The sequence below is a fragment of the Lytechinus pictus genome, chromosome 5, assembly GCF_037042905.1.
Source record: "Lytechinus pictus isolate F3 Inbred chromosome 5, Lp3.0, whole genome shotgun sequence".
NCBI classification, from domain to species: Eukaryota; Metazoa; Echinodermata; class Echinoidea; order Temnopleuroida; family Toxopneustidae; genus Lytechinus; species Lytechinus pictus.
Genome location: NC_087249.1, coordinates 40,427,278 through 40,499,366, shown reverse-complemented (window position 1 = coordinate 40,499,366; position 72,089 = coordinate 40,427,278). Strand labels below are relative to the sequence as shown.

Below are 72,089 nucleotides of genomic sequence, written 5' to 3'. Positions count from 1 at the left end.
TAGGCCCCCCTACTTTTGGCTCAGCACCCCCACTTTGAAAACCGTTCTGCGGCCCCTGTATTGTGACGTATCATCATAAGGGTTTATGGTAGTATTCTCTACAACTTGTTAGATCATGCTAAAATTTGAAAATGTTGGTGGCTCCCCCGATTATAGGCCCCTCCCCCATTTCAAAATTCTGGATCCACCACTGATTTGTCCATAAATTAAACTGATCCTGAGAAATAGTTAGAAATACATTTATGCAGTATAAAGAGTATTCATTCCTAAGTTTTCGAATGTGCTCACTCAACCATGAAAATGGTAAGAATTCGGAAAGTGTGTGGTGATAGAAATGATGGATGATAAAAACAACAGCAATTAAAGTCACATTTGAAACCGAATTTTCCCCCAATATTCACTTCATTATACCCTTTAAAGTGAGTCTGTGGCATTGAAAATACCCCTTTTCCCACTTTGGTGCATGCTCACTCATCCATAAATAAACAAATCGATTTCATTTTTGCACAGAATTCTGCCCATAGGTTGATAAACATTACTGCCAAATGACATTGCTTAAGACAGCCATATTGAATAAGGGGCTACTTATTCTTAAACATATGCACCCATAATGTTCACATTGTCTATGAGAGAGGAAGTCAAAATTTTAACAAATGTGAAATGAGGGTTTGTTTCATGGACGGTTTTTGTTACTTCTGCCAACAGTTATTTCATGAAACTTCGCACATGGCTTCAGAGTAACACTATCCAAAAGGCGCGCACACCGAAATAACCATTCGATACGGCACAGACAGGGGCCGCGGAACGGTTTTCAAAGTGGGGGGGGGCTGACCATGCTAAAAATCACAATCATATGGTCATTCTTACGTTTTTGTACACGGTTTTGGAAAAAAGTGGGGGGGCTGAAGCCCCCCCAGCCCCCCCCCCCCGGTTCCGCGGCCCCTGACAGAGTGGGGCCAAGGCCTTGAACTTTCTTCTCATTTGCATAATTTTCTAATATTGTGTGCTCACTGACGTATGAATCATCATAATTTTCATAAAAAATCAAATCAAATGAACTATGCAAGGAGGTTTGTGGCAGATATCCATAGTTACAAATTGCATTTTTTCCAATAACGTAAAAAAGAGCTAATCATGTTCATTCAAGCGTGAATTTTTAATTAAACACCTTTGAATCATTGAAACATGTTAATTGGTCATGAACATTACGAAAAAGTTGAGAAAAGATCATTTTCAGTTATCAAAATGAAATAATACTTGCCTATGATATTTGTAAATCGTATTTTTTGTTTTCAATAAATGTTCATTGAACCGTGAAACGATGAATATTGTTGAAGATACTCTTCCCAAAAATAACTGTCATCATATTCGATCATTTTAATTGATAGAAATGTGTAAAAAATCCAATTATAGCAAATTTGGACTTGTGGTTATTCAACCGTGAAATTTAGCCAAAAAGGTTGTATCGTCTTTTAGAAAGTACCTTTTACAAGCCTTCTGACTATTTTTCATGATGAGAATGTGGAATTAGTCCCAATAAAATGGAATCAAAGTCATGATATTTGGCTTGTGACTTTTGAAAAGTGAAATTTTGCCTTCTGACGGTGCTCACTGAAGCATGACGTAAGATATGTCCATAACAGGGTAGCCTATAAAATTACCTACACGCTCATGTAAAAATATATTAAAAACTCGCATTGGTTCGGAAATTATTGATGTTTGTTTAAGGGGGGACTTACTTTTTTTGTTGTGTGTATATATATATATATAAAGATATATCAGAAATGCGTAACAAATGATATTCACGAGTAATGCAAGTTTGCAATGCCAACAAGTTCTTTATTCACTTTCCAAATTTTCGGTAGTCATCTACCTTCTTCGGGGAAGATTCGTGAATTGTGACAAGTTTAAACGTGGAAAACCAAGATGCTCGTATATAAATATACATATATTTATAGTGACCAATATTTTGAGTTGAAAAGAGAATGCATCATCATTATATAAATCATTTATACCTCGGTCACATTTGCTCTACGGCAGCCGTACGGCGAGTCGAAAACAGCCGTTTTATTCATTCACCTATAATATGTAGCTGGTACAAAAATGTTAAAGAATTGTCTGTTTTCGACTCGCCGTACGGCCGCCGTAGAGCATTGTGACCGAGGTATTACTCATTATCATGATTTTTCCTTTTTTATGTTATGTATTTACTTCATTAATCATGTTTTTTCATAAGTATGGCTAATCATACTGCAAAAACGCCGGTGTTAATTTAACACCAGCCCGGTATCTATATCGGTCCACATCACATAAGCCGCGGAAGCGGGGGAGGCTGAAGCCGCCCCCCCCCCCACCTTTTTTCCAAAACCGTGTACAAAAACGTAAAAATGAGCATATGATTGTGATTTTTTGTATGGTCAGCCCCCCCCCCCCCTTCCCACTTTGAAAACCATTCCGCAGCCCCTGAGAGAGGTGTTGAAACAACACCGCTTTTGGCGTAAGGCTAACACCAATTTGGCATTTAAGCAACACCAACTAGTGTTAAACCAATATCGGTTTGATTCTTAACCGGTGTTCAGTGTTTCAACGCCTCCACTATGGTGTGGACCGATATAGATACCAGGCTGGTGTTTAATTAACACCGGCGTTTTGCAGTGCCCCTTTTCATAAAAACATACCATTGTTTGTGTTCGTCCGGGAATTAACATGGTTTTATGATCTTGCGCAGATATTTTTTTCTCCCAGGAGAGGACAAAAAAATATTATAAAACAAATAATTATTGCGGGGAGCAAAGCGAGTAAGCTGATCGGAAGGATAATGAGTAACTTTAGGGGATTTTTGTGAAAATGTTTGAATTCGAGGAAGACTCTACACATCTCCCGCAACGTACAGCCATATAAATACGACATCCATTGAATACATTATATGATTTTCCTCATTTTTTTCTACAAAATAATATTTTGTTTGACAAATGGACCGGGACATGACATTTGAATTTCACGTTCATTGCTATTCTGATCTTGACGAGTATTGGCATATAGAGGCGTTTTTTAAACTCGTCAAATGCATTTTGTATAATTGTGTCTCGGAAGATTCAGTCACTCCCGCTCAGGTCTTCGTCACACGATCAAACGCTTTGTTAATAAAATGAGAGCGATTATTGCGAGAAGGTGAACTATTGCATTTCTCATTAGAAGCAACCTTCAAATCGCTCGCGATACAAAGAGAAAACGGTCTTCCTTCCCTATATTAATCAAACACGCGACGATCAAGTAAAGGCCTGGTCCCACTGGCCGACGATTACAAAACGTATTCATAAACGATAAGGGACACGACGGACGACCAAAACTTCGGGGGTGGCTCCAAACATTTTCATCCGCTCCAGAAATGGACAAAATTTTCGAAAACATAACGGAAAAGAACGGAGTGGTAGTATGTAGCGCGGATGTTAAACATGTTAAACGGAGGTTCATCGGAAATCTAGAGATGAAAGGGGATGGAAGTGGATGACAGCTCCGTAGGGGTTAGCGAGGGTTTTGAATAATTTAATATACAAGATGCATACGCTTACATCCTTTCTGTTTCCGTGCTACTGACGATGGATAGACGTTCCATGTACCTTATCTTTCCTCCCTCTTTCCATTGTTCAGCTTGAGTGGAAATGGGTTGCGATGATGCCCAGAGGATGCAGAGAGGATACAGCGGACATTTAACTGATGACAACGGACATGGAACATTTGTTGCTCGTATATGTTGCGGATTTTCATCTTACACTGCGAAAAGTCCATGCGTTCTAAAAGTTTTGAGCAGCTCAAAACTTTTTGCGCGGATGAAATCTCGGGGGGGGGCGGATACTCGATGGATGGAGCGTATGTAGCACGTACACAACGGATGTATACCACGGAGTATACAACGGGCGCATAATGTTTTCCAACGAATAGCATGACTTTTTTCCGTTTTACATCCTCTTTGCATCCGTAAGTGCAGTGGGACTGAGCCTTTGTAACCTACACTATGATGTTTTATGACAGATAAAATCCAGACTCTCAGACTTTATTACAGTTGGAGGGCTTCTCATTATTTGTTCTATTTTGTTCATAATATCACGGGATTTAATCGTGATTTGAGATCTCATATTATGATAATAGACTAAATTGCGGTGTACATGTTGGAATGTGTTGCTATCTGGTTTCACATGTTTTACTAATAATGAAAATGGTGATCCCTGTTTCTTTTTATGCAGTGTTGATATTAAGGTTAATCACTATATAGTAATGTCGATGATAGAATAACAATCATAAAGCAAAGAATAAATGAGCAAGGGATAATGTATGGTTCGGGGACCGGACGGTCGGTTGATCGGTTGCAAATCTTGTTGATCTAAATAAAAGTACTTCCTCCAGTTTCCGCCCAATTCGCATCATTTTTGGTTAAAAAAAAACATTGGACTTGGAGTAAAGATGTGGAAGGTACATTTTCCGAATGTGTCTGGTTGCCAAGGTAACGGAATATTACGGTAATAAACCAGTGGAAATCTTTCGGAGCGCATTACTTCCAACGATTGTGTCTAAAGTTCGTGAGGCTTTACATAATTCAAAATTGCTCGTCATTACGTTGTCATAGTAACAGCATATTATGTTTCACATATTTAGTCGTCTGAAAAGGCGAGGTATTTGTCAACTCCGGTAGTACTTTTAGTTATTGTAATTGTTATAATTATTATCATTATTATTATTGTTATGGATACCATTATTTCGTTGTAACTGTTTTTATTTTCATAATTATCATCAGTTATGATGATGAATATAATTACTATTGCTACGCTGATGCTAATAACATAATGATAAAAATGATATATTCAGGAGCCTTGATGTCTTTTTTGTAATTGATTTCGAATCCCCTTCCGATTTTCAACTATTCCGAAAGCATCATTTCCCCAAATCTTACAAATGCAAATACAAAAATTTCAACACTATTTCCGCAATTTATAATAGGAAAGACAAGAACACGATCGGTATCCCAAATAATACACCTCTGGTAATCTACGCCAGAAATTCATGAAATTCGGGTTAAAAAATATCGAAACATAACACTATCTAATTTGTTCAGAAATCGTCAAATAGATTTGACTCTCGGGTAAAATTACGGAAAAACAACGGTGTTACGTGTTCAGGCTTTGGTCTGCAGGACTCAGCTTTTTCGAATTTCTGACGATAAAAAAGCTTGATATTAACCAATAATTTCGAATTCGGTGCCAAATATGGTCTCAAATTGCAATATTCATTTCAAGACAAATCCTGGATCACATTATGACGCCTGAGGTTTTGTGATTATCGCTCGTATCGGATTGAAATCATTTACAGAATATGTAGGTAGAAGGTTTTTTTCGGATATAACACTTTGAGTTGTATCCGTAGTTACGAAGGCATCTTCGATGTCAGCTAGGAGTCCAGCAAACAGGACATTAAATATGATGGCTTTGCTGAAGAGAATATCATCTTTCTAACAAAGGGCTTATGGCTCTAGATATGGTCAATTGGATATCGCATGTAACTGAAGGGGAGATGCTTCAATGGGTAACCTGATTGCAAATTAGGAATAATCTCAAATTCAAAGGGTAAATAATCGAATTTCAAATGGTGTCGGGGGATGTAGGTCGGTCAATAGCCACTCTCGGCAATTATGTGCAATACATTGATTTGATTCAAGAATTGCAGTTAAACATGTCGATATATTTTTTAATGAAAAATAGAAGTAATGAGCATTGAAAGTGGTAACTTTACGCAGGAAAACAGGCAGGCTACATAATAGTCAAAGATGCTGACAAAATTCAAAATTAATGAAAGATATGATTAGCATGGGCCATGGGGCTATTATGCAATATCTCCCAATATCGGGTAATAATGACTCTAAAGATTCCCAAAGCCAGTAAAAAATGAAACAAGGTATTTTTTACGTATTTCTATGGCGGGAATTTACGTGTGACATTTTTATTCTATTTGCAAACGATTTAGCAAACGAGCACTAGGGGTGACGAAATGATAAGTAGGCCTATGTGTGCGGGTTCTGTACTAGCGAAAGGGGATGATGCACTGGAAAATGAGAACGGAAAATGGGTCCATGATAAAAGAGAAAGAAATATAGCTAGAGCATTGCGACAGGCAAAGCATTGTTTTCTTTCACAGTATCGGCCAAAATTGAAGTAATCGACTGTCACAGTTTTATCAATAATAACCACAAAGGTTATACATTACAGAAATATTGAATGTACATATACCTACATGTCAGGGGCCGCGGAACGGTTTTGAAGGGGGGCTCTGGCAAAAGTATGGACTGACCATGCAAAAAATCACAATCAGATGGTCATTTTTACGTTTTTGTACACGGTTTTGGGGGGAAAATGTGGGGGGGGGGCTGAAGCCCACCAAGATTCAGCCTCCAAGTTTTTTTGTGGCCCCAGCATGTATATTGCTTCAGAAGGCTAAGTGGAATAACATCACTACAAGCATGACAAGCATGCTTGCAGGGAAATATTTCCATGTCTAATCGTTAGATAAAACCTTGCGTTCTTGTATACTGTTATTCCAAGAGATAACCGACACACCCAGTTTCAACCAAATGTAATGACGGGTGCGTCGTGGTCTAGTGGTTCTGACTCTCGCCTTTCAAATAGAGGGTCGTGGATTCGAATTCTACCCATGGCGTGTGTTCCTTTAGGAAGAAATTTATCCACACTGCTGCACTCAACCAGGGGCGGAAATCTCTCCCAAAAGGTAGGGGGGACACAGGGGCGGATCCAGCCTTCGCCAATAGGGGGGGGGGCGGAAATTTGTTTTAGCCATATTTTCCCCGATCGGCAGCTCGAAGATGATTTGTTTGTTTCTTTGAAGGGATAGTCCTCATTAGTCACTTCTTAGCTTTATTCTTATAAATTCATATATAATATCATAATCCTTATTTATATGATGCGAGCGCAAGCTAATTTTTTGGAAATTTTATGTATTTTTCCTAAAATTTGAACATTGTGGGCAATGTTTGTTATCCTGAAAAAATTACTACGAATGCAAAGCGCGAGCAGAAATGAACTGATGGAAAAAATACCTGTTAAAGACTGCGTGCAGTTAGCATTTAACAATCAAATAATGCGAGCGCGAAGCGCGAGCTGATTTTTTTTTACATTTTCACCTAAAGAATATAAATTCTAAGCGCCTTTTGTAACTCAAGCAGAATAGGTATATAAGTAGATAATTGATGGAAAATTTCGAGATTTAGTCCTATAATATATACTGAACGAGACACTCTATTCATGTTTTGTAAATCATGAAAAGGATGAGTATTAATAATGCGAGCGCAAAGCGCGAGCAGAAAATTTTTATATACGATTTGAACTGGTACCTGTTGAAAAGGTACCTGTTAAGGACTGTTTGCACTTAGCCATGAAGGCGTTACATATTTCAACAATAAAAAAATGCGAGCGCGAAGCGCGAGCTAAAATTTTTTGAAAATTTCTAAAGAAAGAATGTAAAATTTTAATCAATTTTTGTAATCGTGAACAGGGTAGCTATACAGTGCGTCCCACAAAAAACGAAACCGAGATTTATCAAAGATTTATCATAACTTAATCACAAATACAATAGACAAATGACATACCATTGTAAAGCTTAGAATCTCCTCTTTCATCTGAAATTACTTAGATTATTTTTCATTCACGCATGAGTGAGCAAAAACAATTTGAAGAGGGGATACCAAAAAGTAATTTGGCGGGCTGTATCTGGGTTTCAAAAAGAAAATTACATTTTAAAAAAATTCAATATCTGCTCTATAATTTGATACCTCAATTACAGAAAATGGTCAAGAAATAACAAAGTCCTGGTTATTTGACATAAGGCTTGAATTTCAATAATTTCATATAATGAAGAGGTTTTACAGTCTACCGTTCAAACTGACTCGACACTTTGTTTTGTCGACGATCAGCCATGCATTAAGTCTTTTGTTAACCATGTGATAGCTTCTGTGGGAAACCAGTGAAAACACGTTTATTTAATGAAACTATGGAAATACAAGTATTGTTTCGAGGGAACATAACTTTTTTACTTCTTGACCATTTTTTGTGATTAAGGTATCAAATAAAAGAGCAGATATTGAACTTTTTAGACATGTGATTTTCTTTTTGAAATTCAGATACCCCCCGCCAAATGAGTTTTTGGTATCCTTTCTTCAAATTGTTTTTGCTCACTCATGCGTGAATGAGGAATAATATAAGTAATATCAGATGAAAGAGGAGATTCTAAGCTATACATTGGTAGGTCATTTATCTATTGTATTTGTGATTAAGTTATGATAAATCGTCGTTTAATCTCGGTTTCGTTTTTTCTGGGACGCACTGTATAATTCAACAATTGATGCGAGCGCGAAGCGCGAGCAGAAAAAAAATCGAGATTTAGACCTAAAAATGGGCCACTCTGTTCATGTTTTGTAAACAGCCATAGGCTGATCGAGGGCTTTTTACCGTGTTTAAATAAAATAAATCAATCAAAATCAATGTTTTGTAAATCATTAAAAGGATGAGTTATAGGGGGTCTTCCTACATTAATAATGCGACCACAAAGCGCTAGCAGAAATTGTTTGATATCGTGATCTGAAACTGGAAAATGATTTAAATAGAGAACAAGTTGAGTATTTGAATAAACATGCGCGCGCGTGTTTCATATTTAGACCTAGAATCTAGGCATTCTAAATACATCTTTAATCATGAAAATCATGAAACTTTGATATTCCGATCTGAAAAAAAGAGTCAATTACAGCTTATATTTCAAGCATTTTGTAGGAAAATTGTAAGATGGATATGGATCGCACTTAAAAAAAAGAGCTTAAATTTTCATTATTATTACTTTGAGTTTTGACATAGGACAGGGACATCCTTATGACATGTAATGAAAATGATGACAATCTTCCTATTCCTCTTGCTAAGCGCGAGATGAAACAAAAGGGACGATTTAACTATTGAATTAATATCATATTTATTAATGCCTAATAAGGGCGCGAAATCTGGTGATATTATGGCATAAAAACTGGACATTTCACTTTTGTAATTATGCATCAGTTAATATATTTTTAACCATTAATGCGAGCGCAAATCGCGAGCTAAAATTTTTGATAAACTGTCATGTAAAGGGGATTTTAAGTAGTTTGTTGCATAATCAATATTGAAACATACATAACTCGCCAATCAAAATGCCAGCGTGCAGCGCTAGCTGATACGTCTTGAAAATCAGACCTGAAAATTGATATTTTGAAAACTTTATGGAATACACGAAAATATAATAGGTACCTGATAAATCAAAATTTTACAAAGCACTTTTTAAAAATCAATTTGTAAATCACACAAAATAATGTAAGTTCGATTTCCGAGGTGAAATATGTTTTGTATATTGACTTACAAACTCGATATTTGAGCTCCATATTGAACAAGATATGTAAATCACCTAACAGGCAATGCGAGCGCGAAGCGCGAGCGAAAATTTTATATAGTGGCACGAAAGATTATTTTTATTTTCCAAGTCTTCCCTCATCTTATTTTATGCACTCGTCGTCCTTCTCTTCTTTTTCTCCTCTCTTTTCCCTCCTTTTTCCTTCCTTCTTTCTTTCCCTTTTTTCTTTTTTGCTCCGCCAATAGGGGGGGGGGGGGGATTTGACAAGCAAAAAAAAGGGTATCATCCCAAAAGTACGGTCATCTCGTCCCAACTCGTCCCAAAATACATGTTTTATTTCGATTTAGAATGATGCATTTCTTACCGTCATAAAAGACAAAAAATAGTAGGGGGGACATTTGATATTGTGTCCCCCTACTATTTTGAGAAGGGGGGACACGTCCCCCCTGTCCCCCCTGGGATTTCCGCCCATGCACTCAACCCAGGTGAGGTAAATGGGTACCGACAGGAAGTAATTCCTCAAAAAGCTGTGCGCACCAGAATCGGTAGACTGGCTTAGCCGGGGTAATAATAGGAGCGCCTTGAGCACCTATATTATTATTATTATTATTTATTATTATTATTAACCATTGTTTCTTTTTTTCATCTCATTCTAGGATCCTCTGGGTAGAACTGCGCTCCAGATAGCCATCCAGAATGAGAATATCGAGATCATTGAACTACTTCTCCGATACCATGTACACGTGGGTGACGCTCTCCTTCACGCCATCGACGAGGAGGTCGTGGAGGCCGTCGAACTCCTTCTCAACTATAAACCTCCAAAGAAGGACCTCCATGTAAGAATTTTTTTTCTTGGTAATAATATTGACACGTGCGACCGCTCTATTCCCCCTTGCTATGATATGGCCAAAAATGAAAAAGAAAATTGGCGAACAGGGAAGAAAGAAGTAGTTTGCCTGGTCCATGTAGCTGTGTTATTTTTGTTATTGAAAGGTCACCTCCTTTCCCTTCCCCCCGGTGTCAAAGGAAATTATCATTACCAGTCTGGAATGACAGAACCTCGTATTTTAAACACAAACGACATCGAGATATTTTCTTTGCATACTCATTATTTTACAACTAGGAAATGAATTTATTTTGTAGATAATAAATTCATCTACTTTTATCCCTGTTCATTCGTTGATCTCTCCTCACATTTTCATCCAAACACTTTTAGCCCACACACCATACACATTATGATGAGCAGATTGCTGTGGGCAATGCATCACATATTTCCTCCGATTTTCCTTGTCTATTTCAATTTATCATCTTTTATCATCACGTTTTATAAAAGGAAGCAACAGATTAAATCCTACTTCTTCCGACGATATATCCCTTAGCAATGGAGAGTGTATGTCAACAAAGCGAGTTTTCCATCATTCATGATACTAACCAATAATTCCTCAGATATTGCTGACGTATATACGCCCGCAAATGGAGAGTTTAGACATGGCGATGATTAGTTGGCCACAAATACTCTATATCGTTCATTTGGACTGAAATCGAGCTCGGGAATTAATAGGACCGCGATAATCGTCATCTGTGAGCAGACGACGACGAATTGCTATTAAAAATTAAGGATTCTCGCTTTGGTCTTTGTTGTTATGGCAGCATCGCTTCTTAATATGGAACCGGTGTAATATATTGCAAAGAAATAAATGAAGGATAAGAAACGAAAAGCGTTCCAGACAAGGTTTAAAAAAAAAGGAGTTAGGCTAATTCTGCCACCGAGTCACTTTCTTAAAATCAGTCTTACGGTGCACGTATCATGGGGGTGTAAACACGGTAGATAACAGAATCATGCACCTTGTTGTTATACTTTGTGACAGTAAACGAAATGTCATGTCTATCTTTCTTTTATAAGCGACTATTTCATGGAAAAGAAAGGTCTAAAATAACTCATTTTGCGCAAGTTTATTTTTATCACGTTCTCATTTTACTATTAAACGGATGACAAACTACATGTATGTCATGTTTATTCAAATCATAAGTTATGCGTCTTTTTCCCCCTTTGTTTTTTAATCAGGTCCGGATACTTCAAGAGACACAGGAATCCGACTACGACTCGGATATCTCACCGGTCATCATGGCGGCCCATCGGAACAACTACGAGATTCTCAAGGTGCTTTTAGAACGCGGAGCTTCGATCCCTAAACCTCACGACGTGAAGTGCGGCTGTGACGACTGCAAGGCCAGTATACGTCACGATGGTCTGCGGCATTCGCGGTCGAGGCTCAATATTTACCGCGCCCTGGCGAGCTCTTCGCTGATCGCCCTCTCCAGCGACGATCCAGTACTCACAGCCTTTGAGCTGAGTTGGGAGCTGCGAAAACTCAGTCATAAAGAAAACGAGTTCAAAGGTGTGTAGACATCAAGTATATCTTTCTCTCTTTTGTTAAGCTCTTATGTGTTTAGGGTCGGCTTCTCATTGATATCGGTCGACACAAAAAACAACAACCGAGAAACAGAATATTCAGTATGTAAATGTACAACTGATAGGCGTTCGCTATCTTCCTTTCGATCTTTGAAAGGACTAAAATAATGCGTGCGTGGATATAAATTCATATTATAAAAGGAAAGGATTTGAGTTGCTCGGGGTATGTTCTACCTCTTTACAACTATAACATCAGTCGTCTGTGAACTAAGCGAAACTGGCGAATAAATTTCCTCACCAAATTAAATTATCCTACTGTTGAAAACAAATGCTTGACTCATCCGGGGGAGGGGCACTTCATAAATATTTCATGGATATTTCATTGTTTGTCGGATGTTTTATCAAACAAAGATTGTTTTATCTGAAATTTACCATGAGAATCGTGCTTCTCAGACAATTGAAAAATCAAGGAAAGTTGTCAGATCTGACAACTTGTGTGAAAACAAATGTTGATACAACGCTCCCCCAGACTTCAGTCCATATCATACCTCGGATCAGGCCAACCAAGCCAGCCAAAAGGAAACAGACATTAGCCACGATACCTTGAGGTGGAGGCACCTCACCATAATTGTATTCATAATCAAACTAAACCATATTTGGCCATTGGTTGATATTCCTTTTCACAATTTTTGGTATGCGAATGCAGAAGAGTACGAGAAGTTGGCCGAGAACTGTCGAGAGTTTGCGACCCAGCTGTTAGACCAGACGAGAGGGTCCCACGAACTATCGACGATCCTCAACCGAGACGAAGACGCGCCATCGGGGGAGGAAGCGCTCAGTCGACTAAGACTTGCCATCAAATACAAGCAAAAAGCGGTAAAAAATTCAATCTTCTTTTTTATGGCACACTCTAAAAAACTAAGAGCTACGATGAGCTAATTTAGCTGTTAAAGAGCGTGTATAGTGACTGCACTTCGGAGTGCTAATTTTTCTCGTTCAAATTTTAACGTGCAGTCACTATACATGTACATGCTCTTTAAGAGCTAAATTAGATCTTAGTTTTTTAGAGTGCAGGGTTTTCTTGCTTTTTGTTGTAGTATAGGGCATTGACGGGTATTAAGCTTTCTTTAGAGCATCATTATGAAACATCGCACAATTAAACTTTCACCTTTGCCATGTTCAATTTGCACTTGTTGAGTAATGTATAATAAACATGACAAAATCTTTTTTTTTCCTTTTGGTTTTAGAAACTGACGTTCTTTGTATTTTAAAAACCTTTATGACTCTTGGTTATTATTTGAAATGAAGTCAAAGCAACTTTAAATAACTACTTTGTATGAGGTTGTTAGATATACCTTAACTCATAAAAAACATATCACAACGATCTACTCTTGTCTTAATTATCTACTATCTAGACCTTCAACGATTCCACAGATTTATCCACCGTTGCCATCTTATTTAGTACAACGAAATGGTTTAATTCTTGCGACTTATCTTATTTATTAGACAGTTTCTCAAAGCATTTTAAATAAATCACAGAGCTCATATACATTTTTAGCCAAATTTCCTGTAACAACACTCAAATCGGATGTTACTCTATAACATTCTGGCTAGAATTGCAAATCCCGGTTGAGCCACTCACATTGACGAGTGGATACCATGCGCGACCCCAAAAACACGTAAAAATTAAGTTTTTTTTTTAAGATAGGGCACGTTACGTACGTAACGTAATAAGGGTGTCAAAAACACTAAAATAATGAATAAAATTTTTGATAGGAAAGCTACATGTTTAGGGTCAAATTTGCGAGGGTATAAAAAATTAAAACTAAAATGTTTTATAAAGGATGTACTTTATGCCCCAACAGTCAACACTACGTGTTTAGAGTACGATTTGCGCGACGTGTGCGAGGTGGGGCCGTACTAAACCCAATGATGTAGGTAAACTAAAGGTAAAACCGACGACCAACGTCCGTGACATATCAATTACAATATCGCTGTACTTGTTTAGGGGTTCAATAAATTCAAGGAATACTTGCCAAGAGTATCGTTTTGTTTCCAATACTTGTTAAGAGTAGGGTCTCACACGCCAATACTTGTTAAGGGGTGTATTTTCAGAATATGGAAAATACTTGTTTAGGGTGCTTTTCGAGACCCCATGGTCGCGCATGGTATCCACTCGTCATTGGAAGTGCCCCCCCCCCCTCCCCCCCGGTTGCAAATCTAAAAAAAAATATATGTTTTAATCTTCTGAACTCTCTTCTCTTCCCAGTTCACTGCCCATCCGAACTGTCAGCAGCTCCTCGCCGAGGAATGGTACCAGGGTCTCCCGGGTTGGCGGCGGCAGCATTGGACCCTCAAAGTAGCCATCAGCGTCGTCGTAGGCATGTCCTTTCCACTGCTTTCCTTCTTGTATCTATTAGCGCCCAGGGCTAAGCTTGGCCGTATATTACGTCTTCCATTCATCCAGTTTATTTGTCATAGTGCCTCCTACTTGGTATTCGTCGTCTTACTCCTCATGGCGTCGCTCGAATTCGGTAACAGTACCACTGATCGAGTCAACAGGCGCGGTCCACCGCCGTCGGAAGTCGAGCTACTCATTGTCTGGTGGATTGCAGGTGAGCATGAGGGCATTGTTAGTCTTACAAGGAGTTGACATTAAACTGATCAACCACAACTATGGAAAGCCTGCAACCCTTGGATTCAAAATACATGATGTCTTTTCGAAATGATTTCTCAATGTGATGTATATTCTTGCATGCACCATTGCATGCATGCCTTGATGATTCCAAGTGCCTCTCTTTGTTTAGAGCAATACCTCTGAAAGACCGCTGTATGATCATGAAACTTGCTTGATCTTTCAGAGGTCTTTCAATCAACTTTCAAAGATCTCCAAGGTCTTTCACGATTCCTGATGGATCTTTCAGTGGTCTTCGTGGTCTCCATGATCTTCAAACCTTTTTGAAACGGTTCAAAACAGTCTTTCAGCGGTCTTTCAGGAAAATGGTCTTTTGATGGTCTTTCAGCAGTCTTTCAGTGGTCTCTTGATGAACTTTCAAAATTCTTATTAGTCTTTCCATGATCTTTTTTACAGTCTCTCAAGATTTTTTGCGGAGATCACTGAAAGACTCCTGAAAGACCATTAAAAGATCATTGAAAGACCAGGGAAAGTCCATGGAAAGAATTTTGAAAGATCACTTGTTGCATAAAAGATCTCCGAAAGACCATTAAAGATCTCAATAAGACTATAGTCTAAGCCTAATAAGACAATAGTATCAATCACTACTTTTTCGGAGTTCTTTGAGGGGTCTTTCGGAACCATATTCCACAGAGATGACACATTTTCAGTGATCTTGGAGACTGCTCTAAGACCTTGCCAATATTTGGTCTATGAAAGGTCCTTCAAATGTCTCCCTTCTGTGGAATGAGGGCCTTACAAAGGAACATTGTGCAAGTTTCCTGTAAGAAAAAAAAAATTATAAAATAGCTGTAGCAAATACAATCTAAAGTCAATGCAAACGTATAACTTCGCATCAAACGCGAAGTTTCAATGTTATCTTCTATATTGCTAAAGTTGTAATATTATTGTAAGTCATATGAAGCAGGACCATGGAATGAATACGTTCTTGCACCCACTACCAAATACACGTGGTGATAACGTAAAATGTATTTGGATTATTGACCATCAACCGCTATGACTGGTTGGCCACCGCACACCTGGTCCACGATCTGATTATAGAACAAATCGAATTTTGCTTATTGTATTCTCTAAAATTGGGGAAAAGAAAAGTATCTCTTTATTTGATGTTCAAATTAACTAATACAACAATTTTACAGCAATTTGGGGCATGTTGGATGATTAAAAGCCTTTATTTTGGAGTAAGCAACATTAGTTTCAAATCGTAGCCAATCGTATGATCGTTGTGACGTCATTCCGACTTGATATTTATTTCGCAGTCATTCTAATAAGGATGATGGCATAGTCACCTATTTTGAACATTCGTATTTGTACGATGATCGCAGACCAGTCGTAAGGTGTGCGATGGCCTTAACCCTAAAAGGACTGGGCTATTTGAGACGAATTGAGGACGGGCATGATGCCCCCCTTTCTGATCTTGGCCGCCGTTTGCGCGATCGCGGCGAAATTTGGCACGCACATTCTTTACCGCATAAACTACAAGCCAATATAATAAAAAGATCTGAAAATAATAATTTTTTTTTTTATTTATTATGAATAAAATATGCAAATTTATTTGCATATTTAACACCCGATTTCACTCCAAATTTTCCTTTTTATTTCCAGATGTCATCTATATAAGCTAATGTAAAGGTTTCCACAAAGAAAAATTGCGAAAGTCAATTTTTTTCCTTATGTATTTTTTTGTTTTTTCATCGTTTTTTCAATAGAAATTATTACAGACCATTTAAAAACTAAATGAAACCCTAAATTGATTAGGCATACCAATTAGAACGAAAAATAATCACCATTTTATGAATTTAATCTCCCATAGACTTTGTAAAATGAGCCATTTTCGGCATGTCATTGTCTCGTTAAAAGTCACGGAGCGTCGCGATGCTATACTCGAATGTCGCAAATTTGGTCTCAAAAGTTGTGCGAGACTATAAAAAAAGTCATAAAATTTTGCGGCGCTATTTTTTTTTTGCTTTTTGTAAATATCGCGCGAAGTGTCGAGTGGGGCCATCATGCCCCCCCCCCCGTCCTTTTAGGGTGGGTTTCGGGGGGTTAATTCAACAGAAACCGAAAATATCTAACTCTCTCCCCCCCCCCCCCCACCTTCTTTTGATCAGGATTCGTCTGGGCAGAAATCAAGCAACTCTGGGATGCAGGAATTATCGAGTATTTACACGATTGGTGGAATTTACTCGACTTCATAACTAATTCGCTTTACATAACAGTAATAGGTCTCAGGATAACGGCCTACGTAAATGTAAGTATAAGCATGTTGGTATGCAGTAGATACTTTCATAATGTTTTAGGAACTTTTTTGCATTATATATATTCATATCCGATAGTTCTACGTTCAGACTGACGTACATTCAGGAGACTTTCTTTTAAACAAATGTTTCAAAGGTTTGCGGAAGTCGACAACTTTACATGGAAGGAAAAAAGGTGTAAGATCCGTATAAGAAATCATGGAACGGATAATGATTCAGAATAGCATTGATTTATGGTTTTTATCCAAACTTTTGTTTGTTTGTTTGTTTTGTTTAGATAGGATGTACTTAATGAGTTGTTATATTGGATAGATTATGTTAAAAATCACTCTTTAATAAAGATTTTAGTAAAAATGACTAGTATGCTGTTTATTTTTCACTGAAGTTCAGTAATTAGTTAACTCCATATAGTATCCACCCATATTCAGTAAGATTTTCAAAGTGGGGGGCTGACCATGCCAAAAATCACAATCATATGGTCTTTTTACGTTTTTTTTACACGGTTTTGGAAAAAAGTGGGGGCTTAAAGCCCCCCCCCCCCCCCCGTTTCCGCGGCCCCTGATTATAATTTTTTTGGAAATGAATAAACAAAGTCATCATTTTGGCATTATTGATTTTGTTCATATTACGTCACGATGATTTTCCATATCTGTTATCATAAAAATTGATACTGTTGCTTGTATTTCTCTATAAAGTTGTATGGATTCTTTCCTTTTTAGATACACATTATAAAGAACGAAGAGTATGGTGATCAGGACATGCCTCGAGATGCCTGGGATATGTGGGATCCAACTCTTCTGGCAGAAGCAGCTTTCGCAGTAGCAAATGTATTGAGGTAAAAAAAATAATTCATCAACTTCATTACCAACAACTAAAGGACTATAAAATAAAAGTACAATGGGGTGAATTGACATTGTCGAAAGTAGGCAAATTTTGCTTTGGACGTGATGAGAGGAATATTGTTTGGGTCTAAGCAGCGGGCTTCTACACACGTCACGGAGAACTGTACATCAATGATATCGTTTGTTACTTTAGAATAGACAGATCCAGAGGGCGAAGTAGCCGTCCCCACCCTTTATTGGAGGAGCAACAAACAAGAAAAGAAATAAAGAAAGAAAGAAAGAAAGAAAGAATGAAATAAGAAAGAAAGAATGACATAAAGAAAGAAAGAAAGAAAGAAAGAAAGAAAGAAAGAAAGAAAGAAAGAAAGAAAGAAAGAAAGAAAGAAAGAAAGAAAGAAAGAAAGAAAGAAAGAATGAAATAAAGAAAGAAAGAATGACATAAAGAAAGAAAGAAAGAATGACATAAAGAAAGAAAGAAAGAATGAAATGAAGAAAAAAAGAAAGAATGAAATAAAGAAAGAAACTAGAAAGAAAGAATATAAAAAAGGAGAGGAGAATTAGGAATAAAGAGAAACATAAAATAGGGGGATAATTGAAAAATAGACAAAAAACATTTTTTGGTCACTAATTATCACAAGACTTCCCGTTTTTTAATACACAAAAAATAAACATTTCTGCTCGCGATTAAAATTTACATGAGTCTATTTAGCAAAGGTTTTTTTTTCAAATCGGACTCGAAATAATTCGTTGTCCCATTTATGTTCTGCCCATTCCAGCATGCTCCGTCTCGTCTACCTGTTCACTGCCAACTCTCACCTAGGCCCTCTCCAGATATCACTAGGTCGCATGGTGGAAGACATCGTCAAGTTCGCTTTCCTAGCCATCCTCGTACTCTTCTCCTTCGCTGCGGGTCTTAATCAGCTTTACTGGGTGTATAGAAACAGCCCTGAAGGGCCAGATAAGTGCACCGGCGTGACGTGCGCAGAGCAGGACCATAATGTCTTCTCAAAGTAAGTTCTTTTTTTTTCATTCATTTATTTATTTCCATTGAAAATACCTATGTACATGTAAAAAATGTAAACATCAAATTAATTAAACGATACAAATAGGAAATATAATATACATAGCATACAAATAATAAAGTACGAAATATAATTAAAAATCAAATCCTGTCAACTCACTCAAGATGGGGCGCTTTCCATAATCTTGGCTGAGTTGGTGGCGGAATATCGTAGCTCAAGGGACCCGTTGCATAAAACATTTGCCATAAAAAAAAAAACTCTGGCAAATAAACAAAAACTCTGGCAAACAAAATTATGCCATTGGAAATTAAACATTAAAAAAAAATTGCGAGTGTTTTTTTTTTATGGAAAAGTTTTTTGCAACGGGGCCCAGATAATCGGAAGCGTCTACATTAATCGTCAATACTGAGTTTACGCTCCGCATTACACGACGGATCAAGAACATGGTAAAAAAATGAAAATGCCCGTCAAATGACAAAGAACAGCTGTGAAGTCTTTGTCAAAAAATGGTGAACCGGAACTGCAGTTTCGTCCCAAGATTCGGAGATGACCAAAAATTGCAAATAAATGTCGTTGGTCCGGAGTGCAGGAAGAGACTGCTGTTCACCAATTTTCGACAAAGACTGTTTGGTTGTGTTTTGTGTCGTGAAGAGCATTTGGCAATAAATTCTGTTCTTGGACCGTCATGCGTTGTGAAAGCGAAGAGTCCCTATTGAGATCTGCTACCAAACTCAACGGTGTTGATAAAGCATCCAGGATAGGATATGAAACTGACCCCTTTAATCATAAATCAAGTCGACAAGATTATCCTTTTGTACGTATAAAACTTAGGCCAAAGTCTTTGAATCAGTTTCATTGTTGATGGTTGTTAAAATGTCAATCTTTTACTGGTATTTTGAGCGGACATTCCAGAAATTTTTTCACCAACACAGTTAGCAAGATTGGATCAGAGAAATATATATTAATGGACAGAGTTATTCATTTTTGAAGAATTTGTATAGACCTGTTTTAGTGTTAAACATGATATGAGGTAAAATTACGAATGAGAGAAGGAAGAACGGTGTATCGATATGAAATAATGGTATTTCATCATTTCATTATAGTCAATGCAGAAACGTTCGTGCTTATTTGTTCTAATACTCTTCATCCCCCCCCCCCCCTCAGTATGCTCAAATCACTAGAGGCGCTGATGTGGGCAATCTTTGGTCAGCTTCAGGTATCTGTGGTCAATCTACCCGAAACACAGCATGACGTCACCGTGTTCATCGGCGCCGTCATGCTCTGTACATACAGCGTCATCACCATCGTCATCCTTCTCAATCTCCTCATCGCCATGATGAACACCTCATTCCAGAAAATTCAGGTATAATCATTTCCTTCTTTTTTTCAATATTAATGTTTTGTACTTGGTACTATCGTGCGACTACCCACGTTACAAAATATAACCTGGCAAGTAACTGAACTGCATAGATTAAAAGCATTTGAAAGAATTATCAAAATGAGTGTTTTTTAAGTCACCCGCTCCACAATAAAACCAACGATATTAAAAAAAGCAACTTGAAATAAACTTGCAAAAAATGAATTCCTCAAGACAGGCAAAGTGTCAATTTACATTTCTTTGATTTATATTCCCGTTTTTCGTCTCCACTAAAATTATCATAATTGTCCACATTTTTCTTCCGTCATACTCTATTTATCTGTCTCCACTCCCCTTGTACTCTTCGTATCCCATCTCTTTATTTGGATTGCCACTTTTTTGTTACTGCTCTGCTCTTCACCCCCTTACCTCTTCCTCTCTCCCGCTCATGTTCGTCTCTCCCTCTCCCGGGCATGGTGGCTCAAAGGAAGAGCGCCCGCCGCATGAACGGGAGGTCGTGGGTTCGATCCCTGGCCGAGTCATACCAAAGACTTATAAAAATGGGACCTTCTGCCTTCTTGCTAGGCGCTCAGCAATCAGATTGGAGAAGGGTAATAATAACATACTATGTTATGCAGGGCCCGCTGGTAGAGCAGTTTCCTAACTGAAGTGGCTACCCTGGGTAAATATAACGGTTTTATTTTTTTCTCCCCACCCTCCATCTCTTACCCTCTCTTTCCCTTAGACCCGAGCCGACATGGAGTGGAAGTTCGCCCGAGCCAAACTCTGGATGAGTTACTTCGAGGAAGGCAATACCCTCCCCTCCCCCTTCAACATCATTCCCAGCCCAAAGTCATTCTATTTCTTATTCCGATGGTTATGGAAAAACATATGCTGCTGCCAGTGGAAACAGAAGACGTTAGCCACTGTGAATCGAGTGGTAAATATAATTGCGTCTCCCTCAATCAAATTATTAATCAATGCATTGTTTATACAGTTCTGGAAATGACTTGATAGTAAATATACTTTCTGCACATTTGAAGGTTAAAATTGTAGTAAAATATTGAATTGTTTATTATGATACCCTTATGTCAGAATACCGTAACCGGCTCAAGACCAACCAACGCTATTAGGTGTCCGGTAATTCCAATGACATGCCTTTAGTCGGTTTGGAATTCGACTCGAGACCGAGCTATCCGGTATTTCCAATGACATGCCTTTGGTCGGTTTGGAATCGGTTTCGCTGGGTTGACTATGGTATTTTCCATGCTTTAGACGTGTATTCTTTGAGAATTTTTTTTATAACAGTGACAATCTTATTGCCATATAAATTATGTCGCAAAGTTTCATTTATATATTTTCTTGTGTTTTCAGCGTGATCAGACACAAAAGAAAAAGGAGAAAGACGACGATTACCAGGTGTGTATAATGATCCAACGTCATATAACTGTTTAAAAAGGTTAAAATGGGTAAAAGGGACACATGCATGATTAAAAGGGAGTACTCATTGCATGTTTTTATCATTATTTCTACTATTATTATTATATTTCACCCGACAATCATGTGCCACCATAAATAAATGTACAGAAAATTCCCATGGAAGACTGAAATATGGAAACACTGGAAGAAAGGGGTCGGATTTTCGAGCGAATTCGTAAAATTTCGCTTCTCATGATTGTGAATTTCGTTTTCATAACATGGTTCTGCGATTGTTTTAATCGCCAGCGGAGGTTGATTGGGGAATCCTTATAATCGACTATCATGACTATTCCGTCAACGACACATACTTTAATTAAGTAGGCCTACTACCTTTCATTTGTAATATCTTTCCCTTATTCCGTGTTTTGTTTTGCAGAAAGTCGTGAAAAACTTGGTGAAGCGTTACCTGAAGTATTCTAAGCGTGGTGAACAAGAGAAGGGTGTCACCGAGGACGATCTGAACGAGATCAAACAGGACATCTCCGCCTTCCGCTACGAGATGCTGGAAATTCTCAAGAAGAAGGAACCAGTGGTCGCTCCCAAAAGTGTCACGTTCCAAAACGGAACTGGGGGCAATGGCCCCGATCATTCACGAAAGACCACGAACTCCTCCGAAGACGAAAATAACCTTCACCGAGTCCCGTCGTACCTCTATCGGAAGGGCAAGAAGGGTAAGAAGAGCCCTCAGCATCGCGATCAGCCTTCCATAAAGCCAATCAAGAGCGCTCCCATTCGGGACGAGGACTACTCCATGCCGGAGTTCTTAAAAGTGAAAAACGTCAAGAATGTGGTGCTGGCGGTCAACGAACTCCAAAAGAAATCAATGAGGAGAAGACTATCGCAGGCCGCGGCGTCGGAGATGCGAAATCAGGAAGAAAGGCGGTTGTCGTCATCGTCTCTGTCAGCGGAAGTCGTACCGGAGGTGGCTTCACCCTGGAAAAGAGCAGCTCTGAGTGATTCTGGCATTTCCGAATCGGTGGAAGACCTGCCAACTTCAAAGAAACTCGATACGGTTAATGAGTATTCGACGGAGGATGAGGGGGAAGGTGACAACGGTGGTAGTCTTGAGAGAAAAGAAAAGGAGGTTGATGATGTGGACGATTCATCGCGAAGATCATCGTTGAGTGGGAGAGCTCCTCTGAGGAGGGAAAAGGCTTTTGCCTCAAGAATGGAGGATGAGGACAGTCCACCATCGATTCCTCAAGGAGATCCAAACGCACCTTCTCCGGACGCTAGTGCTGACTCGCAAAGCACCTCAGGAATAGCATCAACAAACAATAGCTTCCAATCCCAGGACTCAAGAGAGGACGATCCTGACGACGAGAATGACGATGATGATGATGACGACGACGACGATGATGATGAATTGCAAATCCCCGAAGACAATGCTACGAACAGCCTCGATGAGAACGATGAAGATGCTTCGACCGATCGAGTGAATTCGTCGCCGCTTCTCGGTAACGGCGGGGACGTTGGAGACCAGCCATTGACAGAAATTCCGCAGCTTAACTGGCAAACCAAAAGGCCTTCTTATCCATGGGCGGACAATAATTCCCCAAAGGATGGAATCGAAATGAAGAGATATGTCTACAATGGTTTCAACAATTTACCGAACTAAAACATTCGGGTTTTTTAAGTGTATTATAACTAATTATTCAATGCAGCTAATAGTGTAGGGACAATAAACGCTTATTATGATAATTATCAGAGTAATTATATCATCATCATCTTCATCCACATATTCACTTTTATAGTAAGAACAGACATCGTTACCTCTAAAATATTTTCACTAAATGGTAAGCGTGTAAAGAACTTCTGTACAACAAAGTCAAGCCCCAAAATGTAATTTGAACTTGATAAAATCATTCAATCATTGCATTAGAGTGGAGAAAAACATATGGCGCTTAAAGTTCGCCTACTATATTAAATACGATGATGTATTTTCTTTACGTCATCTTATCGTTTTATATAGCAAGTATTTTGTAAGACTAGTTCGACCTGACTTCCATGTTTTTTTTTATATGTTTATAGATATGGGATTTTGATTTAATATGATGGAGTGTGTGATATTGATGCTTTCTACTTCTTGTAGTTCAATCGTATTATGGAACATTCGTTTATTTTTTTTGTCAAATGATATTGAATATACGTTTCATACTTAAATCAAATTTAGAATGTCTAGTGTTTCTCATCTTTTCACTTTCTTTGTATCTCATTCCACTTCATAATAGATATCTGAATCTGTTCTTCCCATCTACCCCCTTAACTCAACATCTTTACCCCCCCCCCCCCACCCCGCCCTTCCCCACTATTTCTCAATCTTTTTATCTTTTCACCCTCTCTCTAGCAGTATGCGCACACTCATATTTTTTTTTAAGATCTCAGTTTAACATGAGTTATATGAGCCTCGTGTTAAAATTGGAAGGAAGTCGTATTATGCAACAGTGAATATTACTTAGATGAATGTACGTGAGTTTATCGATGTAAGTATCTGACGGTTGCTATGGTAACTATCTTCATCAATGATTTCATCACTCCGCCCGGATATCGCCAACTGTATCCCGAATTCAGAAGATGTAACGAATGATGTGATATTTTCCTCGATGTATCTTGCATTTTCCATGATCTAATGGAGGACTGATCATTGTAAAAATTGGGGGAATGAATTAGATATGCAGTTGCAGTTTATCGATGAATTGGTAATTTCCATAAACTTAATTAAATATTTTATCAGGTATATTACTGTAGCGCTTTCTAATATCGCCATCAAACACTTTCCCTTTCTCCTATAGCGAGCGAAGCTACAAAAGGAGTATTATCTCTAAAACCTAGGGTCAGGTTTGGGCTCAATTACTTTCTTCAATTACAATTAAAATTACGTAATTGAAGAAATGTTCAATTGCAATTACTTTTCAATTAAATTACATTTTTCAATTACAATCACCAATTACTTTTGTCAATTACAATTTCAATTACTTTCTATGAAAGTCATAAATGAAATCAATTTGTATTCTGTATGTACTAGCACCACCTATTTCAACATAATTCTAAGTTATAGAGAAACTGAAAAGATGAAGGTCTGTGTTAAAGAGCACGGATTCTGCCTATTGCTCTCTTTGATGCTGAACCAGCTGACATGAAAAGGATGGGAAATTAAGTCATAAATTTAGCAAGTTTATTATTAAGTAATTGAATGTAATTAAAATTAATTGACAGTAACTGAAGTCAATTACACTTTTTTCAATCACAATTACTTTCCCTCTCAAAATTTCAAATACAATGACAATTACTCATAAAATGTAATTAATTATGTAATTGAGCCCAACCCTGCCTAGGATCCCCCATTATACTCCAAACAAATTTTACATTGTACATTTCAGTTTGTAAATGGGCGGGCATCTCGTTGCCCCAGAGAACATCAATGAGAATTATAATTTATTTGCCAGAACACATGAAATAAGAGTGACTGCTGTCTAAAATAAACGAGCGTAGGGAGTGATCACAATAGAAATATCAAAAGCAGCCAACATGGCCAACTGTGATAGACTATATTTGCATATCCATATAGATAATAATAATAATAATAATAATAATAATAATATACAAATAATGAATGTTTATGAGTGCAATGGACAGAATACTTCATAAGGTGACAGATGAAATGATCCATCCAACGAGGCGTAGCCGAGTTGAATGGATCATTATTTCATCTTTCACCGAATGAAGTATACTGTCCATTGCACGAATGAAAAAAACATTCATTATTTGGTTTATATGACAACTAAAAAATTATTCCCCCCCCCCCATATGAAATACATGAATTTCGATGCAAAACATGCTCATGCAGTGCGAGTTCGGTCTGTTGCAGTGATTGTTACGTCATTACAACATGCGCACTGCTGGTGCATGAGCTGCATGCAAAGAGCTGCAGTCTTGGTGCGCGAGTGCAATGGACAAAATCGTTTTGCATCGAAATTCATGTATTTCATATGGGGGGGGGAATAATTTTTTAGTTGTCATATAAACCAAATAATGAATGTTTTTTTCATTCGTGCAATGGACAGTATACTTCATTCGGTGAAAGATGAAATAATGATCCATTCAACTCGGCTACGCCTCGTTGGATGGATCATTTCATCTGTCACCTTATGAAGTATTCTGTCCATTGCACTCATAAACATTCATTATTTGTATATTATACGACCGTGCTTGCGTAGCGCATATCACTGCCCATGGGCGTCTCTATGCGCTTAATAGGAAAATAGACAAATACCGTGTTTACACTTAATCGGCATTTGGTTCAGAACCAAATGCCGATGCAGAATCGGTATTTGGATTGCGTTTACACGTTGTTACAGCTCGTGGTTCAGAACCGCGAGCCGTGGCAAAAACCTGAAATGATACGCACACCAACGATATACGTCATAATAAAGACAACGCTGGATCAGTGCGCTTACAATTACGTCACAATGGTAAAGTAAATGAAATGCGCACAAATTGCCGATGCAGAATCGGCTTTCTGTTTACACGTAGTAAAAAAGCCGAGTCTGCATCGGCTCGCGGTTCAGAACCAGAACCTACTACTTTGGTGGTGCAAATTGCCGGTTCTGAACCGCGAGCCGATTCAAATGCCGATTAAGTGTAAACACGGTATTTAAAGAAAGAAGGGTGAATTAAAGCTATTACGGAGACTGTCTTTTTTATATCCATATAAAAATCTGTGTTGTGTCCCCAACTCTTAACGATTTATAGAAAGTGCCCCTCTCCCCTTGATTTAATTAACGCTCATGCACATTAATATACATGTTTACTGTACTACTATATACGCATGGACTTTGATAATTATTGCTTGTTTAACAATATATCATTGATTTTCTTGTATCACGATTGTGGAAAGTATTTGGTATAAATTTAAAGTTGAACATGTCTTTCAAATTGTAAATCAACGTGACTCTTTACGATAAATGTAACGTGGTTATGCTATTTCAGAGTTATGCGCTATTAAAAAAAATAGGCCTATTGTTTTACACATAGCTCGATAACAGAATATTAAATGGCATTCGATATATTTCATCTGAAAGGTTTTGGACGGGCCAGTGGAGTACTTGATTAAAATATGCTGGTTATTTTCCGGCAAACAATTTTATCATTAGTGTAGTAATCCTTAAGAATGAAGATATAATTGAATATGATAGCTAACTTATAAAGTGGGTAACCTCAAATGATTTCTACACATCTTTTTTTAGCGCAAACAGTCACATTTTTAGTGGTGCTTTGGATTATTATGTGCAATGTCATGACATGTTTCGTTCTGCTGGTTAGCCACATTATCGGAAAAATTCTTGAGCAAACAGAATCCATACCGACTCCACGCAGACTTCAACAGACCAAATGCTGACTAAAATTCGACTCCATGAATTCCATACTCAGGCAGATCGACTCTATTACCTCCAAACTTACACCCAATCAATTGAACACATGCACCTTCCCAACCGATTACACAGCCTTCTGAACGTCACCGACGACTCCATTCCGACTACTTACCGACTTCTAACGACAATCTTAGTTTAGTCAACACCAATGAACTCCATCTCATTTCTTCATCATGTTAACTGATCCACTAACTTTCTACAATCAACGTTCACTCTAATCTGACCCTATAACACAACCACACACTAGACTACCAAAACCCACGTTGATCGAACTTTAGACCGACTTCAAATAAACTCTGACAAAGTTTAAAATCCACTAATTCCAAACCGTTTGGAGGACTCGGAATTGACGGCAAACACCCGGCTCCCACGCACCGACTGCACACAAATTTAAAACCGACTCTAACCCGAACGCACACAGACTTGAATCCGGTTTTCAACCGGTCCGACACCGATTCGACTGCATAATGATTTTGAATCCGGTTTCCCATCGCATCTAAACCTTTATCATTGTAGGGGTAGGCCCTTACGTATTTTTCGTTGAGTTGGTCGTGTGTTAATTGTACTTTTTGGATGACTAATTTATTAGTATTTAAACGTTTCGTTTTTATTTTTCTTAACCTTATCTACATTGCCACGATAAAAAAAATGAATATTGGGAAGTATAATTAGCATGAAAATGTAACTATAGTATTGCCAAAAGGGAGCGTGCAACCTTATGGAGAATTATTACCCCTACTTTAAGCAGTTGTTAGAAAAGAGCGGGTATACACTACTGTCTCAACGGCGATATTGTTATAATAATTCTCATAGTCTATTAATGGACTGTGTACAAATAACAGTTCGCAACAAATGTGTGTACATATTCCCCCATTTTGTCGAGAACATTATATTTTTATTGTATCATCATTTCCTTGATTTTCTTATTTTTTCATAAGCATAATCTTCATTATTATCATTATTATTATCATCATTATTATCATTATGATTATTTTTTTATCATCATTATTATCTTTATTATTATTATTATTATTATTATCATTATCATTATCATTGTTGTTGTCATTGTTATTATTATTATTATAATTATTATTATTATTCATTATTATTATTATCATCATTATTATCATCATCATTGCTGGTATCATAATTATTATATTTATCATGATCAATAGCGCTTTCAACAAAAGAGCGTATATTTCTTGTTGTGCTGATTACAAATGCACCATCAGAAACCTAATGTGTCTTTATTTTTAATTACCTTTGCCTCTTTTGGAAGCTGAGCGTGTAATTTCACCTAGAATGACAAGAATTTATAGAAATATTGTACATTTCATCTATTTTTGTGTTTTCCTATGCAAATTTTTTTTTCGATTAGAACATCGGTGTCCTCGATCAAGATGTTTACTGCACAAAATGAGAACCTATGCGAAGAGACAATGCAAACATTCTTGCAAGAGATTAATAAGAGAAGCAGCAATGGAATTATAGATATTCGGATGTTTGTTTTGAGCAATGAACATTAATATCTAAAAAAACGAAATTGTGCAATACAGGCCGAAATGTGTCATCAATGACAATATGAAAACAATATCTGGTTAACTCACGTTATCAAATGAAAATTTCAGAATGAATAATTTTTTAACTTATATATCATAACTGTTGAATATATTTGTCAATAAAAGGAAATCATGCACTTTTTATCCAACTGGATTCGTTGGGGACTAGCATGGGGATTTCTTTTTACACTGAGCTCATTTCACTTCATTCTTATTTATATCTTGCACATAGAATTATTACTACGAATGAAAGAACTTTCGAACACTATTATGTCGTCTTTGCAATGAAGTGAATATTCGAATAAATGATACCAAAAATATTAATTGTATCATAGAGAGATATATTATATATATTCATGTTGTTTACATATTCTTGTTAAAATGATGTAAATACATTTGATATACAGTACTCGCTCATTTAGGCGTATTCCATTATAACTAAATTTTGAATTTTGAGCATTTGTATACAATAGGGCATAATGTCGGGTTGATGAACTATTGTTAATATCGTGGACAGGGGTGGAGATATTTATATTTGCATTAGTCGAATTACTGTGTGTGTTTACAATAGGGTTTATTGAAAATCAACGCTATATAGACCTATATATTTTATCAGAATGCAATGTGAGTATTATTCACTTTTCAATACCTTGCACTTCTTTGATCAGAAAAAAGATTGTTTGAAGTATGATGTTCATGTACGAATTATTATTGCACTTGGGGAAATTTATGAGAGTTATATATGTATATAGACTGTAATAAAGTTTACAATTAAAACAGTAAAAGATTATGTATTGCTTGATTTAATTGATTTGTTGTTAACAGGTTATGTTTGTTTCCCCCTAGCCACCCCACCCCTCCCAAATCTGTTTTATACCTTTCCACTGGAAATTGAATATAGATGGGATATGATATTCTTACCCTCTCCTCCCCCCCCCCTCCCATTTTTAATTCGTATAATTTACAATGGCGTGTCTATATATTAACCCCCTCAGAGCAAACTTTGCATTGCACCCTTTTCCTTCCCTAGCTACATCACTAACTTAATTCCATTATGGTATAACACAGGGGTGAAGCGACCAAGCACGGGAATTCAATTCATATTTTGGTCCAAAAGGCGCAATTTCTTCGGCATTTTGCCCATTAATACACTGAACTGAAATTAAACAGTAGATTGCCATTAATCATTTCAATGAATTGTTTCTGTTTTCTTGATTTTAGAGATAGAGAGTACTATTATCGAAATTCTTGTCAAATACTCAAAGATTATAATTTTTGGTAAAATGTTGTAAACATGACCTTACGCAGCATATAAGGCAGGGGCAGTCCCCCCTGAAAATCAAAATTCACAAAAAATTGCACGAAATAATTCAATTGCACTTAAGAATATGCAAAAGTGCCCCCTAGACAAGCTCGGCCGCTTTGCTCCCTCGCTTCTGTGGTATATTACTGAAGTAGTTAGTGGTCATGTATATCGAATTTGGTACTCGGAAGACGTCTTTCTAAAAGGGTGATAAAGGATAAAATAGACTTAACAGGGGCGGATCCAGCCATCGCCAATAGGGGGGGCCCCGGAATTTTTTTTAAGCCATATTTTCTCTGATCGACCGCTCGAAGATGATTTTTGGTTTCTTTGAAGGGGTAGTCCTAATGGCCACTTCTTTAGCTTTATTCTTATGAATAGAATGAATAAACATATAATATCATAAAACTTATCTATATAATGCGAGCGCGAAGCGCGAGCTAATTTTTTTTTTAAATCTTATGTATTTTTTCCTAAAATTTTGAACATATTCTGGGCAATGTTTGTTATCCTGAAAAAGATGTGTATGCAAATGAATAATTACATCGAACGTGAAGTGCGAGCAGAAATGAACTGATGAAAAAGGTATATAGGCCTACCTGTTAAAGACTGCTTACAGTTAAGCCCCTTTCACAATTGACGTACGACCATTTGCGACCTTTTGGTCGTGCGACAGGCTGCAACAGGCATCAATCGCTAGTCATCTCATAAGATCGCACAGAGGCTTTCACAGTTGCAACAGCTGCCGTACAACAAAAACAACCAGTAAACCCCGTTGCACGAGTAAGTCGCATATGCTCTTATTGTGCTCGTGCGATCACATGCGAGTGTTGCACGAGGGATTGCAAGTGGAACGGTCGCATACATGCGAATGAAACGGTAGTGCAATGTTGTAAGCCGTTGCGATCGGTCTTGCAACAGTCTTATGGCCCATATTATTATCGCAACCAGTCGCAAGACAGGTCTCTGTACATGTAGGTCGCTTGTACATGACCTCCAGTCAAGTAAATGCGACTACTTAGTTGTGCCACCTCTCGCACCAAGTCGTACAACGTTGAACAACACTCGCACGATGATCGCCCGACCGATGGTACGACCCCGGGTACGGCCTGATGCGAGTGAGTCGATCGTATTTGATCGCGTTCGGATTTTGAACATGTTCAAAGTTCAGATGTGACCAGTCACGACCACCTCGAGTTCGTGCGACCGTCTACAACGACTGCGAGTGCTCGCAAGACACCAAGAGATCGATCGTGCAACAACAAGAAAAAACTGTTGCAGGCGGTCGTAAACTGGTCGGACGTCAATTGTGAAAGGGGCTGAACGGTCGCATACATGCGAATGCAACGGTAGTGGAATGTAGTAAGCCGTAATTTCGATCGGTCTTGCAACAGTCTCATATTATCGCACCCAGTCGCAAGACTGGTCTCTGTAGGTCTCCAGCACATGTGCAAGTGTTGTACGACCTCCAGTCGACTAAATGCGACTATACTTAGTTGTGCCACCTCTCGCACCAAGTCGTACAACGTTGAACAACACTCACACGATGATCGCCCGACCGATGGTACGACCTGTTGCGAGTGAATCAATCGTATTTGATCGCGTTTGGATTTTGAACATGTTCAAAGTTCAGATCCCGGGGGGGCCACTTACATTGACGAGTGGATACCATGCGCGACCAAAAAAACACGTAAAAAGGATGTCTTTTTCAAGATAGGGCACGTTACGTACGTAACGTAATAAGGGTGTCAAAAACACAAAAATAATGAAAAAAGGGTATCTATTTCGCTAGGAAAGCTACGTGTTTAGGGTCGAATTTGCGATGGTATAAAAATAAGACTAAAAATGTTTTATAAAGGATGTACTTTTTGCTCCAAGAGTCAACACTACGTGTTTAGAGTATGATTTGCGCGAGTTGGGCTGTTAAACCAATGCAATGATGTATAGCTATAAAGGTAAAACCGACGACCGACGTCCGTGACATACCGCTGTACTTGTTTAGGGGTTCAATTCAGGGAATACTTGCAATTAGTATCGTTTTGTTTCCAATACTTGTTAAGGGTAGGGTTTCACACGCCAATACGTATTAAGGGGTGCAATTTTAGAATATGGAAAATACGTGTTTAGGGTGCTTTTTGAGATCTCATGGTCGCGCATGGTATCCACTCGTGAATGGAAGTGGCCCCCCCGGGGTTCAGATGCGACCAGTCACGATCACCTCCGACCACCTCGAGTTTGTGCGATCGTCTACAACGACTGCGAGTGCTCGCAAGACACCAAGGGATCGATCGTGCAACAACAAGAAAAAACTGTTGCAGGTGGTCGTAAACAGGTCGTACGTCAATTGTGAAATTGGCTTTAGCCATGCATGAATATGTTACATATTTTGAAAATCAAATAGTGCGAGCGCCCGCTGAAATATTTTGACATTTTCACCTAAAGAATGGAAATTCTAAGCACTTTTTGTAACTAAAACAGAATAGGTATATAACTAAACAATTGATGAGAGCGGTAAATTTCGAGATTTAGACATGCTGAACGAGACACTTTATTCAAGTTTTGTAAATCATGAAAAGGATAAGTACGTGGGAATCTTTTTTACATTTATAATGCGAGCGCAGAACGCGAGCAGAAAATTTTTATATACGTTTTGAACTGATCTAAAAGGTACCTGTTAAGGACTGCTTGCACTTAGCCATGAAGACATTACATATTTCAACAATCAAATAATGCGAGCGCGAAGCGCGAGCTGAAAAATGTTGACATTTCTACATAAAGAATGTAAAATTTTAATCAATTTTTGTAATCGTGAACAGGATAGGTATATAACTAAACAATTGATGCGAGCGCGAAGCGCGAGCGGAAAAAATTCGAGATTTAGACCTAACAACGGGACACTATTCATGTTTTGTAAATCATGAAAAGAATGGGATCCTCCTACATTGATAATATGAGCACAAAGCGCGAGCAGAAAATTTTTGATATTGTGATCTGAAACTCGATAATGATTTAAATAGAGAACAAGTTAATCAACATTGAGACATAAATAACTCGCCAATCAAAATGCGAGCGTACAGCGCTAGCTGATACGCTTTAACAATCAGACCTGAAAAGGGATATTTTGAAAACTTTATGGAATACACGAAAATAATAGGTACCTGACAAATAAAATTTGGCGAGCGCGCAGCGCGAGCACAAAATGTTTATATTCAGACCATTAAACATAAATTTTTACAGAGCATCTTTTAAAATCAATTTGTAAATCAAACAAAGGAATGAAAGTTCGATTTCCGAGCTGAAATATGTTTTGTATATTGAGTTCAAAATTTGATATTTTAAGCTCCATATTGAGCAATATAATTATGTAAATCACCTTAAAGGCAATGCGAGCGCGAAGCGCAAGCGAAAATTTTATATAGGGACATGAAAGATTTTTTTTTCAAAAATTATTTTCCAAGGCCTCCCCTCATCTTATTTCATTCAATCGTCTTTGTCCTTTTATGTTTCCCCTTCTTTTCCCCCCTCTCTTACCTTCTTTTGCTTCTTTTTTTCTTTCTCCCCCCCCCCCTTTTTTTTTTTGCTCCGCCAATAGGGGGGGGGGGGGCCGGACCCCTCGCCCCCCCCCCCCTGGATCCGCCTAAGCTTAACGCTTGCCGCGAGCGAGTTCAGTCGTTTATGTGCATATTATTACGGAGGAACATTTGGTCACTTAAATATAACGGAATGAAACTTCAGAAGATAATGAAAAGGAAGTGTGTAGAGTTTTTATTTATCAAAACAAACAATTGGATATTAGGCCTAATAGTCGAGATTTGTTTAAATGAAAACTCATTTACTGGTTAGAGTTGAGATAGCGGCCACAGAAACGGAGGGGGAGCCCCCTCCCCCTCTTTTTTCCTATAAGTGTACAAACTACCATCTCATTGTGATATTTGTTATGGTCAGCCCCCTCCCTTCCCGTTCCGTGGCCCATGTGAGCATAAGAATGGAAGAAAAATATGGCATCATGTCGGAAAGGTTGCCTTATGAAAATACGCCATGGCCAATTTCATGTAAGATTGAGCATTTTCAATATGCAAAATTAGGACAATAAACACGTTACAGCATTTAAAGATAAATCAACGCGTGATCAGTAGGCCTAGTCATGCTGAACCATGATATAAAAAAGTATAGTTTCTTTCTTGAAAAGTGGTGGTGGTTTGTACACGCCATCTCGCTCTCTGAAAAGCTATTGTAGAAATCGAATTTTCAACCTTTCTGATCATACATCTTTTTTATATCAAATTAGCCTATATCAAATACGTTTTATCGGGAATATTAAACATAATCAAAATTATCAAACACAACGCGGAAGAGAGAGCCAGCGAGAGCTAGAGATCGAGAGAGGCCACCTGTCACCCATCTCCATAGCAACCAACTGTTGATGGCGGATTGATATTAAGAGAAGTGTCAAAACGTATTTGAAAGGAAACTGATCATCTCTAATACTTATTTATGATGTTGAAAGCTATTATATTCTATAATTTTATGATTAAATTTCGAAAAATTGATTGATATATATAAAGAATTTTACTTATCAAAGATGGAAAAGGATGTACATTTTCTTGTCGCATATCAAATGATATCAGATGAGTGATTCGCCCAAATAGTAAATTTGTCCCACCGAAATCGGAAAACTTTAGTTAAATTTTCATCTATTTGAAAGGACCTATTTGAATAACAGTCAAGATTTCAAATGGCGGAAAGGAAATACGACTTGGCGCTTGTAAAGACTCTCAGTGATAAAAAGATTCAAAATCAAGAATGGTGAGAAAACAAGCATTTTATTAAGTTCATTCTATATCTTGTAGTCCCATACGTACAATATGGTGTAGGCTTAGGGCGGAGCTGATTGATTAACTCCGCCGGGTATAGTGAGTGATTATATTACCGACCGGCCTTGTATTACCGAACGCGCGCATCATACGCATCATATCAGAAAATAATTTCATAGTCATACGCTCAAAATTTTGCAACATCCTTCCATAAAAAAATCCAAAGAGAACTTGAATAGAAAGATGATGAAAAATGGTTTAAAAAAACACATTTTCAAAGTCTTAATTCTAACTAGAATTTTAATTCGTCATGAGGACGAATTAGGTGATCTGTCTCTGATTTCATGATCAGGAAGACAATCAGCATGTTTATTGAGATCAATATGATCATCATGATGAAAACTGAACTTCTCTTACGAAAAGAACGTGTTGAATACTCTTGAAAAGAAAGAAATTAGAAACTTTGGAAAATAGGTGTAAATGATACACATGCCATGCACTCCTAGTACCAATGAGGTCCAACATTACATGTATGGACCTCATAGGCGACATCAGTAGTATTTTGTGTCAGAAATCTTTGTGAAGATGATTATTTTTGTATTTTATCAAAACTACAAGCTATCGTACTGTCTAATCATTACATTTCGATCTCACTAATTGAATACATTGTTAGCAATAAAAAAAATTGAAAGAAATGAAGGGGAACTTACATTTTCACGGCTTTTTCCTGATTTTCTGGGCAACTGCTCCTCTCTTCTGACTCGCGATCGAAGCTGATATGAAGATCACGTGATTCGCGTTCTCGTCAGCTGATCGGTTGGTTATTCTTTTCGTCAGACGTTAATAATATATATTTTATAATGCTAGCATTCATCGCTAATTTAGGTGAAAGAGATTGAAGTTAAACAGCGCCAGGTCGGAATCATAATTATTTTGGAAGAGTGTATTTATACACTCGATCTCATACCTGACGTAGACGGCGCTATTCAACAAATGCACAATCTTCAATATAAAAATAAAACAGAAAGAACGCCTTGAACACAGGCCAAAATGCCTAACGATTTCTCCGCGGCATTAACAACTATCGTAAAGGGCGCTCCATTTATCAATAAAGATGGACGCTAAGCTGTCTATGGCGACAAAATTTGCCGCAAATATTTACGAAGAATTGTGAGAAATGGTCTGAAAATGCAACAAAAGAACCGGTGAGTACCGATTAAACATTATTAAATTTATAAATAGATTATACATACCTTGTAGATTTAGTTTTTAAGGTGAAATTAGTGCTTAGTTCTAAGCTAGGGAGGCCCAAACGCGCGTGAGTGGAGTCCCAGTTTATTAGCACGGGTAAGTATTGGGGTGTCGCCTAGAGTGATGCCATGGTACATCATACATGTATGATGGGGTGTCCAAACTTCGCGCACTTTTCAAAAATATTCATCAGGCTTAAATTTTTTCACAAAATATTCATAATTTATACAAAACCAATTCAAGAAATAGTTACCACATTGACGGCAAGATCGTAAACTATAAAATCATGAACGAAAATGTAAAGTAGGTCAAGGGGATTTGCCGGTATCGCGATCTCAAAATTCTATTCTGATCGGCCAATGCGCGCTGTGCTGGAAAACCGTTCAGAAAAAGTGTGACCTAACTTCGCGGACCAAAGTTTTTGTGGACATTTAAACAAAACTCAAGCTCAAAAAGTGAAATATTTATATCAGATTGATGGCAAAACGCTATAGAATCGGTTAGTACCACATTTAACTCACATTTTGATGATTTCTGCTTGCAAAATGGTGATATCGTGATGCTTGTTGAGAATATCAGATTTCTTCAAAACGGGCGCTAACGGTGATAAATTTGCCGATCTTTTGCCAATATTTTCATGAATACTGAACTCATCCTAAAGGAACTTACACCAAAGGGTAATTTTAGGTCGCTTTTCACGTTGATGTCAGATTTTAAGGATATTGGCTAGTTTTTTAGATAATGACCGTCCGCGAAGTATGGACACGCGCGAAGTTTGGACTCACTGCCATACATGTTATATTAAAAGGATTTTTTAAACTATTTTATTGTGCAATGTTTTAACTTATATACCTTGTAATGGTCATGAAGGACCATTTGTGAAATGTTGAAAAGAAAAAAAAGAAAAAAAAAAAAATGTTCACCCCAAGGTTCCAACCCTCGACCTTAGGATTGTAAGGTTGATGCCTTATCAACTGAGCTACACTATTACCCATAGACTTTTACACATAAGCACTTTTTCCCATAACCCAGGGAGCTGCGCGGGCGGGAGCCCAGGGGCTTACCGTGTATTTGACCATACTGAAGGGACTAGGGTGATTTATGGTCTAAATATTTCTCCAAATGAATTGTGAAAACAGAAATTATGCACTTACCACGATTATATGGATGAAGGTCTAACGAGTGGCAGTTTCCTGACATCTGGGCACAGACCGGAACCTCAAAAAACGAAAAGTTCTCTCCTTCTATACCCCCGTCTCGATCGGCCATTTTTGTTATGAATTGTAACAAGATGGCCGATCGAGACTGGGGTAGAAGGAGATAACTTTTCGTTTTTTTGAGGTTCCAGTTTGTGCCCAGATGTCAGGAAACTGCCACTCGTTAGACCTTCATCCATATAATCGTGGTAAGTGCATAATTTCTGTTTTCACAATTCATTTGGAGAAATATTTAGACCATAAATCCCCCTAGTCCCATCAGTATGGTAAAATACACGGTAAGCCCCTGGGCTCCCGCCCGCTGTGCGGGCGGGAGCTCCCTGGGTTATTTTTCCCATAGACTTTACACATAGCAAATTGAGAGGATCTCAAATCCAATTTTGCAAGTGAAATACGGGCATGATCTCGGCATCTGATTGGAAAATGGAGACCACCTTTGCAATAGCTTACAATCTCAGCTACAACATACTCCAAGCTCAGAGAAAACCGACAAAAAGAAATGGAGATATGGCTCGCGAAATAGAAGAATGTAAAATCCAGTTTTGAGAAAAAGTCATTTCCCATAGAGATTGCACACAAAATGAGCAAAAATGACATGCCTCTATAACTTGCCATTTTTGAGGATGATCCGTTGCATTAAATGTTAATATAGCCATTACATTAGAAAGAATATGTTTTCAGCTACCATATGTAACAAAACTTGGCGAAAATTGACCAATATTTACGGAGTTAGAGTCAAATTTGCATAATTGTGATGACGTCATAAGTAGCAAAGTGGAAATTTTGAGTTCCGACGCCATTTGGATGACGTCATGATAAAATTTTGGGTCAAATGTGACATGAAATCATATCTCCCATCCATACTCTATTCGAATATGAAAAAAAAAATGGGGGTCAACGGACTACCTGAAGAGCTATTATGAATTTTGTATAGGCATGTTTTTGCACATATATTGTCAATGGTTAGTGCGCGCGCGCGTGCGTGCTGTAGACTTTGATGGAGGCTAATTCCGTTATTACTTGTCGTAGAAGGTTGATCAAGGTATCAAGTTACTCAGAATTATATCACCAATGCATTGATATTAAAAAAGTGACGATCCTATGTTGTATAGTGCCGTTACGCGCAAAAACGCGCGCGTAACCGTGCCCGCGCGCAATTTTTTGAAATGCTTAAAATGACTTGATTCGTACTTTACTTTGGTCAAAAAGTGATTTTGAGCATTTTAAAATTTTGACGCGCCCGTCGTGAGCTTTACATGACCTTTGATGACATGGACAGTTGACCCTCGACCTGAAGTTAATGTGATGTAAATATTGTTAATTTTTGATAATTGATAATTAAGATATGATTGAAACTGTGATTTTACAAAATGGCGTCTAGATGACGTCATGATGACCTTTTGACCTTAAACTTGCTTTATACACATCACATGATAAGTCCCCATATCTGATGATATTTTGAAGAGAATTGATGGTGTAGATTTGGAGATTCTGTGCTCACAAGAAAAGGGCGGAAAATAAAAATAAATAAGAAATAAGAAATAATAAATAAATAAAAAAGAAAATTTGTACGAAATCAAGAGTTGATCTGTCGATCGACAGATCACCTAAAAATGATAAAATATGGTCAAAATAGCTCATCAGTGATTATGTTGATTGTTGTTTTCTCAACTTTTCCCATAGAAAACACACGTTCGGTAATACGATAACTTTTCAAGTGACCAAAATATTTCACATGCAAAGAGAGGTCCAATCGGAAGCTAATATCGTAAAAAGGAAAAACGATTTCGGCAAAAATTTTACATATTTATATTTTGTAGGTAATTGTGTATTATTATGGTGAAAGTTTGGTGAATTTTATGAGAATAATGTGTTTGATATGATTGAATTCATGAAAAGTGTTCGGTAATATGATCCACTATCATACTCGCTAGCCAGGACCGCTTGTCGGACTTCGGAAGAGTCCGCATTACTTTATAAATTAGGCTGAGCCTCAGCCTGGGCTCAGGTGTTGGTTCGTGTAGGCTCCACTACACTTCACTACGTACCGCTACAGTTACCCAAAACATCAGGGCTCGTAATTCAGATGGACACTCTGACTCGGAGTCCGAGTGACAAATTGTGTCACTTGTTTTGTTGCTAAAAATTTTAGTAAAATCTAACTTGACTGTGTTGTGAATAGCCAGGAGGCGCCGAGAGAGTAAAAATAATTTACTAATGTATGCTTGACTCTCCACGGAGCCAGGGATTGCGTCCCATAAATGTGCGTGTACCGCAAAAAAAACTGAAACTTTCGCCCCGAGATTTTTTTTTATCTTTCCTTTTAATAGATCTAAAATCCTGTAAATGGGATACAACTTCATTTCCGACATTTCTACGATATTGATTTCATTTTTAAACAAGAATTAATTTTAAAAATGAGAAAAATATTATGAAAAAACAGGGAAAACTTGGGCGTTGTTTCTTATTGTTCTTCGCCAACGTTACAGACGCATGCGTCTAACGTTCTTTTCCATGAAAAAAAAAGAGGCAACAGCAACACAGAAAATTAGATCAGCTTAAATTGTGTCCAGACAAATTTTTTTTTAGAGGTGCAGGCCCTGTTAATTGTTATATCATATTTCTCGCTTCTATCGCCAGGTTCAAAGAAAGGTTACGCACAAGATTTCTCAAAAGTAGAAAGCCAGATGATCTCTCAAAAACATTGCAGAGTGGTCAATGGACTTTCGTTCAAGATGGTCTTGACGACTTCAGAGATGGGCTTCCACCTCGAGTTGATGGTCAGTCAGTTTACAAGGTACAGTATATTTCTTATAGAGTAAACAACGTTTATAATGTAGTTTTTTCATCTTTTTCATGTACATGTATGGACATACATGTACTGTTTAAGTGTTATCTGTATGAGACATCATTTTCAATCAAACACAAATCTTTGACTCACTTTTACTTGTAAAAACCAGAGAATAATAGATTTGGTCCACTTTTAATCTATTGTTCTCTGGTTTTTACAGGTAATAGTGAGTCAAAGATAGCTCTCTGACTGGTAGTGTAAGTGCAATCTTTAACTGAATGTAGCTGATAAATAGTTGTTGTGTAATGTGCCTGTGAAATTTTAAATGAAGTTTTGTGCTCAGAACTGTACTAATATGTTACTTAACTATCAATTGAGGACTTTGGTTATCAATTATGAAAGATTAACTGATGAAGTGATGGTGATTATGAGATGATGATGATGATAGTGATGATGATGATGGCGATGATGATGATGATGGTGATGATGATGGTGGTGGTGGTGGTGGTGGTAGTGGTGATGATGATGATGATGATGATATTGATGATGATATTGATGATGATGATGGTGATGATGATGATGGCGATGATGATGATGATGGTGATGATGATGGTGGTGGTGGTGGTGGTGGTGGTGATGATGATGATGATGATGATGATGATGATATTGATGATGATATTGATGATGATGGTGATGATGATGATGATGATGATGATGGCGATGATGATGATGGTGATGATGATGGTGGTGGTGGTGGTGGTAGTGGTGATGATGATGATATTGATGATGATATTGATGATGATGATGGTGATGATGATGATGATGGTGATGATGATGATGGTGATGATGATGATGGTGATGGTGGTGGTGGTGGTGGTGTTGATGATGATGGAGGTGGTGGTGTTGGTGGTGATGATGATAATGATGATGATGGTGCCATTTATAAATGGCAATGATAATATTAGTGAAAGTAATGAGGATAAGTAATTTGATTTTCATTAAATCTTTTTCTTGGTCTTGTTATCTGACTGTATGCGAGGTTAAATGCTTATTTTCATGTATTCAATCCAATCTCTAACCTTATCAAATATCAGGGTACAAAAACACTGGAACCAAACATTCATGGAGATTCAGATCGAAAATTTGCAGAAAGGAGAGCTGTCAACAAGGGGCGATTCACCAAAGAGGAGCTTGCTTTCTCCACCGTCACACCGCTCCAGCAACAGCGAAGAGATCATATTGATGAGATGGAATATGGGCTCCTTCAACATCCTCTAGCTCTTTATCCTCATCTTGAAGAGAGTATGCCCCCAGATGTAAGTCTTGTCCATTTTAGGATAAATCACAAACTTCATTGAGATATGACGCAACAAAGGTCAGCAATGTGTGCCATAGTGTTCGAGATATTGTGGAGGCAAATAACACCAATTTTGCCGATGAACATTATTACACGTTTCATGTCTCAAATTGATCCAAAGTCATGCAGACCAACTCATGACATTTTGAGGATTTCATTGTCTCCTGTGTTTGGTTGTGCTAACTACTTAATATTAATGCTGAATTTTTAAATAATTTGATTAGTCCAGAGCATATGTGTTCCTTTGCACCTAGTATCCCATCGACTCTGAACACAAAAGTGGTGCTGAGCTTTGCTGTCCATTGTTTGATGAAACCCGGGCCCCATTGCATGAAAAGTTGCCAAGATAGCAACTCTTGCTGGAGTGGAATGTCAATTTTCATTTGAAGAGCCGATCAGAAAGCAGAATTTTAAGCAGAATTTTCACTGTCGTCATGTCAGTTGACATTCCAGCAATAGTTGATAAAAGATATCATATCAATTTTTTCAATGAATGGGGCCCTGGTTTGATCAAACAACAGACAGCAATACAGAGAAACACAAGATAACACATAAGCGTACGCAGGATTTTTTTAAGGGGGGGGGGCTTCAAGCTGAATGAAATGTTGACAACCAAAAAAAGGGTCTTCACCACCCATTTTTAGGTCGTTTCCTACCCAAAAGAAATTACAAGCAAAAAAAAAAGAATTAGGGGGGGGGGGGGGTTGGATATCAACAAAATTTAAGGAAGGTTGAACCCCTGTAACCATCCCTTGCGTACGCCACTGTAGATGATGTGCATTCATATATGGATCAGGGGGAGGGCACCACTTCAAAAAGAGAGACATGTCCCATCCTTGCATTTCAAATTTTATGGTACATTTCTATCAGAAAATGTGGTCTCTTTCCCCACCGTGCCTCCCTGACAATCAATGTCAAAAAATCGGCACAAGTCCTGATTATGATTGGTTGTAACTTTTTTTATTTGTAAATTCACTTTAATAGTACATGCTAATTTTTTTAATGCTAATAAAATTGCTGTAAATATGCTGTATAAATCACACATATATTGAAATATGAGCAATCTTGCTGAGAATTAAGGTCAAGTATTAAAATCAAGAGTGAATGATGTTGATTACTCTTCTTTTGCCTAGGTTTTTGAGGATGTTGTAGATATTCTTGATCCAGAGATGAACCTTGGCAGTGATATTGACGAAGAAGATGAATACAGAGAGGACATGACAGACTCATTTGGTGTAGCGCAGAAGGTTGATGATGATAGATCATCTATTAAGTCATCAGCTGGGTAATGAATCTTTTATTTTATTCTCTTACTATCTGGGTTATGCTAGTATGTTGCAAGGAATGTACTCCTAGCAGCATTGAAGTGTTTTTCTTAATGATTCTCTGTCTTTAAAAAAAAAGTAGCATCTTGTCAAGAGAGAATTTTTTAGTTGATTTTATTATAAACTCTATTTTAAAACATAATTGCTCCAAAGAATGTAGATTGTAAAGAAGAAGAAAATTGAGCCAGACACTATTTCATAGTACTCATCAGTACTTTGCATTTCTTTACTTAAAGGACAAGTCCACCCCAACAAAAACTTGATTTGAATAAAAAGAGAAAAATTCAACAAGCATAACACTGAAAATTTCATCAAAATCGGAAGTAAAATAAGAAAGTTATGACATTTTAAAGTTTCGCTTCATTATACAAAACAGTAATATGCACATCTCGGTCGGTATGCAAATGAGGGAACTGATGACATCACTCACTCACTATTTCTTTTGTATTATGTTATATGAAATATGAAATATTTTTATTTTCTCGTTATTGTCATGTGAAATGAAGTTTCATTCCTCCCTGAACACGTTGAATTCCATTATTTCAACATTTTGTGCTTCAGGCAAGGAGGTCCTAATCGTCAAATTCGTAAAAATTGAAATATTGTATAATTCAAACAATAAAAAACAAAAGAAATAGTGAGTGGGTGACATCATCGACTCTCTCATTTGGATGTAACTGGCTCGTTCATATAACTACTTTGTTAAAAATAAGCGAAACTTTGAAATATCATAACTTTCTTATTTTACATCCGATTTTGATGAAATTTTCAGCATTGTGCTCGTATGATTTTTCTCTATTGATTCCAATCAACATTTTTTTGAGGTGGACTTGACCTTTAATTAACGTAGTATGAATATGTTAACTCAACTCAATTTAACCTTTGCATTGATTTGAGAAAGCTTCCAGTCAATACTAGTCATAAAGAACAAGTGAAAGTACGCCATCTCTTGGCCGGCCCCTAACAATCTGTACAAATGATGGTATCCACTCTGTTACTGTGTTGTTTGTATCAAAGTTTACACTTTGAAAGCTTTCTTATAGAATGGTCTACCACATCGCTATTGCGTTAGAAATCTGTATGACAGTGGTTGTCAAGGAAAACCCCAAATAGGGAAGGTGCTGCTGACTCCCAGTGTTTCCTTCTTAATATGCTTAAAAATATCAGAAAACTTTGTTGAGTATTTTTGACATACATGTATGCATATTGCATAATCATCTATGTGTATCCTTCCTCCTTTTCAACATAATTATAAAGACCATCATATTTACTAATACACACATGTAGTAATTATCACTTCTTGTAAATATCCAATGTGCAGTTGTCAACCATTTCATCTGTACAATTCGACCTGCAATATGCACTCATGTTTGCAATGACTAAAGATTGAATTGAATGTATTTCTGTTGCTGTCGTCAGGTCATCACAAGGCCAGAAGGTCAGGAACCCCTACAGATGGTTGCCTCGCAAAGAAGAACAGCAGAAGGAGGATCGTAGGGCCAAGCAGAAGCGACAGGACTCACCGTCCCAAGATGAACACATCAAAGCAATCACCAAAGAGTTCTGCGACTGGGTGTCAGGGTTGGGCGGGGACAGCAATAATGTGGAAGAGTCAACGATTCACAGTCTCTTTGCTAGTGGTTACGAGACAAAGCCCGCCCTCTCTGTGCCAATCCATGTCGTTGAGCTGACAAACGTTCCTGCAGAGCTGAGGATGTCGGCAACAGTTTCGCAAGAAGAGACCCCTTCACAGACTCTAGAACAGGTGGAGAAGAAACAGAAAGAATTGGTGAGATTTTGAATGAAAAGGAAGAAATGGGGTTGTTGGGGGACATACATAGACCTGTAGATCCTTTAACAATTTTCAATGTGATGTGCCTCCTCAAGTGCTCCCTCTTTTGAAAAATGTATGGGTGATTTGTGTTTTTTGCAGCATTTAATTATCTTTGTTTATATTTATTGGACTTACATGTACATGTACTGATGCGTTTTAAATTGAAACGAATGATTAGCAGAGCAAAAAAGTGCAATTAATGTTCAGCATTTGGAGAAAAAAAATTGGAAGATGAATTTCAATTATGGTATGTCCTTAATATTGTCTTGTCTTAACTTGCTTTTTAGTATTACGACTGGGATCCAATGTCCGGACATTTAAGCAGATAAAAACCTCATCTTTTTCTTTGAATTTTATCAACATACAATCATCAAATAGTACCCAAAAACCGTGACAGTTTGTGCTTTTAAGATCGTCTGACATCATTGTCAAACAATTTATTAAATTTTGTGGCAAAGTTCTTGTAATTGCCGTCTTGTCTGGACAAAGAAGTTGAAAGAACCCATCCGGTATTGGCACATCAGGGTTTGCTCACAGGGAATGAAATAATAATGCATTATACCTGTAGTTAAAGTTTATAAGTTCTTTATATAGGGATCGTGTCTGTCAGATATTACCCTCATAGCAATTATTACGCTGGAGTTAGCAGAGATGCGAATAAGGTCCTTTAGCACTTCATTCAAGGATTAAATTCCTGCCAGATACCCGTTTATCTCACCTTGTTCAAGTGTGCAGATTCTAGAAGATCATTGTCTTGCCAACAGACCTCAGTGCCACAGCGGGATGGAACCTCAAACACTGTACCTTGTAATCTCTAGTCTTATTCATGTGTAGAGACTTATCCAGTAGATCATGACAGCTTCACTCTTCACACTTTACTACAAGTATCCATGTAGAATCTACGAAAATACATTAATTTTGAGCATGTCTATTGAATTTAATTCATAATCTAATAGATTATTGTCACAAACAAATTATAATTTTATTTTTCTTCATATGATATACAGTATGGTTCAGGGAATTACACTCCTAGCTGGGTCAAGATGAAATACGGTGCATGGTACCTCAAACCAAAGACTTGGGAAAGGAGACCGGCAACGGCGGTAAGGGCTTTCTTCTTGCAAGGATTTGGGTTTTTGAAGTGGTGTTCATGATGATGATGATGGAGGGGAATCCAGCCTTGGTCATAAAATGTTGTGTTGGAAAGGAGAAAAATAAAACAGAATAGTGAAAGTTTGAAAGAAATCGGACAAGCAATGAGAGAGTTATGGCTGCTTTAACATTGAGATCCCTAAGATTATGTAGATTTCAAATTGGCAACTGTCTAAGTAAATTTTGATAAGGGGCAAGGACAACTTTGCCATAGGCCATGTACCTAATTATCAGGGATTTGTGGTTTTCTCCTAATTACCCATTCCCTTGGGTAGTAATCTGAATATAACCCAGGTAGTATATCGTTTTATGTCCTCATGATAGAAAAATATAATTTGAAGTAAAGCTTTTGAAAAAAATGACATTTAGCCATTTCATGTATTTGAGTACATGGAAGAGTAGTCTTTTTCTTACATCACTATGACATCAAATATGTGGCCAATTTAAGGTCTCCATAGGTATGGTGATTACCAATACATGTACAACTTTTGAAAATTCATAACTTTCTTATTGCTTGTCTGATATTGTTCAAACTTTCACCTATCAACTGATTTTTCTTTTCCTCTAAAGTTTTAAAAAGGCTGGATTCCCCTTTAAACAGGGTTGGCGGGAGTAGAAAATATTGGTGGCAAATACAAGTAAAATACTGCTTCAATAATTTGGAATTTGGGAAATAATTAGAAATGCAGGGAAATAGTATGAATTATGCTTGAATATATTCAGGTATTGCCCGGGTGTTGTTCAAGATATTGGCACGTTGACACTCATCCAAACTTTCTCATTCTTTCATTTCTTGTGCACCTCGGAATAGAATATTTCTAGATAGATGGCGCTATATAACTGCCTATTATTATTATTATCAAAGGTCAAGTCCACCACAGCAAAATGTTGATTTGAATAAATAGAGAAAAATTAAACAAGCATAACGCTGAAAATTTCATCAAAATCGGATGTAAAATAAGAATGTTATGACATTTTAAGATTTCGCTTATTTTTCAAAAAACATTGATATGCACAAGTCAGTGACATGCAAATGACAGAGTCGATGATGTCCATCACTCACTATTTATTTTGTTTTTTATTGTTTGAATTATGCAATATTTCATTTTAACAAATTTGACAATATGGACCCACTTGACTAAACCATGTAGTATTAAATAATGCTAATTCCATATGTTCAGGGTGGAATTATTGTTGTTTCACTTGACAATGAGGAGAAAATTAAAATATTTCATATTTCATATAATAAAATACAAAAGGAATAGTGAGTGGATGATGTCATCAGTCTCATCATTTGCATACCGACCAGGATGTGCATGTAACTGTTTTGTGAAATTAAGCGAAACTTTAAAATGTCATAACTTTCTTATTTTACATCCGATTTTGATGAAATTTTCAGTGTTTTGTTTGTTGGATTTTTCTCTTTTTATTCAAATAAACTTTTTGTTGGGGTGGACTTGTCCTTTAAGCATATTCTAGCATTTCCCTGTACATCTTGAGTACATCCCAGAATGTACAAGTTTTTTCCCTAGTATTTCCCATCTGGACAGGAAATACCTAAATTTCCTGAAAATTGCCGACCCTGGATGTAATCGTGATGGTGGTGATGATATTAATACTTAAGTTAATGATAATAATGATTTCAACACTTAAAGGAAACCAAAACCCATGAAGAGAAGCAATCTTATTGGAGAGAGAAAATGAGAGGAACAATTTTAAAAAAGTTTCATCAAAATAGATTATGAAATAAGCAAGTTATGGGCGTTTAAAAAGTCTTGTACTTGCTATGGGGATCCTCAAATTGGCGAACATGCTTCAAAATGGCTGATTTTGTGGACAACTCTCCATTTGTTTTGTACAAAAATTTTCAGATTTTCTCCTTTATTTTACATATTTCACATCATCTCCTCCTGACCTTGACATATGTGTTGTGAATTATATTTTCCCATGACATATGTTGTGCTCAGAAGGAGGCAAGATGCAATTTGAAAGATAATGAGGAAAATCTGAAAATTTGTGTACAAAACACACAGAGTACGTTGTCCACAAATTCAGCCATTTTGAAGCACCTTTGCCAATTTGAGAATCCTCATAGAAAGTACAACAAGAATTTTTAACGTCCATAACTTGCTTATTTCATAACCGATTTTGATGAAACTTATTCTTTATTGTTCCTCTCATTTTAATCTTTCCAATAAGATTGCTTCTCTTCTTGGGTTTTGGTTTCCTTTAATCCTTGCCACTGTGGTCTTGGCTTTCTACTGCGGGACTTCAGAACCATCTGCCACGATGTTGCTAATTTGGTCTCTAAGATGAGTGAGACTTGAAAAAGAAAAGAGAATTGTGAAACACTGGTTTGTAAAGTTTGAAGAGATTATATGTTGTATATATATTTGCCTATTGCAGCCCCTAGTTCATGCGTTTACATTGTATCAATGAATTTCATTACTTTTACATTGTGACTACATTATTGTTCTGTTTTAGAGCTCTTTAGCAATCATTTCCAGATCGTTGTTCAAAAGAGTAGAATAATAACTGATGAAAGAGTGATAATACTAAAACATTCTTTATGTACCTCCCACAAATTTAAATCACAATCTTATCTAGTATCCACTGATTTCTATACTCATAACTTGTACCCTATTGACGAATAATGTTTCTACATATACGATCCTTTCATTGATAATGCATTCTTGAATAAAGCTAATGTTGATGATGAGGTTTGAAGCACAGCATAATGGATTGAGCTTGAAGAAGCTAGGCTATGGTTTTTGAGGTTTCTCCTTCTTAATACCTCACACAGCCCTTGGAAGATCCCCAATCCCTGAAGGATAAGGAGATGTCCGATTCCAAGAAGAAGAGCCTTGCCATGGATGAGCAGCTAGCACCTCTCCACGGTTCACATTCCTTCAAAGAATTCATCGAGAAAAAGGGAACCAGGAAACCAGAGGTATGACAATGATGCATTTGATTTATGACCTTTCTCTCTCAGGGGGTGTTGTGGAAAAATGGTTGCAATCAATTTAAAATTACTGTCGTAATTCTAACTGTAGCAAATTAGGTTACAACCTAGTCGCAATCTTTGTTCACAATCAAAGGTTTGTCTCTCTGGAATATAGTAAAATCTAATACTGTGGGTGATAGAACTTTTGGGAAAATGACACCAAAATAGAGGAACAACATACCTCATGATATAAGATATAAAACAGACTTCAACCGATTCAAATCAGGTTTTTTTTTTAAGAAGCCATACAAAAAAATTAAAAGAGACCTTCTGCACACATAGAGCATAGAGCATATTTATATGGTAATATGCTTCTCTAAGAAGTGACCATCATTATTTTGTTACTTGTTGGAAGAGCCAAATCTGGGCCCTGTCTTACAAAGAGTTGCGATTGATCGAATCAATCGTAACTCTAGATGGAAATCCACCAGGGTCATTATTTTTTCTACAGGAAATTTGCACAATGTCTTTTGTAACCAAAGAGAAACACAGTGAATTTTCAAGAAAATTATGAATGCATAAATATACATCATAGCTAGAAAATATTTTTAACAAACATGCATAATAGCTGTTGACGTTGCTGGCTGTCCATAGTTGTGATTGATTGGATCAATCGCAAGTCTTTGTAAGACGGGGCCTAGGAGTCAATTGTAAATGTGATATTATTTGAAAGATATATGTGAAGCATACCCAGGGGATGTTTCACAAAGACGGTAGTGTGACTTAGGGGGTGTTGCAAGAAATTTACAATCAATTGCAAATCAATTTGGGGTTCGATTTTGCTATAGTTATGATTGATATATCAAATGAAAGTTTGAAACAGAAATGTGCAATTGATTGCAAATATTTTCTTGCTATACCCTCTTAGAGTTGGACTTGATTTGCATGCGGTATATAATGCATCACTGCACCGGTCAGATCATGCGCACGGGACGCATGCTACCGCGAGAACCAATCAGTCAGATTAAGTGTTAAATAACATGTGCGCACAGTGTTTGAGCATGACTCCTAAGTTACACTTAACTATTTGTGAAACAACCACCCCCTCCCCCCCACCAAAATAAGAAATGTTAGTTTGTTCAGGATTTGGTAGGTGCGTTTTCTTTGATTCATGTGAATGTGTTCAGATCTTAATCTTTCAAAATCTCTCTCCCTTTCTCATCTCTCTCTACGTCCAGTTCCTGGAGAGGGTAGCTGAATTCCAGGCACAGGCCGAGGCAGAGGCGGCGGCAGCCAAGCAGCAAGAAAGGGGTACCAAAGTCCTAAGTGCGAGCAGTGGGAGTGTTAGAACCAGTCTAGCCGCCAAGTGACCCCTTTATCGCCTTCCAAGACTCTTACTCGAATTCAAGAAACATTCCCATGCAACTCATTCTGCACAAATGTTGTTCCAGTTGAACCAAAGATTATATGGTGTACCTTGAAGCCTTGACATCATTCCTTTCTCCTCATTATGGAAACCTTGAGAAATATTTGATTGGGTTCCATTTTCAAGATAAAAGATAGATGTACACCGTTATGTTTGACAAATTTCTATTTAATGGTGGCTAGAGGAAGAACATTGATTTGCAGGGTTTTTTTGTGTACATTCATTCATGGAAAAGTAATATTTCATCATGCAAAAATAGTAATGATTACTTTCAAAACTTGTGATTTTGTTTGAAGGTAGAGCGGCATTGTGATTCAGACAAGACGTGCATGTTTCCTGGGGGCCGTTTCATAAAGCTGTTCGTAACTTAAGACTGGTAATCCTTTCTTGTGGTAAATGATATTCACCTTTAAATGTACATGGGTGATTATTTAGTGCATAAGAAAGGTTCACCGGTCATTCTTAAAGTCGCTCTCACGAACAGCTTTACGAAACACCCACGAGGCTTGTTTTTACCATCATAGCTGTAATGCTTTACCTTGACCCTGTATCATAAAGCTTAGCAATTGATCGTAGAGCTGAATTCTTTGATTGATTGATTGCATTGATTAGTGTGTATATAATCAATCATAAAAATAAGCCCCATGATTGATCGCTAAGTGTCCTGTTACAGGGTCCTGATTGATTATTTGTTCTGGGCTCTAAGCTTAGCTTAGCTGAGCCCTTGATCAGTCAACCTGGTGGGTGTTTCATACAGCTGATCTCAAGTTAAGAGTGACTTTAAGAACGACTGGTAATCCTTTCTAGTGGTAAATGTTATATTCGGTTGCGATGGTTTAGCGCGTAAGAAAGGTTCATCAGTCGTTCTTAAAGTCGCCCTTAACTTACAAACAGCTTTATGAAACGGCCCCCAGGTCTGAAATCCAGTTTAGTTCCCAAGTACGGGGGTGGCCGGACCCGCCTCACACTCACAGCGATCACCCTCACCCCCTTGCTCTATTTTACTCTATTCGGTGCTTGGCTCCTACCCACCCTCGTACTCTCCTCCACCACTTCTATGTTTTCCGGTTATCTAATCCGTCCATCCGTTTTTTTTTTTTACACGATAACCAAACAACCGTTGGACGGATTAACTTCAGGATTGGTCCAAGAATGCAAATAACTGTAGGTGTGGCGATGTTTTTTTTTATCATACTATGGTTAGGGTACCAAAGTTGAATGTTGCAGAGGTTATCGCATGATACACTGTGTTCTTGTGATAACTGAGGAAGTCTATGGTGGATCAACTTCAAATTTGGTTCAATTTACCGTCTTGCAGGGACAACGATTGTTGTTGCTGTTGTTTTAGCAATAACTAAATAATCATTTACAGTAAGAGACCGATCTTAATCTTGGCTCATACATGCGTATAGGAGCAAGGATAATCTGATTATGTTTGAATGTCACAAGGCCATTACAGAAGTTTCTTGTAGTTGTGTATTTATGTGGTCTAGTAATGGCAAAGGCATGAATTTTGAGTACATGTATCTGTTACATGGCCAAAGACATCTCTAAATCTCACTACACAACATCCTCAATCTCTCCAAATCCAACGTCACCCCCAAACCATCACAATAGACGACACATAATTTCGGAGACGGGGATGCCTTGCTTGTGTTTCAGATCTCTAGCCGCAAACTCCTTTTAATGCTAGTCTCCATCAAGACTGGGGTGCGTCACAGTATCCCAGAATGCATCTAGTTTGACCCTGTTAGCTGATTTTATGGATTTAAAACCATGGTGCTTTTGAAATATTACCACCTCAGCTATCACATGTTTTGGGTAGTTTTTACCATGGTATAGGATATAAAATTATTGGTTATTTTATCTTGACAGAAGTGGATACTTTACAATAATAATTATAACGGCATATTTACCCAGGGTAGCCACTTCAGCTCCGAAAACTGTTCTCCCAGCGGGCCCTGCTACTATAATTTACCCCGGCTTTAGCACGGCTCCCTTGATGGGGCGCTCGAGCATTCGAGGGATTTCTTCCTACCGGGTACCCATTCACTTCACCTGGGTCGAGTGCAGCACAATGGGGATAAATTTCTTGCCGAAGGAAATTACGCCATGGCTGGGATTCGAACCTACGACCCTCTGTTTCAAAGTCAGAAGACTAATCCACTGGGCCACAACGCTCCACTCCACAATCAGAAATGCATTTAGCCATTGAAAAATAATGCTTTGCCTGACTAGTCTTATTTACCTTTGCTTCAAGTAAATATTTCACTGCTGTTCCATCAATACCTGTGGGTATTTTCAAGAATGTTTTCATAACGTGAAATTGTGGAACGCTAAAATATGAACCCAGAGTTTTCTGTGAGGTCCCCAAAGTTTTTTTTAATATAAATTGTCCAGAAACTAACGTGACTTGCCAAGTTCCATTTTTGGGTTAGATCATTCATGCCTTTCCCAACAATTTTAATCAACCAGGCCCTAGTGTTTAAAAGCAGTAAAACATTTGAGAGAGTGTGGGAAAATATGGCTGCCATTATGCTCTATGCAGTATTGTTTCCTGTAATGCTACACAACAGCTTCATTTTTGTCAAGCGAAAGTGAAGGGATTATCAGAGGATTTCACTTGACAGATTATCCACCCATTAAAACAAAAGTAAATTTCAGATACAATTTCTTGTCACCCTCGTAAGGATTTTCCTGTAATCTTATAGGTATTCAGTTGTAAGTTCCATTTTGATTTTATGGAAATTTGTTTCTTACTGTTGCCATGAAGCTTAGGATTACCGCTAATGGGAACAGCAAGGACTCTATTAAAGCTTGATGTGTTTGAATCATTCATATAATCATCACAGCTTCCGTAGTGGGTACCATCCACCATGCTTGGGAAGCATGCATTTAAAATAAATGAACACCTACATGAATCCAGTGATTACATGTAATACCTGATTGACAATCTAAAGAATTTGATATTGAACAGATGCGGAAAGCACTCAAAGATTTATTCCCCACTTGAAAATTGTAAAGATTTTAATACTTTAAAAGAATCTTTCACAACATTAATTTCTGGATATTATCTCTTGTAAAACTCATGCATTATTATTATTATTTTTGGGGTTACATCTGATGATAGTATCCTGAATTTTACACACTGCTCCTATTTCTTGCATATGTACATTGACTTTATGAAAGGTGTTGTAAATAATCTTTAAGTGCAATATTTTATTTAATACAGATTTCAATGATTGAGAAGCATCAGTGTATGAATATTGGAGGAAAAAAAGATGTATGAATGCACTTTTTCACATAGGGAATGTTTCACACGGACCCATAGTTATTTATGTTGTCGGGAACTGCGGGGGTTTCATAAGAGAATTGATTGTGATTAATGTTAAGCATCGCTGCAATTGCCTATCTTTAATCACTTAATCTTATTGATTTATACACCCCTCTTCTGTGGGATGTGACCATTATTACAATGTCTGTCATTGTATGTGCTGCACGCAACTATGAATTTACGTGCAACAGTCTCATTCTATGTGAAACACCCCCCTTCCCCCTCCCTTGACTAATGTAAGTATTCCAATCAATGGTTTAATTTTTAATAGAAGTGCAAGTTTTATCAAAGGCCCAAGAGGATTTTGATTTCAATAGCCCATTGTAACTGTAAAAGTGCACATGATATCACAAAAGGATAGAAAGATTGCTTTCTTATTTCAATGTTAGTCCTTGTGATGAACCTCACATCTCTGCTTATATCTCAAAATTTCATGAATTTGAGAGCAGCCCAGAAAAACACGATTTTTTTGTTATGACGTGAATAGGAGCCTGCCCTTTTCTAGAAAGAGTTCTCTCCAGGAATTAGGAGACTGTTTTCAGACAAAATAAGCTTGCCACCACTGCCATTTTTCTAAAATAAAGCTGAGCTGCCCTCGAAATGGGTGACCAGGGTTGGACTCAATTACTTTTGTCAATTACAATTACTTTCTAGAAAAGTCAGAAATGAAATCAATTTGTATTCTGTACATAGTACCACCTATTTCATCATAATTCTAAGTTACAGAGATACTGACAAGATGAAGGGTAAGGTTAAAAAGCACGGATTGTGCCTGTTACTCTCTTTGATGCTGAAGCATTTGACGTGAAAAAGGTCATTAAATTGAATCATAAATTCAGTAAATTATTGTAAAGTAATTGCATGTTATTGACAGTAATTGAAGACCATTGCATTTTTTTCAATTACAATTACAATTACTTTCCCTTTCAAAACTTCAATTACAATTACTAAAAAAAAATGTAATTTATTACTTAATTGGTCAATTACCTTGTACTTGAGCCCAACCCTGTGGCTGACAATACATTTGCTCCGGTCTTGATATTTCAGAGGGCATGGGGTTTGAGTTAGGATTGAAATAAAGCTTTTGGTTCAGAGTGATATAAAGATAAGGATTAGGGTTTATTGAGTTTTGGAGGTTAGGTTTTGTGTTTGTTTTAACGTGCAGATTTTCCATCGGAAAAATTGCTGCCGGAGCAATTGTCATGGAACCTCAAAATGTACACGTTTTGAGATTGAGGTTTTTACGCCCCAGTGGCGATATATTGGCTGTCAAAATAGTCTGGATGTATAACCTCCAACTTGCACTTATTTAGAAGTTAGTTAACTATCTGAATTTCTGATTTGACCACATGCATTCACTGACAAATTATATCATTTCAAATAATGCGTTTTATGATAATATTGCAGTAAAAAGCAGTCATTTCCCCCTTGATTTTTTTGTAAATGTTTCCTTTCAATTGCTTAGTGCATCTTTTGAAGACCGATTAAGAGGTAGTAATGTGACTTTTTACAATATACTGTGTATTTTTGTATTAATCAAATGTATTGATAAATATATTCTTTTTTTATAGTGCTTGATACATCATGGCAATGTCTCTAAGATGTTATATTGGGTGCTTTCCTCAAGAGCAGAGTATTAAACATATTGCAAAGTGCCTGTAAAATAACAAATTGTTGATATTTGATGATGAATTGGAATAGCAGTTATAGACATAGATTCAGTGCAAATGAAATATTTACTGTTGAGCTTCGTAATATTGAGTGATCTATTTTCTAGTTGAACCCGGAAACTGTATTTAAAGTCCGGGAACAAAATAAATTGGTGTATCGGGAATTATTTCAACGAAAGCACACAATTCATACACTGATGCTTTTTATGTCTAGTGATGTATAGTTTATTTGATAATTGAATAAATATATTTGTATTTAATTACCTTTTGATTAATGACTGTTATGTGTAGTGTAGTGCATGTTGTACTATTGCATTAATTCCCTTGGCTTTCCCTTCAATATCAAATTTGGACCTTTGTGATTTATCTTTGATTGAGTTAAACTTGCATTTATGGAATTCGCACCACCCGTGCCTACGGTTATTATTTTACTATTTCATTTGCCTTTACCATTCATAAACCATATCAGGAAAAAAAAATGTTTTTCATATTCTTGCTTGCATGTGAGATGAGAAGGTTTTGACCCTTTCCTTCTTTGTTCTATTCTTGCTAACCTAATGGTTTGGATTGATCGATTTTAGTGAACTATTAATCAACATTTTCCCCCGCATTTTCCCTTGTGGGAAAATCGGCATTGTTACACTTTCCAGTTAAGTGTAATGCTAAGTCGGCAAAGTGACAAGTCGTTGACGTCAGCCCCTCTGTATTTAGAAAATCTCTTTTGTGCGTAACCTGATCACTCTAAAGTGGTTTACTCTCTTTTCACGTCGCTCTTAAACTAAATCCACTCAGACTGATCGGTTTATTCCGTTGGACGAACTCGTTTTGGTCTGGTGTTGATGGTGATGATGTTGATGCATGGTGACTGGTGAGGATGAGGATTATGGTGTTCGTACTGGTGATGATTGGATGGTGGTGGTTACGGTGGTGCTGTTGGTGATTGGCATTGATGATGATGAAAAGGATGATGACGATGATGATGATGGTGGTGATGATGATGGTGGTGGTGGTGATGATGCTGATGATGGTGGTGGTGATTATGATGATGATGATGGTGATGCTGATGATGATGGTATTGATGATGATGATGGTGATGATTATGAAGATGATGATTATGATGATGATGATGATATTGATGATGATGATGATGGTGGTGGTGGTGGTGGTGGTGGTGGTAGTGATATTGGCAGTGATGGTGATGATGATAATGGTGGTGGTGGTGATGATGATTGTGGGAGTGTTGATGGTGTGGTGCACCCTTAAGTGATCATGCATAACTGATGGCTGGCATCATGCACATTTCTTTGGAAATCATACGTTTTGGTGTTCTTCCAAAAAGCGGAGAATTAAAATTAATTAACCTTCAAAATCTCTTGTTTGCATTGTTGGCGTGAGCATGGTTTAAGGATATTCTTCAAAAATAGATCAGGAGACTATGTTCTCCAGTTAAATTTTCGTGCGAAAATGATTTGTTAGCTAACTTTGTCAATTTGGGGGTGCTGATTTCAAACATTTAGGGTACCATTTTTTATGGGCACGCCTTCAGCCGCCATATTGAAATTCAAAATGGTCGCCGTTTTAAGATACATTTTGTCATATATCTTGACTTGTGAGCTTTGAAAATGAATAAAGATGGTGGCAATACCCATGTTTGTGATATTTCATATAAATCATAACTTTTGTTGTAACTCATCAAATCATGCCATCTTAAATTTCAACATGGCCGCCATCTTGAAATAGGTTTATTTTGACCTTTTGAGCCATTACAATCCTTGTAAATGGTGAAAATACCCATGTTAGTTGGACTAAAAGTGTAATTAGATCACAAATTTTCTTCAAACTCATTAAGCTTGGCTGCCATCTGATCCGGCCACCACGGATCTTTGATTTCGATATGGCGGCCATCTTGAAATGTGTTTTGTCTGTAATCTCGACTTGTGAGCTATATGAAATTAATATTGTTGAAATATATACCCATGAATATAATACCAACAATTCAATCAGATCTCAAATTTTGTTTCCAACCTTTTAAGATTCACTGCCATTTTGAATTTCAATATGGCCCCCATTTTCAAGTAGGTTTTGTCCTTTATATCGATCGTGAGCTATGAAATTCATACGGCAATAGGGCCTAATCATGCTTGTAATGCAGTGAAATATACACCTATCACCTAAACTTCAGTAATCATGACATATTGTACACCAATCACCTTTTGCCATTAACATAGTGATGTTTCCTCTTATATCTTGACCTGCATGTGAGCACATCGATAATTATCACTTATATTAGACTTACTTACTATTTCTCATTCAACATTATGTCGAATGAATTAAAACTTCAGTAATCAAGACATATTGTACATGACTTGTTTATTATAGACCTACTGGCCTTAATTGCACTCTTCGCTCAATATTGGATTTGTTTAATCTTCTGCCGATGCGACAGAAGAGTACGTAGGCAGACAATTCATCTGCCGAGGTGGGTCCTCAAGTCATGATGATGATGAGACTGAAGATCATTTCGCAGTGCACACAATCGGCCACAGCTCCCACAGGGGAAGGAACCCAAAGAGGAATTGTTTTCCGTTTCTCTTTCTTTGGCTGCATGGCAGCTGCATTTTTGGTTTCAAAGTCCTTTATGCTTTGTGTGATTTACTGCCCCCCCCCCCAAAAAAAAAAAAAAAAAAAAAAAAAAAAAAGCTGTATCATGGAATGGTGTTTCCCAAGACAGAGGTCGAAAAGAAAAATTTAGGGGGGAGGGGGCTGAGCCGAAAATAGCTAGGGCCTGACCATGCTTAACTTTTGACGGTTATTCCCTGTTTTCGGTGCCCCTGCATCAACTGTAGTATGTTTGGAATCATGTCATCTTTCGTCTTTTGGTATATTTGTCCAGTCTATCTCAGTTGGTGATCAAGCTCTCAATGCTGGGAATACCAGTAGCCTACACTTTTCTCGAGACCTGGAGGTTTTATTACAATTAACACGGGTATTTCCACCATTAATAAGGATTTTAATGGTTCAAAAGGTCAAGATAAAGGAAAAAACCTATTTCTAGATGGCGGCCACGTTGAAATTCAAGATGGCGGCCTAATTTGCTGAGTTATAATAAAATTTACGATTTGTATGAAATCACTGGTATCACAAATATGGGTATTGCTACCCTTTTTATTCATTTTTAAAGCTCACAAGTTAAGATATATGACAAAATGCATCTTAACATGGCGGCCATTTTGAATTTCAAAATGGCGGCTGAAGGCGTGCTCAGACAAATTTGAGAAAGTTAGCTAATAATGTTTATTTTGGCACAAAAATCTAGCTGGAACCAAATATTTGAAACGAGGGTCTGCACTAAAAGGGAGATGCCGAGATATTTGAGTTTGTAATTGAAGTAAAAAAAAAAAAAGGGGGGGGGGATCCACCGGTTTTCTTTTCTTTGCCTCCGGTATCCTTGGCATTTCGCCAGCCGATGAATGCATTGTTAATTTTGTTCGAGTGAACCAAGTTCGATTGTCAGTTGAACATGCAAAAACACAGGAGGCAAGGGGGTCTTGGCCCCCTCTCCCCCCCCCAAAAAAAAATAGATAAATAAATAAGTAAATAAATGAATAAATAAATAAAGCGAGTAGGAAAGAAGAGGAAGGGGATAGAGAAATGAAAGATAAATGGGAGTGAAAGAAGCAACATGAAGCTTAGGGTGAAGATAAAAACACACGAGGGAATAAGTGAATAAATTTATTAGTAGGGGAGAATATTCAAATTCAAATTCAAATTCATTTATTTCACTTCCATCAAACAAAAACAAATTGTATACCATATATAAAACATAAATATTTGTATCCGTTGCAAACAAAATTAATTATACATATGTAGTGAAAAAAAAAAAAAAACACTTAGACGATTTGGGCAACACATTGTAGGTTTTAAATATATATACTATTTTTCAATATAAATTAAATTAAGATGGAAATGGAGGGACCCACTAAAAAGCAATGCTTGTACAATGTGGGCCCCTCAAAATCCATGTAGGAATAGAGCAAAATATTTGAGTCCACTATATTTAACAACACAGAAATTCCCCTCGCTCTTCGTCTTCCCATTACACATTTATACATGTCGTATTCATGAGATCATTCATTTAAATCAGCATGTTTTGTATTTCATGTTTTTAACTCGGTTCTCAATTTGCTCCCTCACGAATTCGGTGAATAATATTATGGGGGAGGGGTTCGCGCAAGAGAGTGAAAGCGTATATGTTTATTCTCTCATATTCCCCCTTCCCGGTTCCCGGTATAGGCAGACACCATAAAAATCTACAAGCATAACTTTAAATCACCCCCCCCCCCCCCCATGAAATCCTGGATCCGCCCCTGTAGAAGCCTGGTTGTCAATGGCATTGAACCCAGATGTGGCCACCCCTTATCTGCATTGTGGTCCTATAGGCTTTAAGAAATCCCGTAAGAAGTACTTCTCTGGACGATTACTTTATCGGCTTGAAGGGTTGCTCTCGGAGTTTGGTCACCATTTTCTTGCCTGGTAAGTATTCAAATGTTGTTTGTTGGTGTACCACCATATACTTTCTTGTTTGTTATTGTGGTGTGGTTTTGATGTGTGAGTGTCTGTTTTGCTTCCACGATTGCTAAAGTTGAATGTTAAATACACACATGTAATTCCGTTGGTGTGTATGTATTGTGATGCAGTTAACATGGTTAATTTGTTTGGTCAATGCCCCATTTTGAATTCTGAAACAAATATCGTCGCTCGGCTGGCAGAAGGGCGCAAATTTCTCGCCAAGCAGAAGGGCCCACAAACTAAATCCCATCTTACCTATGAATTATCCACTTATTTCAGACCAAATTTACTTTGCATGCTCCATTTCATAGTTTGGTCTGATAATAAGTTGATATTTTATAGGTTGGTTGGGATTTAGTGTGTGCGCCCTTCTGCTAGCCGTCCCATGTCTTTATTATAGGCCCATTCGGTTTAGGTATTGTCTTTTTATGGTACTTTCTGACCAATGGGCTTAGAGTATAACATCGGATAATTTACGCACTGACATAGCAATGCACCTGGCTCTTTGCAAAGTACATTGAAAGTGATTTTGTTCTCTGAAAATCTTGCAGTCATGGCCGTCATACTAGGGCTACAGCTATTGTTCTAAAGTTCATAATCATATGAAAGCTATGAGGGTTAAAAATGTAGTGCTCTCAAATCAGAATAAAGGGGGAAAGACAGAAGAAAATAAGAGGGGAAAGATAAACTTTGAAGGAAAAGGGGAAGAAACGAAAATAAGAAGGGGGAATAATGTGAAAATTCGAGTTTTCAATAATTTGTTTAGCGATATGCATGCTGTTTATGATATTCTTTAAAAATGCTGAATATCAAAGATCCCAAGCTCGCACTTAAGCTCCCATTATTTGATAAGTGGCACGTGATTCCTCTTCATGTGTCCCTGCAAACAATTCTTAAAATGTCCCTTTCGTGTCAGTCAGCTCGCGCTTCGAGCTCGTATTTTGATTAATGAGATAGCATCGTGTTTATTGTATTATGATACTGCTTAAAATGTCACATTTTAAAGTCTGAATATTATAATTTCGCGCTCACATCACGAGATAACCCAGGTAACAATACAGCGTTGGACCAACGTTGGATCAACGTTGGGAAATTTTTTTCCCAACGTTGCCTCAACGTTGGCAGGCCAACGTTGCATCATCGATAGAAGTGCACGCGCATACATCGTCAGACCAACAACATTTCCAACGTCAGTTCAACGTTGTCCAGCAACAATGTTTCAACGTTGTCTGGCAACGTTGATCAAATGTTGGCTAAATAGTCAAATACAACATTGCTACAACGTTGGTAAGCAACGTTGCATCATCGATAGAAGTGCACGTCCATACATCGTCAGACCAACAACATTTCCAACGTCAGTTCAACGTTGTCCACCATCAATGCTCCAACGTTGGTATAATGTCGGCTGAGTCATCAATAACAGCATTGCTGCAACGTTGATGGGCAACGTTGAAGCAGCGATGGACGTGCACTTGCATACATCGTCAGTCCAACTATGTTTACAACGTTGGTTCAACGCTGTCCAGCAACAATGCTCCAACGTTGTCTGGCAACATTGCTCCAACATTGTTACAACGTTGTCACAACGTTGCTCCAACATTGCTCCAACGTTATTCCAACGTATGGCAGTAATTAACAAAACATTAATTGGTTTCAAGGTGAAGTCCACCATTACAACTCTTCACTCTAATCTTTATCATCATGTCTTATCCTATCCTAAAATCCTACATCCTAATCCTATATCCTATTCCTATCATCCTACACCTATCCACTGTATCCTGTCATTGACTCCTATATATAGAGCAACTTTGCTATACTTGGCAGAATACAGTTAATATCATTTTCCACACTTAACCTTGAATATTTCACTTAGAATAATATGTTTTGATTATAAATGATATGGTAATGGAGCCACATACTTTTCTGAAACTTTTCATGGTGGAAATATTGAATAAACATAAATACTCTAATTATTATAGCAATATTACCTAAAATTTTGGTCATTTACTGATGTAATGAATATTCATGAGTGCATAATCATTGTCCAGATGAGGCAGGTTTGGCAGCGTTGGTCCAATGTTGGTCCAACGTTGAGTGACATTGATCCAACGTTGGTATAATGTTGGTCCAATGTTGATGGAAAGTTGATTCAACTTTAGTCCAATGTTAGCGTAAACGTTGATTCAATGTTTGTCTAATATCGGTTAAATGTTGTTGTAACGTTGATTCTTTGTTGGTCTAATTTTAAACAAATCCAACGATGCACCATCTCCATCAAACAGTTTTCAACACCGTGCCATCATCATCTGTAACCTGTTCATGATTCTATCAAAAAACATTACAACTATTATTACAGCTATTTATTTCTTTTCATTCTTTCTGTTACAAGTCTCTTCACATAATTAAGAGGAATCAAGAGAATTACGTGTGATATTTATTTATCACAAAAACTCACATGTGTAATTGCAGTCTCTCAGTATTTACAAAATCTAAAAGGGAGGTCACGTAACTTGGCCTCACTCAGAGTAACGTAACTACTGCCTACTGTAACTAAAGAGTGCCTCTTTTTTATTAAAAAGTCAAAAAGGGGCCTAAGCTTTCGATCCTAGCAGAATCTTCGTCGGAGGCAAAAGGTCTTTTTTATTAAGATAGAAGTCAACTGATATCTCAATATGCATGGCCATGGCCCAGTCTCGCTCGTGCCATAACTATTAAATGATATTTCAGCGTCAAGTGTAGCATGCCTCACATAGCAACTACAGGTTTGACTGCAGTTGGAAAACACTCGGTCCAGGCTAGGCCAGGCAGGACCGACCAGGTCAATTCAAGGCAGCGTATAATAAATAAGGCAGGAATGCCAGGTAGCAAGTCATTGGGTGATTTCAAGTACGGTGTACGGTGTTGAGAGCGTGAAAGGGCTGCTGAACTGAGCTCCAACACCAAGCGTAATATTATTTTTCATTGAAATGTATTAAAACTCTAATGATTTGCTCTCATCTTAAATGTAAAAGATAATTTTACGGAGATGGTTCGTCGTGTTCGCCCCCTGTTCGTGAGCTACAGTTCATCAACACCAACACTGAACTTTAAATCACGATTCTCCCAATCCCTGGGGGTCGGTGTTGCTGAATGGGGAAATTGCTTGTAGATCATCATTCGTCGTGTTCGCCCCCTGTTCGTGAGCTACAGTTCATCAACACCAACACTGAACTTTAAATCACGATTCTCCCAATCCCTGGGGGTCGGTGTTGCTGAATGGGGAAATTGCTTGTAGATCATCAACACCATGCAGCCACAGTGCAGTGTTGGGTTCAGCAGATGACAATCAACACCAGCCTTCAACACAAACTGCCGGAAATACACCATATTTTCCAAGGTCAATCTCAACACCAGCCTGATTCAAGTACGGTGTTGTCACAACTCCAACACCAGATTTCAACACTGTACTTGAAATTATTGAAATCACCCAATGACTGTTGCCTTGCCCTTGGTATCGCATACTCGTTTCCACTCACACGTATTGCGAGGTTAGTATTATATTAGTCACTCACACAAGCTAATTACGAGGTTAGTTAGTATGTTATACTGTGCAGTGACTGGTGTTAAGTACTACTTTACTACTACTTACACGAATATAGTATTGTCGGACTGTACGCGCACAGAAGCTGACTCCGGGATCTTTCGGAGGGGATCAATGGTTGCAGTTACCGATTATCTGCAAGTTCAAAGAAAATTCCACTGTAGATTGTAGGTCCTAAATATGCAGCTTATAAGTACTGTTCCAGATCACTAGATATTCTGGAATTCAATTGTCTATATCCACTATCCAGTCCAAATTCTACCAGATTCTTCAAGTTCAAAATTGAAGGAAGCAGACTACACAGACATGACAGAAGGAGTCCGACGTCGAGACTAATTCTGCGCATCAGAATAGTATGGTATTTTTAAATAGGCACATTTGATGCTTGTATTTCCTTCTTCAATTTCTTCTAGTTATGTGACGGTAGGTCTATGAATTATCTCGTACTTACTGTGAAAGGCCGAGCCAGCTGCAAAGGACGAGGGCGTTTCTGGAAATTCTGGTCTTGAACTACATTTTTTTTCTTGTTTTTCTCCTTTATTTTCTATATTAATCGACACATTTGCATCCCCCGGTCAGCGGCGTAACAGGGGTCGGTGGCCAGGGGGGGCAAGAGCCAAAAATTTCCCGGTCATATCATGGAACAGGCAATGGCGTCATAAGGGAAAAAAATTGAGGGGGCGATATGGCGTATCGGGCAAATATATATATATATAAGCGAGCGAGCAAAATTTTTTGACATTTTTATTGCAAAAATCCAATTTTGTGATAGATTTTGACATAATGTTAAAAAGATGATATCATATTCACCCTCCTCTCTTTCCTTTCTTCTTTCTTTTTTTGTACGCCACGGTGAACAGGATTTTTGTTATGATTGTGAGCATCAGGGCGAAGCTCTATATGCTCAAGGGGGCCGAGTATGGCGCTTCTGGCAAGAAGTAGTTTAATATAGGTCCCGAGCGAGCGAAGCGAGCGAGATAAAAAAATAACCTTTTCATGAGAATCTAACATGAAGATAGATTTCAACGTGATATTCAGAAAAATATAATACACTTTCCTTTCTTTCCTCATTTTTTTTTGTTTGGTTGTAGAACTTTTGGGGGCCATGGTCCAAACTCATCCATATAACAGTGCTTTATGGGTGGGGTCCAGGGCAGAGCCCCGGAACTTCTTGATATCAAATCCATTTTAAACCCGTTACAGATGGCCACTTATTTTAATCAAATTGCGTGTATATTTATATAGCTTTAACACAACACATAAATTCAATGCAGTTGTGTATCGTATCGTATCAAATATTGTGAAGGGCACACCATAGCAAATGTGGGAAAATTTGTAAAAAGTCGCCAGCGAGCGAAGCGAGCCAGAAAAAAATGGCCTCTTAAAATGAAATTCTAATTATGTGATAGATTTTTACATCATTATAGCAAATATCATGTCATATATTTTTTTTTCATTCATCTCATTTCGCTGCCTCCTTTATTTTCTTTTATTTCCCCTTGGCTGTGGAACCACCCCCCGGTACGCCAGTCCTTCAATGTAAAGCTTAATGCAGGAAGGGTCCAAATAGGGGCCCGTTATAGAACCCATTAAAGGTTACAGATGAAGAGCCCCCACTGCACGGGGTCTTGACTCTTGGACAGAGCCTTTGGAGATTTAGCATAGACTTTCATACGACATTATGCTATATACCATCCATTTTTCTTCCCGCTCGTTATCTCAATCCTCGGCAACCCGGTAGTGTACGTTATCTTGTCCCTATTCTCTATTTTCCAATTTAAATTTTGGCTAATTCCATTCTGCCTTTATTTCCCGCTTTTGTTTGCCTTTTTGTCATCTTCAATTTATTTCCCTGTCACACTAATCATGCTAATGTATTTGTATATCGGGGCGAATTTTTCTTTCTCACTTGTTCTTTTTTCCTTCCTTTTCCCGTTATCTTTCCGTTTTCCCTTTTTTATGTTTTTTTCTTAGTTTTCTTTTCCCTTTTCCTTTTCCCTTTTTTCTTTCCTTTCCCTTTCCCTTTCTTCCCCCCTTTTTTTTCTTTTTCCCGTTTTTTTTTATTTTCCCGGTGAGCTCCGCCAGGGGGGGGGGGGCAGCTTGCCCCCCCTGCCCCCCCCCCCCCGCCTGTTACGCCACTGCCCCCGGTGCATGCAGCCTCTCTATTCTACCCCATCTTTATTTTTGTTTTCCCCTTAGACTTAGTTTTAGTTCCTCTTTCCCTTCCCATTATTTTCCTTCTCTCTCGATTTCTTTTCCCCTTATTGCTGGGGGATACCAAGGGTGACATGGATAGACAAGCAAACTTACTTGATCGACCCCCCCCCCCCTTGGCCCCATTAATAATTATGCGAGTAGTCGTCTGTATATCATAATCGATTCTCCAATGAACCAGTTTCTAACGTTCTCAACACTGTGTATATTATGCCGGGATATTATGTTGACTGTCAAACAAATATCCAACAAACTATAGTTTCCAACATTGTTTCAATGTTAACTGTCAACAACTCTCCAATAAACTATTCCAATTACGCTGTCCACGTTGTGCCATTGTCCGTTGTTCAACAACTCTCCGTCAAACTAGTTTCCACTCCTTTGTCAACGTTGTGCTATTGTCGACTGTCCAACAAATCTCCAAGAAAATAGTTTCCAATGTTGTTCCTTTGTCGGTTGTTCAGCAACTCTCCATCGAACTAGTTTCCGACGTAGTCAACGCTGTGCCTTTGTTGGCTGTTCAACACCTATCCAATCAAACACGCGTTTCCAACGTTGTGACGTTGTTGGCTGTCCAGCAAATCTCCAACACACTAGTTTCCAATGTTGTGCCATTGTCTGTTGTTCAACAACTTTCCAACGTTGCCAACATTGTGTCATCGTCGACTATCCTACTGATCTCCAATCTACCAGTTTCCAACGTTGTGCCAGTGTCAGTTGTTCAACAACCTCCCATCTAACTAGTTTCCATGCAGCTTTATCAACGTTGTGTCATTGTATACTATCTAACTAATCTCCAATCTACCAGTTTCCAACGTTGTGCCATCGTCGACTATCCAACAAATCTCCATCGAACTAGTTTCTAGCTTTGACAACGTTGTGCCATAGTTGGTTGTTCAACAACTTTCCATCGAACTAGTTTCCAACGTTGCCAACCTTGTGTCATCGTCGACTATCCAACTAATCTCCAACCTACTAGTTTCCATCGTTGTGCCATTGTCGACTGTCCAACAACTCTCCAACTAACAAGTTTCCAACGTTGCCAACGTCGTGTCATTGGTGATTGTTCAACAACTTTCCAGCGAACTAGTTTCCAACGTTGCCAACGTTGTGCCTTTACTGGCTGTCAACAACTATCCAATCAAACGTGTCTCCAACGTTGTGACATTGTCGACTGTCCAACAACTCTCCAACTTACTAGTCTCCAACGTTGTGCCATTGTCGACCGTCCAACAAATCTCCAACAAACTAGTTTCCAACTTTGTCAACGTTGTGCCATTGTCGGTTGTTCAACAACTTTCCAGCGAACTAGTTTCCAACGTTGCCAACGTTGTGCCTTTGCTGGCTGTTCAACAACTATCCAATCAAACGTGTTTCCAACGTTGTGACATTGTCGACTGTCCAACAACTCTCCAACTAACAAGTTTCCAACGTTGCCAACGTCGTGTCATTGTTGATTGTCCATTATCTTTCCATCAAACTAGTTTCCAACGTCGATTCAACGTTAATCCATCAAGTTTTTCCAACGTCCAACGACTTTCAAGTTTCCAACGTGGAGCCAACGTTGGCTTGTTACCTGGGAAAGGTCATCTCCGTAAGTCGATCCCTGCAACTACAGTCCTTTCAGTTTGGAGTATCAATTCGTGTTCGCTTTATTAACTACTGATACCCCGTTTAGATCTGTCTCTCTCTAGTGTACGTCACACTAGACAATCGTCTAGAACGAACACGGCATGAAATTCCTTATCAAAACACGAGGTACATGTGCGAAGGCCGTTTCCCTTTCAGTGAAATCCTTGGTTTTGATTGGCTAAGAAGCGCTGGCTTTTAACTATTTCTATATACGGTAACCGTAAGATGACAATTTAGTCGGTGCGGAAAAGTTTCATGAAGCACCCCAGGTCAAAACAACTGCTTTATAATTTGATTGTTAATGCTATACTCAACCGAATCCAAACTGACGGTCATTGTAGGTTTGGTCATTCAGGGGCCCGTAACACAAAACTTAGCACTGATCGTAGGACATTTTTGTACGATTGATTCCATTGACTACAAGTACAATCAAGCGTGAAAATCAAGAGTACGATCAATCGCTAACCTTTGTGTTAGGGTACCCTGGAGTCGGTTTCACTGGCCAGCGTGGATGTAGCATTACGACCAGTACTAGCCTTTCATTCTTAACCAATGAATCTTTAGAAAGCTTCTGGAGACTCCATTGTTTCTTTCTACCGCCATATGTTGACACCCTATTGTATCTCATTACTTTATTTATTATTTGTTTGTTCATTCATTTATTATCATTATTTTATTTATATCTTCGCAGTTTTCTTAAGATGCTCTTGAGTTTTAACCAACCAAATGGGTTGCTATTTCCTCCCCGAAAATGTAAATATAAATCTTAAGAAAACAACAAACAAACAACACTATCACGCTAAAGCAACCGTTAAAAAGTTGGCTGTAGGCTTATGATCAGTATTACGATCAGTGTACATTCAGGGAGAAATATAGAGTGTGGGATTAGTGAGGTATTTTTTAGTATTCTTTAAATTTGTGATATTTATTTCCCATCAAAATCATTTCGTAACGTGGGTGGAAATGACATTCTAGGCTTACCGTGGCTTTGGGAGACTACCTGTCTAACGCTTTCAAATGAAAGAGCAAGAGAAATGCCTCTGATTATTCCCAGCCAAACTCAGTTAAATGTCAAGAACTGTATTAAAACTTGAATTGTGTTTAAATTTCACTAAATATAATGGTTTTGAATTTTCTGTGACAGATAACCTTCATTTTAGCAGAGGCTGGAGCAAAATTTAATTTAATGTTTGACTTTCATACCCCCAAAACAGGATTTTTATATCTTCTGACATGCTAAATCGCCGAAATCTTGTCATTCGAAAAGAATAAGGAAGAAAGTAAATCGCTGGAAAATGTTTAGGTGTGGGATCCCTGGGAGATGTTCAGATGAATGCCCTGTCTACACCCCGTTCACTTTCCCTTCAACTCTTTCAATGATAATGAGACAACTCGGGCTCTGTAAACGCCCAACGTCGAGGTTGTCGAGGATTCGAGGCGATGAGTTGCGTGGGGGCGTTTTATTCGTGGGTCATGCGAGTAAGAGCCGGAAAGTGAAGGTACTTTCACACCTCTAAGTAGGTCCGGTCTTATCAGGGAATTCACCCTTCACCACTTGACCCATTAATCGACGTCATTAAATAGGAAGAACGTCACGTAAAAATCTGAGAACGTTATAAGGAAGCTACCATCTTCTCGGTGAGATGGCGAGATATTTGGAGTTCCCATGTCGATTGGATGACGTCATTATGTCGACATCTTGCCAAGACGACGGATAATACCTTTATGTCGTCAGGTCGACTTACAAACATTTTGTTTGTAAGTCAGCACAGTGAGATACGTGGTGGGTGCAACTCGCCTTGTCAACATAATAGGGAGTTTCCGCAATAGCGACGGGGATGGATTCTACTACATAGAAAATCTATTGTCAAAAGCCCTTCATGACAAAGAAATGACAAAGAAGACTTTGTCGAAAAATCGGTGAATCAAAGCAGCAGTGTCGTCCCTGACTCTGGACAAACGACATTATTTGCCATTTTTTTGGTCAGCTCAGAATCTTACGACGATCAGCTGTCCCGGTTGGCAAATTTTCGACAAAGGGCTCTGAGCTGTTGTGATTTGACGGGCATTTTCAATAGATTTACTATGTTGTAGAATCCGTCCCCGTTACAATCGCGAAAACTCGCTATTAAGTCGACATGGCAAGATCATTTAGATTGCCATGTCGATGTTACGTTTATCATGTCGTCAAGTGGATGACACTACCTTTTTATGGAAAAGTAATCATTAGATGCGTGTACCCTAGACAGACGCCGCCTGAAATTATGGAGTCATCTCCTTAATTGTACTCTTAACCCAGTGGAATTTGTACGCTTTCCGCGTATCTCTCTTTTTGAATTATATAAATATATATATATCCCTTTTTTAGCCTATTAACTTTTAATTGCATGAACGGGATACACATTTTATGTGCCTTATCACAAGATGTAATGATACTTGAATCTTTGATGAGGAAATTTTTCATGGAACATTTCTATAGAAATGTACTTCTTCATTTCTCCTCATCAACATGGATTTTGTTGTGGGTATGTCATGTACCACACATTTGTTAGAAGTCATTGATGAATGGACTCGAGTATTAGATTATGGCGGCACAATATTGACGCCATCTTCATGGACTTTATGAAGGCTTTTGATACTGTGCCACATCAAAGATTACTGACAAAGCTAGAGGCATATGGTATTCGAGGACATGTCCATGTTTGGACATTCTTCTTGAGCGAAAGCAACGTGTTTATGTCAATTGTCAGGGAGTCGAACTGGTGTGAAGTCGCAGGTGGTATTCCTCAGGGTAGTGTGCTCGGTCCCTGTATGTTCTTGACATACATTCATGATCTTCCCAATACAGTGCAATCAAATATCAAGCTTTTTGCGGATGACACAAAGCTGGGCTGAGAAATGGCAACTTCGCTTCCACCCAGACAAGTGTACTGTTCTGAAAGTTGGTCGTATGGAGTCTGCATTTGAATATCACATGGGTAAAGAAGATGACTCTATACTTCTTAGTGAAAGTCAAGTAGAGAGGGACTTGGGTGTACTAGTTGATGCACGACGCACCTTCAAAGACCACACAAGCTGTCTCTAAATAAACTGCTGGGTTTAATGAGGAGGTCTTTTGTAAATTTGGATGAAGATACAGTGAAGCTTATGTTTAAGGGTCTAATAAGACCGTTATTAGAATATGGCCATTCAGTTCGGTCACCTCTTAGAATACGTGATCAGAAACGGCTAGAGAGTGTGCAGCGAATAGCTACCAAGCTAATCCCTCGACAGAGGACGTAGAAGAGGAGATAATTATGATATATGTTTATAAGTTTATGCATGGCATCTATGACACTAGCATAGATCTGTTTGTACGAAGTAAGGAAAGGAGGACTAGAGGCCATTCCAAGAAACTTGAGAAGCAGTATGCAAGGCTTGATGTAAGGAAGTTCTTCTTTTCAAATCGAGTTATAAGTTCTTGGAACAGTCTACCAGAAAATGTGGTTTCAGCACCTCTGTAAATTCCTTTAAGAATTGACTTGATAATCATTGGAAGGATATTGCTTTTGTGTACGACTTTGAGTAATGGATTTTAAATCTTGCCACATGCAACTAACTGAAACTGGTAGTGTGGAGCATAGTTTATTCCCTTGGACCGATGAACAGGCAACAAATTGATGAATGGCTAATTAATGGAGTAGTTTAAAAAAAAGTTGAAAGATTAATCGAAAAATGTGTTGGCTGAAGAAAATAATGAAAGTGAATACATAGAAAGGCTGAATTGTTTACTAGAACAGAAATAATTTATTCATGATAATGCAAATTTAGATGCACACTCTTCACTACTCACCGTGAATACACTGTTCAAGTTGTGTGTAAACTGATAAAACATGTGTTGTATCTATTTCAAAATGTCTGATTTGTATACAAAACCTTCGTTTACATAAATATACTTGTATACATAAACACATCTAGTGTACATTGAACACAGAAGTGTGATATTGTAACGAAATGGGGCAAAAAGAATTCGCCCATGTTGCTAAGAAAATTGAAAACAGACCACTTTTCTTTTTTTATTCAAATATTTTGAGATATACATGTATATCATCGACCAGTTACCATAAAATATAGGCCTATGCTCTTTTTGGACAACGATACATTCTCATTATAAATTGGCGTGGGTCATCTAGTTAATGATCATATCAAATCAATTTTCTGTTAAACTTAACAATGCCGATGATGATCGCTACATATTGATGATGATGATGACGATGATGATGGCGATGATGTTGATGATGGTAACAATGATGGTGATAATAATGATGACAATGACGACAATAATGACGATACGATTTGCTTTAATATATAATATTGATAATAATGATTAAAATAATAATGGTAGTCATTATTAATAATTCCCATACTTTAATAGGTAGTGAAGAGTAGTCGTGAAAATGATTATGATAATGATCAGAATAATAATTATTCTGATACTTTGGTGATTATGATGACACTATACTCAGAAAGATAAAGCAGTATGGATAATAATGATGAGTATCATTTTTATCAAGATTACAATGACAATATCAATTTATAAAATTGTATACATACAATACAAGTGGATGGAATTGTAAAATTGTTGACTTATATACAAAACCTAATCTAACACTTCTTTGGTTAAACAGGTGGGGAGAACATTGATTACAATAAGAGCGACAATTCAACAGAGATAAAATAAATTGTAAAATTTATTTGAAATCGGAGTAAAAATTAAAAGAATGCAGTCTAAATAATAGAGATTCTCTCTCATGAATGTAAACAGAATGATCGCAACAACAAATTTGCATTCAAAATGAACAAACATTGGCTTAAGAAGGCAAAGGCCTAGTTAAAGGACAAGTCCACCCCCAACAAAAAGTTGATTTGAATAGAAAGAGAAAAATCAAACAAGCATAACACTGAAAAATAACACTGAGGCGGATCGTGTGGGCCAGTGGTTAGAGCTTTGGACTCATAATCGCAAGGTTGTGAGTTCGAATCCCAACTCTGCCATTGTCTCCACTTTGATTAAAAGGCCCGAGAGTGATATATATCGTCTATAACGTCAGCCACTATGACTGATAAACCTAGACGTAAAATGTTTCATAGGTAATTGGTTATATACCAGCTTGGCGTTTACCAGCAAAATGCTGTCCTGCCGAGTTC

The 72,089-nt window shown here is 37.8% G+C and overlaps 2 protein-coding genes across 2 annotated transcripts; both read left to right on the top strand.

Annotated features, from left to right (window-relative positions):
• Nucleotides 1-10,092: 10,092 nt before the first annotated feature.
• Nucleotides 10,093-25,068, top strand: LOC129261991 (short transient receptor potential channel 4-like). The gene is made up of 11 exons (XM_054900017.2): nt 10,093-10,268; nt 11,498-11,831; nt 12,552-12,721; nt 14,115-14,460; nt 16,652-16,791; nt 17,518-17,633; nt 18,417-18,650; nt 19,827-20,025; nt 20,765-20,959; nt 21,394-21,438; nt 21,875-25,068. The coding sequence occupies exons 2-11, from the start codon at nt 11,558-11,560 to the stop codon at nt 23,114-23,116; spliced, it is 2,961 nt and encodes a 986-aa protein (XP_054755992.2). The 5' UTR covers nt 10,093-10,268; nt 11,498-11,557; the 3' UTR covers nt 23,117-25,068.
• Nucleotides 25,069-34,401: 9,333 nt separating this feature from the next.
• Nucleotides 34,402-55,167, top strand: LOC129261992 (protein FAM47E-like). Its single transcript, XM_054900018.2, has 8 exons — nt 34,402-34,598; nt 39,715-39,871; nt 40,960-41,181; nt 42,356-42,507; nt 43,967-44,336; nt 45,389-45,484; nt 48,337-48,483; nt 49,716-55,167. Exons 1-8 carry the CDS (start codon nt 34,528-34,530, stop codon nt 49,845-49,847), a joined length of 1,347 nt encoding a protein of 448 aa, XP_054755993.2. The 5' UTR covers nt 34,402-34,527; the 3' UTR covers nt 49,848-55,167.
• The last annotated feature ends 16,922 nt before the right edge of the window (nt 55,168-72,089 follow it).

What these genes read in the sequence shown, in the direction of transcription:
- LOC129261991 (XM_054900017.2), top strand. Translation starts at nt 11,558, where the DNA reads ATGGCGGCCCATCGGAACAACTACGAGATTCTCAAGGTGCTTTTAGAA. An exon ending in TCAAATACAAGCAAAAAGCG is followed by an intron (nt 12,722 to 14,114) that starts GTAAAAAATTCA and finishes TTCTCTTCCCAG; the next exon opens with TTCACTGCCCATCCGAACTG. An exon ending in GACCATAATGTCTTCTCAAA is followed by an intron (nt 18,651 to 19,826) that starts GTAAGTTCTTTT and finishes CCCCCCCCTCAG; the next exon opens with TATGCTCAAATCACTAGAGG.
- LOC129261992 (XM_054900018.2), top strand. Translation starts at nt 34,528, where the DNA reads ATGGCGGAAAGGAAATACGACTTGGCGCTTGTAAAGACTCTCAGTGAT. An exon ending in AAGATTCAAAATCAAGAATG is followed by an intron (nt 34,599 to 39,714) that starts GTGAGAAAACAA and finishes TTCTATCGCCAG; the next exon opens with GTTCAAAGAAAGGTTACGCA. An exon ending in AGGGAACCAGGAAACCAGAG is followed by an intron (nt 48,484 to 49,715) that starts GTATGACAATGA and finishes CTCTACGTCCAG; the next exon opens with TTCCTGGAGAGGGTAGCTGA.